Source organism: Centruroides sculpturatus, unplaced genomic scaffold (genome assembly GCF_000671375.1).
Source record: "Centruroides sculpturatus isolate CEXI.00-Female unplaced genomic scaffold, Cexi_2.0 scaffold904, whole genome shotgun sequence".
Taxonomy (NCBI): Eukaryota; Metazoa; Arthropoda; class Arachnida; order Scorpiones; family Buthidae; genus Centruroides; species Centruroides sculpturatus.
The window spans coordinates 1-50,968 of NW_019385147.1; the positions used below are offsets into that span (position 1 = coordinate 1).

At 31.6% G+C, this 50,968-nt stretch overlaps 3 protein-coding genes across 3 annotated transcripts; all 3 read right to left on the minus strand.

Annotated features, from left to right (window-relative positions):
• Positions 1 to 9,722: 9,722 nt before the first annotated feature.
• LOC111635435 (protein bric-a-brac 2-like) lies at positions 9,723 to 11,053 on the minus strand. Its single transcript, XM_023380393.1, has 2 exons — positions 10,929 to 11,053; positions 9,723 to 10,861 (listed from the first exon to the last, which is right to left on the minus strand). Exon 2 carries the CDS (start codon positions 10,846 to 10,848, stop codon positions 10,153 to 10,155), a length of 696 nt encoding a protein of 231 aa, XP_023236161.1. The 5' UTR covers positions 10,849 to 10,861; positions 10,929 to 11,053; the 3' UTR covers positions 9,723 to 10,152.
• Positions 11,054 to 17,916: 6,863 nt separating this feature from the next.
• LOC111635429 (beta-1,4-galactosyltransferase 7-like) lies at positions 17,917 to 37,989 on the minus strand. Its single transcript, XM_023380388.1, has 6 exons — positions 37,845 to 37,989; positions 27,423 to 27,569; positions 23,380 to 23,549; positions 22,483 to 22,711; positions 18,244 to 18,351; positions 17,917 to 18,172 (listed from the first exon to the last, which is right to left on the minus strand). Exons 2-6 carry the CDS (start codon positions 27,555 to 27,557, stop codon positions 17,999 to 18,001), a joined length of 816 nt encoding a protein of 271 aa, XP_023236156.1. The 5' UTR covers positions 27,558 to 27,569; positions 37,845 to 37,989; the 3' UTR covers positions 17,917 to 17,998.
• An 8,297-nt stretch (positions 37,990 to 46,286) lies between these two features.
• On the minus strand, positions 46,287 to 46,892 carry LOC111635431. The gene has a single exon (XM_023380391.1). It carries the CDS (start codon positions 46,890 to 46,892, stop codon positions 46,287 to 46,289), a length of 606 nt encoding a protein of 201 aa, XP_023236159.1.
• Between the last annotated feature and the right edge of the window lie 4,076 nt (positions 46,893 to 50,968).

A 50,968-nucleotide genomic window follows, 5' to 3' on the forward strand; every position in this document is an offset into this window, starting at 1 on the left:
TTCTAAAGTATATATTTTTTGGTTTTTATATTTTTCAATATATTTATTTCGTTTGTAAAAACTAAAGAAATAATTTTTAACGATACAATAGCCACAATTATTATTTTAAAAAGTTTACGTTAGGCTTAACATCGACAAAAATTTAATGTGAAGCGACACGAAACGAAGAAAAATTTCAACTCAGGATAGGTTAATATATTTTTTCGTACATAATCGATTATCCGAAAAATAAGTTATCCGAACAACCCCAATCCCCAATTGATTCGGATAAACAACGCTCTACTGTATTTCTCATGCCTAATTAATAAATTTCCATTTGTTATTTATTTTCATTTTCAATTTCCTTGGGTTATCTTATAATCAAATAAATACGATATTAATATTTTTATGTACTGCACCATATACAGGGTGATTAGTGTTATTACCCGTCCGGTTTTCACCCGACAGTCCAGGAATCAACTCACTGTCTGGATGAACTACTAATCTTGTCTGGGAATATCGTGTGCAACCTGTCAACCTTTTTTTTTTTGCTTGTACAATTCGTATTCATACGTGTCTCCAATATCCAATAGAGTTAAGTCATCTGTAGTTGTTTTTTCTTTATTTAGTTACTTACATTACTCCTACCCAAGTCTCCCTAGTCCCTAACTGTAACTGATTTAGAATCAGCATGCATTGCACATTATTCTTTGCAATACAAAACGACATTGTGCATGAGTCAGGAACTTCTGTTCGAACAAACCTCACCTGCTGTCAGAGTCAGTGATTTTGAAAAGATGGCAACACTAAGGGTGATTCAAGTCATAAAAATTTTTAAAAATTAATAACTCACAAACTATTTACAGTAAGATGATGCAGTTTTCACAGAAATGCTTAGAAAGAAATGGGATTTTTTATGTGTAATAAAAATTTTAGTACCAAAATAGTTACATTTCTTGCCATAGATTGCACTTGAAAAAATTACATAATTTGTGTAGTTGTTACTAGAATTTACACTAAGAATTTTTTTATTCCTATTTTAGCAAATTTAAATGCTTTCAGTTTCCTACAGATTAAATTGGGCTATAATAGGGCTACTATTTAATTAAAATTTAATTATTAAATATTAGCCATATTATAACCAGATATAATCCAGTAGGTTATTTTGCCTTACTCATCTTTAATACATAACAAAAAAAAAAACTATTTTGGACTGAATAATCACAGTCAACAAATGATAAACTGCTTATAACAACATTAAGCAAAAGCAACAATAGAATGACTGAAACATCCTGCAAAATCTTTTTCAAGCAAGTTTGTACCAAAAAAAAAAAAAAAGTACAGTACTATGCAGTTGATGGGATATGAAAGGTGATGTTTACTTTGAACTATTAGAACCAGAAACCAATAACAGTAATATACAGTCAACAATTAGACCATCTACATGCTGCATTCCAGTATACATCAGTGTCAACCACAATCAATACAATGGTGAATGGTTTAATAAGCTTTTATTGAAACATCTGACAACCAATGTTCCCTCTAAGCTGCGCGACTGCACACTGCTCAAATTGTTGCCGCGCACAAGAATTTATGTGCCGCGCAGGCAAGCAGGCACACCGATTTGAATTGTTGTTTACTTATTTCTCACTCTGTCTGCAACATGATTATTGTTGCATATATTTTGATTAAATACATTAAATCATTGACAAAAGATAATATTTTATATAAAAGTACAATTTAAAATGAATTTTAATCTCTGCTTTATAATTAATTATTTTAATTTTTATAGGAAAAAATAAGATTTTATATATAAAAATTAAAATATATATATATTTTTTTGCTCAGAATCTGCTCAGCAAATTTTTTTTTTGCTCAGAGAAGTATATATTCCGCTCATCTACAAAAAAATTTAGAGGGAACCATCTTGTTAGGTTGCTGACAACCTAACAAGATGGTAGAAGCAAGCAGTGCTACATTGACATTTGAAGACTTATTTTGTCAAAATAACTTTGGGTTAATACAGATTAGTAGTAAAAATGGTGTTAATAATATAACCATGGAGGTGGTCATATTGCATTATCAGACTTCCACCATATCCACAGCCCAATTAGTATGACGTGCATCAGTTGCTGTATCAATAGACTCATTGGTGAATATCAAAACACATTTCTATACATTGCAGTTCACTGATGTGCTGTTTGATGCATACTGGAATATAACCAATGTTAGACTACATATTACAAAAGCAAGTGTTGACAATTACACTGGGAGGTTTTGAAACATCCATCCTATTCTCCAGATCTGGCTCCATCAAACTCTCACCTTTTCTAAAGTCCCTAAAATTATTCCAATTAAATTTGCAAACACAGATGATCTCAGAAATACAGTTGAAACACATATCATAACAAATTATGGAGAATACAAAACTGATTAAACATAAAAAATACATAATTTTTTATGTTAATCTGATATTTAAATCAAAAGTACAGCACACAGTGCCTAAAGGAAACATGGCCTAAAACATTAGTACATTATCTAGTTACAAGTGATAAACAAATAAGATCTGATTCCTTAATTTTGATAAAAGAACTGATGGATAGATATAGAGAACAGTGTTGTCTTTAGAACATAAGGGGCCCTGGGCCAGGACCAAGATCAAGATGATCCCCCCTTAAGGAAACAGAAACAATAGTATATTACATAAAGGTAAAGAAAATATGTCAATCTCAGATATGTATTTTTTAATAAAGCGGGATTTGCTATCGTGTACATTTCCTAGCATAGAGATCAGTCTTAGAATATTTTTAACTTTAATGATTACAAATTGTTCTGGTAAATGTTCATTTTCTATTTTGAAATTTATAAAAAATGTTCATTGTAATATGATGTCTCAATTGAGATTAAATAATCTTCCTATTATGAATATAGAATCAGATATAATTAATAAAGTAAATTTTGATAAATTACTTATAAATTTCACAGCAGCAAAATGCCAAAAAAAAAAAAAAAAATTTCGTACGTTTTCTTAGTTTTAAGATAATTTTTAACTATAAATAGGAGAAATAAAGTATTTGATATTTTTAATACAGCTGTCCCTTGATAATCTGACAGGTATGGAACCAAAGGGGTGTCAGATTACCAAAAGTGATTACATATTTGGCATTGTTTTGCTAGCAGTAGCCTACAATATTCCCGACTCCAAATGTTCGAACAGAACTGCTCATGGAAAACACACAAAATGTGTGTCATTGTGTAAGAATTAGGTGGGGAGATTCATGTCATGACATGCTTCTGTGCAAGCAAACATGTAACGGGGACGGGTACCTTGACGGGAGGTGCATTGGACTACTGAGCATGTTGGATTACAAAATGGACTAAGAAGGGACAGCTGTAATTTGTTTATTTCAATTCAACTATTTTTTATTTGTAACTTTATTACTTTCAGATTAGGGGGCCCCCTATAGCCTGGGGTGGCCTGGCCTAAAGACAGCACTGATAGAGAACAAATGTAAAGTTTAAAAACTTGAAATTGTGAAGTCAAATTGGGATTGGATTTAATAGAAGAATTTTGAGAAATTTTTCACTACATTTTTCATTAGTAAACATTGTAACAAATTTCATAATCCTACAGGAACTTTCTCTATCAAAAATTAAAAAAGTAACGAAGTCTGTTATATAACATTTACATAAAAGAAATTAAATTAAAAACTTGAATTAAATATATTTCAACAATTTAGTTAGCACAATTAAATCATATTTCATCTGACACCACTTTAAAATTTACCCACATATAAGTCATAATACTCTAAATAAAATAAAAAAATTGTGTTCTATGTTCTCATACATTTATTAACCAGTACAATGTGACACATACAAACATAACAAAAAAAAAAACTATTTTGGACTGAATAATCACAGTCAACAAATGATAAACTGCTTATAACAACATTAAGCAAAAGCAACAATAGAATGACTGAAACATCCTGCAAAATCTTTTTCAAGCAAGTTTGTACCAAAAAAAAAAAAAAAACAGTACTATGCAGTTGATGGGATATGAAAGGTGATGTTTACTTTGAACTATTAGAACCAGAAACCAATAACAGTAATATACAGTCAACAATTAGACCATCTACATGCTGCATTCCAGTATACATCAGTGTCAACCACAATCAATACAATGGTGAATGGTTTAATAAGCTTTTATTGAAACATCTGACAACCAATGTTCCCTCTAAGCTGCGCGACTGCACACTGCTCAAATTGTTGCCGCGCACAAGAATTTATGTGCCGCGCAGGCAAGCAGGCACACCGATTTGAATTGTTGTTTACTTATTTCTCACTCTGTCTGCAACATGATTATTGTTGCATATATTTTGATTAAATACATTAAATCATTGACAAAAGATAATATTTTATATAAAAGTACAATTTAAAATGAATTTTAATCTCTGCTTTATAATTAATTATTTTAATTTTTATAGGAAAAAATAAGATTTTATATATAAAAATTAAAATATATATATATTTTTTTGCTCAGAATCTGCTCAGCAAATTTTTTTTTTGCTCAGAGAAGTATATATTCCGCTCATCTACAAAAAAATTTAGAGGGAACCATCTTGTTAGGTTGCTGACAACCTAACAAGATGGTAGAAGCAAGCAGTGCTACATTGACATTTGAAGACTTATTTTGTCAAAATAACTTTGGGTTAATACAGATTAGTAGTAAAAATGGTGTTAATAATATAACCATGGAGGTGGTCATATTGCATTATCAGACTTCCACCATATCCACAGCCCAATTAGTATGACGTGCATCAGTTGCTGTATCAATAGACTCATTGGTGAATATCAAAACACATTTCTATACATTGCAGTTCACTGATGTGCTGTTTGATGCATACTGGAATATAACCAATGTTAGACTACATATTACAAAAGCAAGTGTTGACAATTACACTGGGAGGTTTTGAAACATCCATCCTATTCTCCAGATCTGGCTCCATCAAACTCTCACCTTTTCTAAAGTCCCTAAAATTATTCCAATTAAATTTGCAAACACAGATGATCTCAGAAATACAGTTGAAACACATATCATAACAAATTATGGAGAATACAAAACTGATTAAACATAAAAAATACATAATTTTTTATGTTAATCTGATATTTAAATCAAAAGTACAGCACACAGTGCCTAAAGGAAACATGGCCTAAAACATTAGTACATTATCTAGTTACAAGTGATAAACAAATAAGATCTGATTCCTTAATTTTGATAAAAGAACTGATGGATAGATATAGAGAACAGTGTTGTCTTTAGAACATAAGGGGCCCTGGGCCAGGACCAAGATCAAGATGATCCCCCCTTAAGGAAACAGAAACAATAGTATATTANGACAGTAAATCATTCGAAAAACTTTGTGAATCCGTTGGACGGCGTGCATACGCAAAACATCGAAAGGATGTGGGGGACCTTCAAGAACAGAAAAAATCTGCCCCTACACTATACCGAGGAACTTCGAGATTCGTATCTGTACGCTTTTATGTACAAAAAGCATATGAAATGGGAAAGTCTCAAGCCGGGTGATCGTTTCAGAATTTTCTGCGAACATTTAAGAAAAATGTATCCAGGAGCGGGCCGCGAGCCCGAATGGAAGGAGCCAGAAACCGTTCCGGCAGCCCCGGAAGCGATGCCGAAGAAGCAACCAAGCGGCGAGACGAGCAACAGCAGAAAGCGCGCCAGAGTCGGCGAATGACTGCGGACAAAGGTGAGTAAAAAAAACCTTTTTATTTTGTTATTTTGGTTAAAGTCCAGATACTTACTGTCATGGCGGCTCATCGCCGATTCCAGCAAAGAGAAGCAAACAGTGGGGACGCACGTTCTAACCTAACCTAAACCTATTCTAATAAATTATCACAATTAGTACCGATTAAATTATTAGAATAGGTTAGGTTAGGTCAGAACGTGCGTCCCCACTGTTTGCTTTTGTTTGGTGGAATCAGCGCCGGCGCCATGACAGCCGCCGACGCCCTTCGCTCGCGTCGTCACGTGACACGTCGTCTCGACAGGCGTACGGTTTTGAGGCTAAAAACGGAAGTGCCGCCATGATGTGGCACGCATCTGAACATTGACCGAATATAGAACTATCCCATTTACAAAACTTTACTATAAAAATCTCAATTTGTCTTATATATTTTTCGAAGTTCATTGGAAATCAAATTTATTAAAACAATTCTGAACAAAATCTCTCATTTCAGTGTATACATATAAGCACTTAACATTGAAAGATTGGATTGTATCCAAAATCATTAAATCTGTAATATTTGTTTTAATATCTATGTCACTATCAGATAGACAGTCGCAATAAATTTAGGTTAACATACTGATCAAAAGTATACTACAATAAGAAAGAAAATGCACTTTTCAATCAGATCAATATTAATTATCTATGATTCATAATGTAATTACTTCACAGAACTATAGTATTTTCTTAATAAAGGATTATCCAAAATCAAAATGTTTTCAGAAAATCTGTATATAAAACGTTTTTCTTTTTAAATACAGTATTAAATCAAGTGTTTCATCTCTGATAGAATCACATGTAGAAATTACTCTTAATTAATTTAATTTTTGCTTACTTTTGTTTACAGTTTTCAAAGCTCGATCGTATTCGCCATTTTGTCCCGATCGATTTAATTCGGCAAACAACGATGCTAAATTGCTAGGTGCTTGACTCATTTTTGCAAACAGCTGTATGATTCTTATTCCATCTTCTGCTTGACCACCACGTTTACTACAGAACAAATCTCTGACGTTTACATTCAGAATTATTAAGTGTTGCCAGATTTCTATATTCATTTCTATTCTTATTTCAATGAATTATTTAGAATAAATTAAATGTTCGTTTTATTTTTTTATAACGTGTTATTACATTAATAATAATTTAAACGTTACATTAGTCCTGCGAACATTAACCAAGTAAAAAAAATTTTTTTTTAAATTTCAATTACGAGATCGATCAAGTCCATAATGAAACGGTGGCTATTTTTTATTTAATTCTTTCCTCCCTGTGGACCTCTATTTTAGTAGGCNAAAGTTCTAGAACAGTTAAGACAAAAGAACAGAGGAGATACTAAGCCTAACTAAAATTAACAAAAATATATATAAAACTATGGCCGACGGCCACATCCCATTCCTCGTTTCCCGATTGGTCTCCCTTTTGTTTCTTGGTGAAAACCGAGACTTGATCGGTTCACGAGAAAGGTCCGTTTCGTGGCATGTATCCGATACCTTTTTGTCGACTCTGACAGGAATTTGTTGATAAAACTATAAGCCGTGCGCTCATAATTCAGTCCGTTGTTTCTATTTTCTGTCAATTTTTGGATTTTAATGATCGCACATGATGTTTTCCTAACCGTTTAATCTTTCCCATTTTTCGACTTTTTTAACCTAGATCGACTGTTTATGAGCGCTCGTGTCAGAGTTCCCTCTTCTCCGCCGACATTTTACCTAATCCGTTGTCAGTCGTTCTCGCGTTTGTTTTAACAACTACAGTTTTCTTTTCTCTCCTCGCATACATAACTAACATAACCTTTGGTCTCACTTGACAATGGCGTTTCACTTTTAACATGTAAAAATTTAAATTTTAGTTTCAATCCGTTCTGAAACTTCACAGTTTACATAAAAAGTTTAAACAAATACTGGAAATGACTGAAATAAACAGTTTATTTAGTTTAATTCTAAAATAGATACATTGACACGAAACAAAAGCATAAAAACTTGTTTTTATTTTTATGAACTAACTCTATTCGGCGATTTTTTCCGCAAAGTCGTTAATTACTTTACCATAAAAATCGCTCGTCGTAGATTCCATCAAAGTACTTAAAAGCTCTTTTTCTATTAAAAGCAACGTTAGTGACGACAATCTTTACTCCGACTGAGTGTTCTTTGCAAATTCGCTTTATGGTTGAAAAGCTGCGTTCAATAGAGGCACTCGTAGATGATAGCGAAAAATGAATGATATTAAATCATATATTTCTTTTAGTATATGTTTGTTAGGATCGTCATTAGTTATATTTTTTGTCTAAGAGTGACTTGCCAATATAGTCTGGACACGAATATAAGTAATGATTTGAGAAATTTTAAATCGTTTACGTAGAATTATTTCGCACAAGGATTACGGGAGCGGCGTTCATTTGGTATTATTTTAATTTAATTAATGCATTCCGATCGCTTGATTGCCCTTTCTTTTTCCTTTACTGGGATCGAGTCGATTAAGCCTAAGTGGTATTAAAGGTGGTCGCTCTCGCTCGTTTACCTCGCTTTCACTTCGAAGAATAATTGGTAAGGAGGGGGCGGGAACCTCCCAAAGTATAGACCCGGTACAACTCTAGATTCGGGGAGGGGTGAAAACTCCCAAACGGTAGATCCCCCTTTGCGATTAAAAAATGTCTAATCTACGGAAGCGGAGTCACGTGATCGGAAACGACGTACGTATAGTCGCATGCTACGCGAGTCAGAGCGACGTGCTGCCCGATTTTGGGAGGCTATATCCCGTGAAGAGTCGCCAGTAGGGGTATAGTTCATTAGGCATTTTTTGATCGCAAAGGGGGGTTTTCACCCCCTCTAGAGTTGTACCTAAATATTACAATTCACTACGTAATTTAGATAAATCAAAAAATTCTCCGTTAAAATTTGTTTAAAGAATTAAAACTCGCTTCGGAAAATTGTTTTTCATATTATTTAAAATTATTAACATTTAAAACTGATAAAAATCATTTAATTGTACATAAATGTTTTTTCTTCCTATTTTCTCCATATGTTTTTCCCCATAATAACAACTATATATCTACTTTTGCATCCCCTGTATTTACCTCTAAATAGCGGTCACCGTCGTCCATAACCAACCTTACAAAAACGCAATGTTCTGCCTTCAATATTCTGAAAGAATTACGTACGAAATATTTTAAAACTGAAACAAAGAATCAGTTCAAATACTCTAGGGCAGTGTTTTTCAACCTGTGGTTCGCGAACCCAGAGGGGTCGCAAAGCTTTACACGGGAGGTCGCGGCTAAAAGAAAAAGACAAGTGTTTGTAGGTCCTACACTACAATAAAAAAACTACAATCTCAGTGAGAAGGCTGCGCGTGTTTATTTTACAGTACAATTGGATTTTTGATCGATATTTAGGTCTCAACAGAAAGAAACTTAAATACGTAGTTTTTAAAATCATTGACATAGTTTTAATATGGCCCTGGGGGGTTGTCAGAATTTTTTAACTTGTAAAGGGGTCGTTTATTCAAAAAGGTTGAAAAACACTGCTCTAGGGGACGAATTTTGAACGTAGGCGTCGAATAAAGACTCACTTAAAATAGGATTAGGGAAGGAAGGTAGGTTGTAAAAAGCCGAACAATACTCTCCATCTGTTAGAGAAGACTAATCTGGTTAAGTTGTCAATCACCACATATCATCATACATATTATTAAACTTCTTATTGTTGGACTTAAGCTTTGGTACCAAGAAACCATAAACTTTTCCGAAGTTATTCGTTCATTCAACAAGAACCGTAGTAGGTTATAGTAGTAACGAAAGAAACTTAAATATGGTTACTACAACAGCGGCGAAGGGGTCTTAAATGACGTTACAAATTCAAGAAGACAGAATACATTATTCACTCCTTGAAGTGGCTAGCAAATCGCCTTTCGTAACTTTACATTCGAACTCATCGCCTAAACCGACCGTCCCCTTTCCTTTCTGTTCACGTTTCATTTTTTAAATAAGCGTCCAATTACTTACAATTTCTGGCAATAAATCTATCGACAAATTAGTCAGCTTAAACATTTTTTATTGAATAAATACATGGACAACTGTAAAAGTTCAAAAAATACACAGAAGTCATTATTTCTGGTATTTTGTACTTAAAACGTGTTTTTAAGTCCAACATTTGAACTGCATAAGATATGTTTAGAAATTAACTATTACATAACAAAATCAAATAACCAAAATTTGTTAGTTGAACGTAATATGGTATGTTATTTTATATAATAATTTTGATATAAAATCTAAGAATATGCTTTATGTGCAAGTCAGACTCCAGCGAATGAAGTTGCGTGTGGTGTTGCAATCGACTTTTATGAATGAAAGATATACTGTATTACAAACTTTCTTCTGTTATCAATTTCTGCTCATATTTACAGCTGTTTTTGTCATATTGGAGAAAGGATTACAGGAAACTGATACCGAGAGTCCTTGCGACGATGTTAAAATACCAACTTTCTGTTCTGTATATTCGCAAACTGTTGAAGTCGACGGGGAATTCATTTGAATAGAACATGGACTTTTTTCTGATTTCTCCTTTAAAAAAGTGTAATTTGACCACGATTCCGCCATTTGCGTAGAATCATTATCGAATTTAAATCGTTTTCTTAGCAATGATTTCGATTCGTCCAATTCTTCCGTTAAATTTTCTGTCTTCACACATTTTTCATCCTTAAAATACTTCGATTCGTCATTCTTCTCATCAATCATTTTTACTATATTTTTAATTTGAAATTTATCCGCAGCGTCAATAAATTCTGACATTTCGTCGAAAGTCAACTGGACTTCTCCAAAATACATGAAATCTATCAAATATTTCAGTTGCTTATATTTTAAATCGGTTAAGTAAACCACTGTATCATTACTTGGATTTTCCGAAAATAAAGTACAAAAATAAGGACTGAATGACGAAAGTACTATTTTGTGACATTTCAGTATCTTTCCTTCGCACATTAAAGTCACATCGACGAATCTTCCAGTTGAATAAAAATCAGCAAACATTTTGCCGGATAAATCACAATTACCTCGAACTAATTTAATTGAGTTATTCATTTCACTTCTATTTCTTAAATATTAAAGTAATTTATTAAAAATTTACCTTACGAAACGTTTAACGCCAGCACGAAACTTACCCACGTCTAAACTACTGACTTGACTGTCGTATGGGGGTTCAATGATGAATATCAAGGGTTAATTAATTATACAGTTTAAGGGAATATGAGTTTTTTCTTATTTTATTTTAGAAAGAAGATATATTTAATAGACATTCAGAAAACGCATAACATTTTTCCGGGCGGCCCATATATAAAGTGCTATAAAGAAAAAAATCATAGGACTACTTACCGATTGTGCCCCGTTCGAGACGCCATTGCCAGACGGCGGATGCACACGAACCGTGTCATGTGATTTAATTTCGACGTCACTTGGTTATGTGAATGTCTATTAAATATATTTTACCATTTTTTAAAATAACATAAGAAAAAACTGAAATTCCCTTAAACTGTATAATTACTAAGGTCCGGATTTTTGGGTTCCGCACCCAATCGGTTTTTGAAAGGGACAGAGTGTAAAAGACAAACTACGTCGGTTTTAGTGAAGTAGGTCCACTCAAATTGTTTAGCACCCAAAGCGTTAATTAGCACTCAAACTATTCGCATTTTTCGCCGGATGCTTGCTCTCTGGTGTTTAAAAACAAAACTATTCTATCTGGGTCGTTTGATTCATTCTTGTGTATTATCAGCAGTAAAGATGAAAAACGATAGAAAAAGCAAAGCTTACTGTTGCGTCCCAAATTGCAATTTAAAAGCCTTACGGGAGTCTAATATAAGTTTTCGTCTATTCCCGCACGAAAAACAGATGATCATTCGGAAATCGGTCGGTTATATTTATGAGCTTCTTCCGAAAGAGTAGATTAGACTGTTAAGAATTGGCAGTTTCCCGATTGTCCAAGTTTTACACGAACAATTTTATACGCTTAAAATTGACAGCTTTACACGCTGTCAATTTTAAAACACAGGCCACGTTTCTTTATGCAGCGAGAGTGTAGCGAAATGACTTCACGAGCAGTGTTGGCCAATTAGAAACCAGTTTCAGTGTGTTCGCTGTATAGCGCTTATCGAGCGCTGCATAAAGAAACGCGAGGATATTGTCTTAAAAGTTTAAAATGCCAGTAATTTTGTGTGGGACACAGAGTAGGATTTAAGCATTTCGAAGCCCTAAGCTGAACTAAGCAAGGCCCCTTACCAACCCTTCACAATTTTACAAGTCAATATTAAAAAGAAAAGAATTAAATCAGACTATGTCTCTGATTTAATACGGATATTGGAAGAAAAAGACGCGAGGTTTCACTAGTGTTGTTTTATAACTGTATTTAATTAATTCTTATACCCATTCTGTTAAAAATCTTTCTTAAAATTTGTTTTATCGATTTTTTAAAAAAAGATTTTATGCTATTCTTAGAAAAAAAGTTAATGAATTAATAAAATACTAACAAAATAAAAAGTAAAGTATATTTTGTTGGTTTGTAAAAAATGTTTATTACAAAATTTGACTTCAATTTTCTTTTTTGTACATATGTTTGAGGCCCTAAGCAACAACTTACATAGCTTTTTACTTGTAAATCTGGCCTGATAGGACAGATGTCAAAGCTGATGTTTTTTAAACACAAAGGGCACAAATATGCATAGAACGATCTCGCTCGTTTGTTTCCATACTACATAATGACGTGTCCCGCTAGCAATAATATATGATTAATTTTACATTACTAGTTACAGGCCAAGATTCTAGGACCTTGGTTACAGGCGACCCGAATAAGGTAACCATTTTGTAAAAATGCAGCGCCCTCAATAGTTCATGAAAAACGCGAATATATTTTGCACCCAGCTTCTTCGTTTTACATTTTCAAAGAATATCTTGTTCTAGTGATTTTTATTCATTCACTTAAGGAGAAAAAAACCAAATTCGTTAAACCGGACCAGGTATGCTGAGGAAAAAAAAATAATAATTAGCTTACTCTCTTCTTTTGTTGAGAGAAAAGGGGTAAAGAGAAATTTTCTGGACTAAACAATTAAGCTTTAGAATTGTTTTAAGAATGTAAACGGATTCACTGAAAATCTATAACATGTGTTTTCTTTTCTAAGAAAAGAACAAAAAATTCTGTATTGAGGTAACCTTACTTGTAAGCGCAACAGTTCCAATTTCCTTTGTTCGGTGTCAGCGACATTAGAAAATGGCAAAATTGTCCGCATCGAAACTGAACGTTTTAGCAAATAAGTTTAAAGATGAAGGCGTATGCACAGACGGAAAAGTTCTTCGCTGTTCCACTTGCGATTAGGTGATTCAGGTTGATGTGAAACACCAAGAACGAAAATTAGGAAACACGCGAGTTCGGAAAAGCATAGAGAAGGAAAACAGAAAAGGAGGAATTTCGAGCAGACATTTATAGAGGCCTTATTTCAAAGAGAAGAATCTCAGAAGGCTAATAATACGTTTTATGCAGATTTAATATAAGCCCGAGGTAGATACAATCAATTGAAGAAATATATCCAATCACATGGACTATTTTTACATTTGTAAGCCTGTTAACATTATCTACTCTGGGGTCTCGGGATCGAGCAAGCAACCCCAGTAATTTTTCGTGGGTAGACTGCGGCGAATCCCGGTCTTCACTCCTCATCATCTCTCATTATGTGTCTGGTCGAATTCGCATTGAGCATGGAAAAGAGGCATTCTTTAGTGCCTACAAGACGAAGAGTCAAAAATGCAAAAGATGCCATATCAGAAATTTTACACATTTACATGTGCTGTACAAATTGAAGTAATTTCACAAATAAGTAAATAAAACAAATATTCATATTTATTTCTATAATATATGGAAACAATTCATAAAACTGCATTTTACTTTTTTAATTTCTTTACTACTGGCTAATGAAAGTATTAGTCAAAATCAAGAAAAAGAATGTCTTACAGGCAAACTATAAAATTTGTTTAAAATTGATTGCTTTACTTGTGAAAACTTTGAAAATAGATTTAAAATGAATATTGGAACTGCGGTTTAATAAAGAATTTATTTCGTTCCTAAACATAACATTTTTGAAATGTGATCCTCACGAGAAATTTCAAGACGAAATAGTTACTACTCATTAATTTTTTTTCACAAGTAGATTGTTGAACACTGTATTGCGTCAATACAAAAAGACAGACAAAGCGTCCCGTGGTCGAGGGTGTAAGGTTACGTATCTTAACCAATTTTACGATTATTTTTGGAATTTTTTTACTCAATTTAGGAAGGGGCAAGTGTTCTGTTTGTCTCCTCTGCGGACGCCCAGATTTGCAATTAATAGCGAGGTTAAGGACAAAGTTTTAAACGCGAAAACTTGTACTGTATGTCGGACTTTCAGCGCCGCTTTCCTGTAAGCCAAGAAGTTTGACAATAGTGTTTGGATAGTTAGTGGAATCATGCTCAACATTCCAAACACCATTGTCAAACTTCTAAAATTTGAAAATTTAAAGAATCAATGCTTCTCACATGTACGACTGTATGTGGCGAGCTCACTCGTCGGAAAACCTTCCAATTTATTCGTGTACGCACCACACGGAAAAACAAAAAATATCGTGTATCCACAAGCACCCAATAAATAAATAGAATTGAAACGACACTTTGAAATGTTTTCCCGATGAAAATGAATAATATTAATAATAATAAGTTTCAATAAAAATGATAAAATGTAAATTTAATTTTATCATAACGAGTTTGCTTGAATTTCGTTTCTTCTGAATCGCAGCAATGCACGACGGGTAACCTAGTCCAACGGTGGGCAACCCCCGGCCCGCGGGCCAGCTACGGCCCGCGAAAAGTTTCTATCCGGCCCGCGAAAAGTTTCTATCCGGCCCGCGAGATGTTTAGAAGAAATTATAAATAAATATTTTTCGACGTAATTCGTCTAGTTTAAATTGAATATTATTTTCTGAAGTGTTGTGGCAGCAATGACAGGAAAAAATAAGGGAGTCATTTCCTTATTCAAACAAAAAATGGGAGAACAGAATTTTTCTAAATTATTTATATCTCATCGCATCATCCATCAAGAAAATCTATGTGCAAAAGCTATGCAATTAGAAAATGTAATGTCTGTCGTATCCAACTACATAGTGCTGTTTTTATTGTGTTTAAAGTCACTTAGATTTTACAAATAGGTGAGCCGTTCACAGCCCGGCACACTCATTTGTAAAATCTAAGTGACTTATACAACATGGAATTCATATAAAACGGAATAAACAACAGTGTTACAGGGGGGGTCGACTGTAGTAATTAATTTCTTTTTATTTATTTATTTAATATTTGCAGACTAAAAATTTACAGGTCACAAGGTGTTAATTAACTACTATGGCCCGCGGGAAAAACGTAAAATTTATTCTGGCCCATGTTATAAAAAAGATTGCCCACCCTTGACCTAGTCTATACTATTATTATAAAGAGGTAATGTATGTAAGTTTGTTTGCAGCAGGTAATCTCCGAAACTACTCATCCGATTTCAAAAATTCTTTCACCAATATTTAGAATGGAACCTCAGGGTGGACATAGACTGTATATTATTCCGTTAAACATTCATATAAATTAAAATATATAATCTAGGTTAAGGCTTTTATGTCCAACAGATGGCGCTACGAGTACGACGCCCTAAGTTTGCTTTTCTGTGAAAATGAACTAAAGCAGATCATCTATCTATATAAATAAAAGTGTAATGTTCGTTTGTTCCTACCGATTCCTTTGAAATTTTGACACAATGCTGCATTCGAATACGCACGTGTTTTTATATAATATACATATCGAAATCCTCCCCCCGGGAGATGGACAGGATTAAGGCTTACCGTAAAGAACTCTGCTTCTATTTATACTATTTTAGATGCGGTTTTACGAGTTTTAATAGGGTACGTCAACAGAATATACACTACAAACGGATTTTTCGATATTCCCCCCGCTGGGGAGAGGGACAGGATTAAGGCTTACCGTGAAGAACTTGGCTTCTATTATACTATTTCAGATGCGGTTTTTTGCGTTTTAATAGGGTACGTCAAGAAAATGTACACTAAGGGATTTTTCGAAAAATTCCCCCCCCCCACGGGAAGTGTTATACATTTATAATAGATACATTTTGAGCCACAACAACGCGTGGCGGGGTCTGCTAGTAGGAGATAAATCTTTAAACGGCATTTACGTCATATAAAGATATGACGTTTCTACTTGAAAATAAATCTTTTGTTTCGACAGAATTTCCATAAGTGGAACTAGGATTTGTCCATATTAAATGTAACAATGTCAGGTTTCATTTATTGTTTACATCAACGCGGCATGTTGGCGATCTGCCTAGGATGTCTCCGGAAGGACTTATGGGAAACTGTCTCTATTTACATATTATTTGAAGAAAGTCTGGAAAACTACACATGGCCAATCCGAGGCGTGGACCCAGGACCAACTGATGTTCAGTTGTTTTATCTACTTGGCCACTAGTGGGTGTAATGTCAGTATTTTGAATTTATTAAACTATGCTTTAAAATTAAGTTAGTTAAGTTTTTTTTTTCTTAAAGATGAAAACTGATAACACATTAATAAAGACATCAAAACGATTACTAATACAAACTGAAGCTAACCTATGTAAATTATCTTCTGCAAAATCTGAAATGCACTTCAGTGTGTAGAGATTATCTATGAACAAGGAAAAACAAAATATTTATGTGTGAGAGGTATAGATGGCAGTATAAAAATGAATAATGCAAAACTTACAATATTTGACCATTAAAAATATTTTTCTTTAATTCCACTCCTAAATAAGACAACAGAGACTGGAAAGGAATAAAAATGTAGTTTAAGAAGCTGACTGGAATCTGGTAGGATGTCAAAATCTTGTAAATGAAAATTGAATATACTGTATTAAATAAACCTATAGATAAAATAAAAAAATAATGAACACAAAGATATTAATTACTAATGAAATAAAAAAAAGGCAGTTAGTATGGTGTGATCAAATGAAATGAATTACAGGATGCAAATTACCAAGGATAGCTAAATAGGAGGAAAAAAAAGGAAAACTGAGAAAGACATAGGAAAAAATGACAAGAAAAATGATGGACATACATACCAAAAGATAAGTAAAATATGCATGAATAGAACAGAGTGGAAAGATAATGTTTGAAGATATATTTGATATGTTTGATAAAAAGAAAACATTAAACTCCAGAGACCATAGTATTTTCCAGGTCAGAAATGGAACTGATGTGATGGATCTTATGTGTATCACTTTGCTGTTTTAATTAAGTAATGAAAATTCTTCAAAACAATGTTCGAATTTCAAAAATAAAAAATTTTTTTTGTTATGTTTGAAAATTCAATTACACGACATTGTGATACCTGATGTTTTGTTATTTTTAATAATCTCAAAATTTCATGCAAAATGTTTGAAATGTCAAATTTCAAATATATATATATATATATGTATGTTTGAATTGTTACAAACATATACGGTATTAAAAAATTGTTTTACTTTGTAATGAATATAGGACTATTTTCATTTGAATATGTAGACTAATGGAACTCCAGCTCCATTCTTACTCTGCAAAAGACTAATATACACACTCACACTTCCAGTGTGTATACATTTATTTGTACAAAAAAGTGAAAGAAGTTGTATTTACATATACCAGAAAAATTTATAATACTGAACAATATATATATATATTTTGGTTTATCTGACTACACCTTCATTTTTCTTGATTTTTTAATAATTCATTCTGACTTGTGGGCACAAAAAGGGCCTTTTTTTAACAAACCCATTATGAATTTGACCAGGCTCAGAATGGGGATCAACATATTTGGATGGATCATTCCCCCAGAAATTCCTGAGATTTTCAGTCCATCCAGATTCAATTCCAGGTGCTCCAGTGCGGTAGGCTGCCACCTTAACCATTTGGCATCTGGACATCCATTCCATCTGGTTGGTAAAAATTCCTGGGAGGACATTTGATAAATATCATCTTTTTTCAAGAATTAAATTTTAACACTTGGAATGATAATGTAGTTAGTTTGAATTTCTGAACTACCATATTTAAAAGATCAAAATGACTAAATAAATATTATAAACAACTTTTAATAATTCTTTGGATAAACAAGAGCACCGTCATTTTCTTAGAACTATTTTTCATCATGTAATTATAATTTTTTTGGTATATATTTATGCTCGCACCAAGGCGTCAAAGTATAGTTACAGACAAGTTTGACATTGTATACAAAAACAGGGGCAGTGCCTATCACTAATTCATGTCTGTTGACCACTGTATATTTTACTGTGGTCAGTCCAGTTAATCGGTCTCGACGTCTTGTAGCCTAAAAAATAAATAAAAGTTAAAGAAACACATCAGTAGGAATCTAATAAAACTGAAAATGTTTTAGCAAACCTCTTTCTGATTAAAAAGTCGTGCTGTATCTCTTCTTCGACTTTTGTGATCATGGATATGAAGAAAAGTATTCTTAGGACCTGTTACTATTCCTTTTGGACGAGTTACCTAAACAAAATCATTAATTACACAATATCTCAAATAGCAGCTGTTTTTCAGATATAAAAATTTTTTATCAACTTACAAATTATTTACTATTGGCAATCAGATTTTCCTTCAGTATTTTTTAATACCTGAATAATGCCTTGATATGATAATGAACTGTCCTAGGAAGATACCTGCAATGAAATAATGCAAAACTTCACCACACTTTTAGAAATGAAAAGCAACTCTAAAATTACATCAATTAATGTTAATGGAATTTTCAGCTGGATGAATGAATAAGAGCCAAAATTTCTTATTTTTCTGTTTATTACTATTATTTTTATTTTATAAATAAAAACACAGTAATTTTCCTAATTCTATAGTCTTTAAATTAAAACATTAAGATTTATGGAAATAAACTAACAAAAATGTAGATTTTCATTTATATAATGCACTTTAACAATCACACAAAATTTCTTGTATTATTTAGATTATAAAGCTTACACTTAGTGAGAAATAATTTGAATACATTTAATGTATCTTCTACAGACAGTTCATAATAAATACTAAAGGAAGAAATACAATTCAATGTATAAATCAATAAAAATTTCATTTTATATTTTATATAATTATAAATTGATCTGAAATTTGTCCAAGACAGTGAATAATGTTCTAAAGACAAAAGAAACAACTTAAAGAAATGATGAAACAATTAGATATTTTGCATATGTTATTTTGTAATAGCTATAATCAAGTAAAATTTTTTAATAAAATAACCCCAGCTTCCAAGAATTTGTATTTTTCCTGTACAAATGACCACTATTCAGCTAAAAAGGAAAGACACGAAAACATGTAAACTGATCTTCATTGGAAATATTTATTCATTTCTCCCCTAGTTCAGTGATTAACGACCTGCAGTCTGGAGTTGCATGTGGCTGTTTGAGAATGTTTCTATGTCTCCTGACATATTTATTGCAGTATAGATAAAGGTGGTATTTATTTTAGTTATACAAGTTCCAGTAGATTTTATTTTTATCTTTAATTTAAATTATCAATAATTTTGGTCCTAATTTTTAAGAATTTTGCTTCACAAACACTTTTTTTAGATCAGTGCTTCTCAAAATACTGGGATATCATCCCCTGCAGTGTGGTTGAATTATCCAAAAGGGCATTAGGCATGATAGGAGGCGACAGGGGGTGATAGGCTCTGTTGTCTCCAATCCTTGTTCTGTGTACACTTAACAAGGTCATTACTACTAACAGTCACAACCAACAGGAGTAGTGATCCAAAAAGGTTTGAGATGCACTGTCTTAGGCACTCGAGGAAGAAGTGAAGACAAAGGGGCGACAAGAGAGCAGGGACGAGCGAAAAAGCGGCATTTCGAGCAGCAGCCGACGGGAAGAACGGGCCCTAGGAATTCGAGGGAGCCGAGCGGAAAGGCGAAACAACCGGGGAAGGGACGACCGAGGGGAGAGGGATCGAGGCGAAGAAGAAGCGAACAGAAAGGAGCCACGGGAGAGGAGCTACGGGCCAAAAAGCGGCATTTCAAGCGGCGGCCGACGGGAAGAACGGGCCACAGGAATTCGAGAAAGCCAAGCGGAAAGGTGAAACAACCAGGGAAGGGACGACCGAGGGGAGAGAGATTGAGGCGAAGAAGAAGCGAACAGAAAGGAGCCACGGGAGAGGAGCTACGGGCCAAAAAGCGGAATTTCGAGCGGCAGCTGACGGGAAAAACGGCCCCTAGGAATTCGAGGGAGCCGAGCGGAAAGGCGAAACAACTGGGGAAGGGACGACCGAGGGGAGAGGGATCGAGGCGAAGAAGAAGTGAACAGAAAGGAGCCACGGGAGAGGAGAGGAAAGGGAAAAAGCGGCGATAGGAGCGGCGGCCGACCGGAAGAAAGGGGCGCGGGAATTCGGGAAACACAAGCGGAATGTCCAAACAAGCGGGAAAGGGAAGAACGATAGGAGAGGGTTCGAGGCGAAGAAGAAGAAGAGAACAGAAAGGAGCGTTAGGGAGAGGAGGAGCCACGGGCGGAAAAGCAGCAATGCGAGAGCAGGTTAGGTGAGGTCGGGTTAGGGCGGCCGGGTAAGGAAAGAGCGAGAGGGGAAAGTAGAAGCGAAACAATCGGGAAAAAGCGGCAAAGTAGCCGGAGGCACAGACAGCCGCGGGCCACATCCCCCGACATTTGACCTTTGACCCTGGACGGATAGATAGATAGATAGATACTTCCCATTTTTCTCTCCCCACGAGGGCCCTGGTGCCCCCGTAACCCCCTCTTAATATGAACCAATACTGGAGCACTGGTGGGCTCGGTGGAGACAAAACGAAAAAGGAGGGAGAGCAAACCAAAAAAAAAAAAAAAAANAAAAAAAAAAAAAAAAAAAAAAACCAGTAGAATCCGAGATTCGATCCGAGTAGGTGGCCGTCTTCAACATAACCTCCCATCAAAAAACGCCTAAATTTACAAAAAAAAAAACAAAAAAAAAAGGGACAAGAAAAGAGGAAAAAGAGATGCGGAGGAGGGGGGAGGCGGCCACGGTGCCTGCGGCAAGAGACAAAAGGTCAAAGGCCAAAGGTCAGGGGGGACGCACTATGCAAAGCTACGCTTTGCTCAATTAAGCTAGTAAATCAAGAAAAATGCATATTTTTAGAACAGAACAAAAACATATAAATTCCTTAAAATCAAGAAATTAAATTAATTCTTCATTTAGTTTCTTGTTTGGATCTGTATCAAATTGTTATTTCAGCAACCCAATAATGCTGTTTTTTCCCAAACTTATCACAAGAAGTTCTGTATGTTATAACTCTCCTTTATTATTATTATTTTAAAAGTACCTTTAACAAAATGCAATTCAGAATCATATTATCCCTCTTCAGTTGTTATATATTAGAGAAAGGTACAAATAAATTTCCAATTTTAACAACAAAATTATTAAATATACACACTTGGCTTTCAAATTTTCAAATAAATTATTAAAATCAACGAGACATATACCATAAGATAATAAGCACACATTTAAAGTATAAATAAAACACAAAATGAAAAACTTTTACCTCACTATTACAGGGTACTTAAACGTTATTGCAGGTCCTCTGCTGGCTAAAAATTGATACCAAGAGGGGTATAATATATATTATTTTACAATAATGTTTAAGTACCCTGTAATAGTGAAGTAAAAGTTCTTCATTTATACTTTAAAATGTGTGCTTATCTTATGGTATATGCCTTCTTGATTTTAATAATGTATTTGAAGATTTGAAAGCCAAATGTGTATTTAATAATGTAGTTTGTACACCAAATGTAAGTTTATCTTATTCTTTATATATTAATATTTTTGTTATTAAAATAGGGAATTTATTTGTATCTTTGTTTTGTAAATCGATTGAATCCGAATCGACGGTGCCTTTACAAATTCGATATTTCAGATTTGCCCGAGAGGTAAGGGCTAGATTAAACAATGAATTCTATATATTTAAAACTTAATTGAAATATCAAAAGTACCCTTTGGGATCGTCTTTCTTAATTTTTTTTATGNGGAATAATTATAAGTACGAAGTAAAGAAATCAACTTTGTACGGACGAAAAACTTTTCACACGATAAACAACTTTTACTATTTCATTTTTATAATATTTTAATGATCTAAAATGAATTATATCCTACAATAAAATTTTAGCGTTTATAACATTTAATTACCTATATTTAAAGCTGTAAATCGTTTAAACTACTCTCACACATCATGCTAATACTCATTATTGTATATTATCATTTTGATTGCTGACTATATAATTATCAAATATACAGTACTTGACAAAGCAGTCAATTCAGTCAAATTTGGTAAAATTACTCGTGATATAATTCACTCTCAACATAAATCCTTTATGTGAAGTGTGTTGTCATTCGTACTTAATAAAGTTTACTTTATCTTCAACGTTTATTTTTAATCCCTGGTTGTGGAGATTGAGTTCGATAAGTTTGTTTAACGTGGTTGTGGTAAAGGTTTTCCAAGATAAAGACAGGAAAATCATTTTTATACAGCTGCAACTTTATTAAAACTTACATTGTTGTATAACGGTATACATCCTACACATGAATAAAAATAGCATGTTATTTTATATAAATTTAATAATATAAATAAAAAATATACATTCTCATACAAGTTCAAAATGTTCCCTCGTCAAAAGAAGGATGCCGCCAACAAAAGTCGAATAATGATATCTAGGATGCAATTCAGGCGCAGCAATATGATAAGGACCACTTTCTGGATATGAATAGCTTAAATTGGGATTCAATGGCAAAAGATCCACATCATGCATGACTAAATAATCACATTCAGAACGACTCAATAAATGACCAACATTAATTAATGATGCTCGGTTAAATCTATATAAAAAAGTTAGTACATAATCAAATTTTAATTCTGAACAATTACTTTTAGACAAAGATATAATTAAAATTGTTATAGTAAGGACATAGAGGCATAAGAATTAATTACAGTGATACCCCGAACTTATGCAATAGGTGGGACTGAGCAATAATAGCATAAGTCGAATTCGTGTAAGTCAGGGTATAATTTCGCAATTTGTGTAAAATCCAAGTCAGATGTATGTAAGCTAATAAATGTTCTCGTTAATCTTATCTTGTCTTTTGATTTGTTCACAGTTACAAGAAATCACCACATAGAGTCTCTCGAGTCTCCGTAGATATAACAAAAACAGAAATAAATAACACAAAATAAATTGTAGCTATGTGTTGATTCCACGCGACACATCCAAACATGTAAGCCGAACAATAGTGTGAGGGGAGTGAGTAATCGAGAGATGCATGGTGCTCAAACAAAAGAGGAATCAACGAGATTTGAAAATTGCATAACCCCGGGTTTGAGTAAGTCAAAGTAGTGTAAGTCAAGATATTACTGTACTTTTAGAATTTGTAAATTAATATTTACAGAGATTAAATTGAATAATTTATACTACTAAATGTTTTTAGATACAGTTAATGACAAATTTTATTATAATTAATATCTTAACCAAATCATATCTGAATCTTACCTTAAATTGTCTACTTGGTTTATAACATAAATTTTATGACGAATCTGTTGGTTATTTAAAAAACGATGAATATAAGGTGAAAATTGTAATAATTCTTCAAATCGATTACGGAATGGCACAATTACAGCTAACTGATGTGGTCCCCAATTTGAGATTCTGTTCAATTGATACTTAAATAAATACAATCAAATTAATTATAAAGTATAAAATATTTTATTTATATTTAATTATAAGTTTTAGCAATTAATGTAATTTAATTTATGATTACAATTTAATACATTATTTGTAATGATATAGTTCAGTACACTATAGTGGAACCTCATTATGTCAGATTGCAATAAGTTGAAATTATATGAAATCAAAGCTATTTACATTCCCCAGTAATCCACTAAATGAATTTACACGTGAATTCAAATTTGTTAACACCAGAATGCCTAGCAGGGATCAATTGACTGCTTTTGATTTTCAAATTAGCTTATTTGCAGTAGTTTTGGTAATTATTTTGAGATTTTTAATGATTTCAATTAGTTATTTTTGACTAGTAATCATTGTTTACCAAAATAAAATAACACTGATTTTACTTTTGGATTCCAGCAGAGGTTAATTGAACACTCTGTGTTTAACAAAGTTTTTTCATATACTTTTAATGATAAAAGTTCACTAATTTATCACTTATAACTGAAAAGAGTATAATAAGTATGATAACTGAAAAAGATGTTTGCTGCACCAGTTTTGAAGATGCACAGCTGCCAGCTCTAGAATTGCAGTTTATATATAAGTTTCCTGGCCCTTCAATGTCACATCTGTTTTAAGTTGAATTGCATTTGCTATTTTATAGATACAGTCGATCCCCCTATAAGACGGTAGATATGTTCCGTTCTTTATGAATCAATTTTGTAGGAATCACAGCCCAACACGTGTGAAGTTTATGGACTATGGCTGTTTGAAAGATTTTCTTCCATAAAATTAATCAATTCTAGACTAATCCGACTCAACATTTCCAAAATATGTATATTTTTTTTGGAAATAATCCGTATAAACTACGCTCTAAACAAAAAATTGTAGGATTACTTACCGAGTGTGCACCATTCGACATTGCCATTGCTCAAGCTTGTTTTCGCTGCGGAACAGCACAGCAAACCGCGGCCACGATTTCTGATGTTATTTTTCTGCGAAAACTTCGCTGAACTTTGGAGACATCATTAATATAAATAATTTTAATCGCCATTGGATAAGAAATGTTTCTTTCATAAGAAATGTATAAAATTACAGTACTGTATTAGACTTACGGTATCTATTTTACATACTGTACAGACGATAGTTCGCCTAAACTCTCCGTAGCATGGCGCTAGACAGCGGAAAGTATATATATAATTATAATAAAGTTACAATAAATTAAGTTGATATATAATTATATATATACAGTACCTAATTTATATATAATTATATGTACAGACGATACTAAACTCAACTTACTCGCCTAAACTCTCCATAGTGTGGTGCTAGACGGCGGAAAGTAGTTCGGCTGCCCGATGACGTTTTACGTAATTATAGGAGTTTTTTTACTGTTGTTTATGGATACCGCCACAATTTTTTCGCCGTCTTATAGGAATCATAATTATAGGAACCCGTCTTATAGGGGGATCTATGTAGTTGCATTTGTATCCTTTGCTCAAGCATGATCTTACTGCACATGAAATTGTGAAAGCTGTGCAAGTAACATTAGGAGTAACCATATACCATTTATTTTTGTTCCTTCATTTTCATTTATACAATTTTTTGTTAAATGTCACTAGAGGGAGGCAAATACATTTCCAGTAATTATAGATAATAAAATATATCTAAAGTATCTAATATATATATAAAAATATATCTAAAAGCTGTAAAATAAGAGTAAAACTTGTCAGTGCTCTCTGAAAAACTGTATCAAAAGGGAAAAATTGTAATCTATGTGAAAAACAGAAAATTGTAAGTAATTTTAACTAATAAAATATAATTGTAAAACAAATAGATAAAATATTTCAATTGTTATTTATAGTAAAAAACAAAGTCTATAAATGTGTAATGTTAAAAATAATAAAAAAAATATTTTTTAAAATTGTATTCTAATTATGTTAAATTTTAATTCATGTCTCTTAAAATATAAGTAATGTTGTAAAATAAAATTTTAATTATGTAAACTTTATTAGATCAAATTGTAAAACTCCAACTGAAGAAGGGTAGAAACCTGAAATGTGCATCTTGGAGATTTAGAGTCTAATAAAAAATAAAAAACCAAGTAAAAGTTCCTCAAAAAATGTGATGCGATAAGTCTGATTAAATAGCCAAAAAAAAGTAGCTATAAAAGAATAAAATAACAATCCTTATTTGTTACTGTGTTTTACAGTAGATAAGATTCATTGCCATTCTGGTTAAAAAAAAAAAGGAAAAGGTAAAATTAGAATGCACACTTATTTATCAAGCACCTAGATAAAGATAAAGTACCTAGTATAATAAGTTATCAAAAGTATGTTGATGACTGTTTTATTGTATATGATCAAAAAGTATTAGATATTAAACTATTCATGAATAAAATAAATTTAATAAATAATATACAATTTGAATATGAAGGAGAAGTTAATAATGGTTTAGCTTATTTACATGTTTTCCTAGTCAGATTAGATAGCAAATTGTTATTCAACAAATACATTAAGGAATGAGCTACATAAAAAATCATACACTATAAATCTAATATACCACTATGTATAAAAAAAGTGCACATTTCAAATGTATAGTAGTAAAATTAAAAATTGGAAATAGACTAGGAAAAATCTCCAATTGTATTATGGAAAGTTATGTGCATATTTAAAAAACTTTTGTTACATCATTCTTTGTCCTGATGTATGTCACATTTATGTTTTGAATTTGATCATCACCACATGGTGCATAGAATGTTCCATTTTTAAAAAAATCCAGCAACGAGTTACTTAACTTTCCTGGCAACATTTGGTGGTGCAATCTGTTGTTATATTTTATTTAAACTTTTTAAATTTTTAACTGTTATAAAATGTTTGTTGCCATAGATGGATTTTATAAAAATTATAAATACTAATAACAAGTAAAATCATCATTAAGTCTGATCCTACTGAAGATACACACAACCCCTTTTATCTCGCCACTCTGACCTTTAATCACCAAAATTTAATACCATCTCAATTCCCTAACAAACAAACCTACCTGCAAAATTTCAGAAATTTTCAACAAAAACTACAAGAGTTATTAAACTTCAAGAAGGGTGAACAAAATTGTGCTCTCCCCACATACTTCCATACATACAGAAAAATCCCCAAATTTTTTTGAATTTCTCAACATTTCAAACTGTCCTGAGTCCAACAATGTAAAAATCCTGGGATGTCATTTTTTGACCAATTTCCATATTTTCTCTCTGTTATATATTAACAGCCAGAAAAGTAAAATCGGCTCAAATAACAATCAATTTAAGGATCAGTACATTAACCTGATGAAGATTAATGACAGTGATCAAAAATATTAGTTTGGTTGATTTTTACATTAAATTTACATGCTGAAATCAACACATAAGGTGTCTGAGTATTTATATCCATTTCAAGCTTATGAGGTTGTTTTTTAATTTAATTTTTTATCTAATAAATATTTACATGTAATTTATAATTCAGAGAAGAATACCAAATCTTCTGTATTTATATAAATAAACCTACTAAAATCCATTTGGTAATCAAAATATTTAAATTTTTCATAAAGTAGTTTATACATTAAATTGTATTATTTGTTAATTTATGAGACATATTAAAGAATTAATCTACAATTATAAGTTAAACATAAATTACTTAACACTTTCTCATAATTCCTGAAAATCAATAAAAAAAATTAAATTTTAAATTTCATACTTTGACAAATTAAAATAAACTAAATATTTTAATTATATAATTCAGTGTTAAATATCATAAATTGAAGTTATATATTAAGAAATTAAGCTTACATATTATAAAATTGATAATTAATATTCATTCAATTATTAAACTAACCAGATTATCATTTTGAAGTTTATCACATGAGCATGAAGAAAAAGTTGAAAATGCTATGAATACAGAGCAAATTACAGAAATGACCAAACATAATAATAAAAATCCAACTAAACGCCTCATCGGTCCAAGATTCATAATTTTAAATTCCTGAAAATAAAAAAAAAGTTTAGTGTAATATTATATTAATTACAATATACAAGATTGTTGATCAAAATTGTTTTATATATATTCATTAGTTTACTTCAACAAATAAACAAGTGCATATAAAAAAACATATGTAAATTACAAATAATGTATTTCAAAAAATATTGCATTTTAAAAGTAAAAAATTTAAAAAATAATTGTATTGAGAAATTAATAGTAAGAATAAAAACATACCTAAAAGAATATTTTTATTTGGAATTAAAAAGTTTTTTATATGTGAAAAACATTCTAAAAGGATTGACTTCATTTACAGTTTATAATAGTTCAAAATCAAACATACTGTCAAAATAAATTTTAATTTTTCCATCACTAGATTCTTGTTTGGAGTTTCATCATCTCATGTTTTTAACTCTTCAAAACTTTAGAAAATCAAAGGAGCACAAATATAGTGTTAATAAAGGACTCAATAGCACAATATTGGCAAGTATGGCACAGTCAGACAGAGCAGTGATCAAATAGAATGAAGCAAAGATTGTTAGAACGGGGCACTCACCATCCATCGCGATGGAAATGGACAAAATACAGATTTACAAAAGTAAAATGAGGGACAGATGCCTAAATGCAAAAGATACAAATGCATTACCAATGGCTTGGAAATACAAAATTGTAAAAAGTACGGGTTTTAATAACCCATAACAAATATTTTGATCTGGAGTTTATAGGAATTAGTAGTTTAGACTCATTTAAAGTTGATATAATTTCTGTTTTTATTTCATTGTTAAATTGTAACGCGATTTGAGATTATATTTTTTATTTTTATTTATTTTTTTGTGTTTTTGATAAGTTGCAACACGTTTTGATATTATTGTTAGCTATTTATTTATTCTTGTATATACAATTAATCAATCTTTTATTAAGGCACCAAAGTAGTACATGCCCAGTACCGCAAGGCATAGCTGGGCTACATAACAAGATAATAGGTGAATTACAAAGTGTGGGAATTTATGCAATGCATTACAGCAGTTGAATGAGTTGTAATAAAATAATACAAAACAATAATCATTAAAACTAGTGATAAATACAATAAAAAAAAAAACAAGTGAGTATAATAAAAACTAAATTACAAATAACTATAGAAAAGGTAAATAATCAAAGTTAGCTTGTTTACACAATGGTTACATAATAAAAATAGTGAATAGTACAATATATGAATATTATGAAATGACTGTGGAAAAATAATATAAACAAAAGTATGTACAGTACATACATACAGGGCATAGGCAGCTAATGGCTTCAAGTGATACAAAATATTACAGGTATAAGTACAGAGAAGGGTTACTGGTTGGAGAGGATAGTTGAGATAATGCCTGTTTTTTCACAAGTGCATCGAAGGCTGTATACAGTTCTTTGTTCTGAAGGAAGTCCTTTTGGTGGCATGGCCAGGGGATGTTATTTTTGGAGGCTATTAGCTTGATGTTCGAACGTTCAGTTTCCAGGCACAACAGCTGAAAATGTGATGGTCAACGTCATCAACTTCATCACAAATGGCGCACAGTGGGATGTCCTTGATGGCAAATCTGTGAAAATAACTGGAGAACTTTCCATGATTTGTTAGGAACTGACATAAGTGGGTATTGAGCTGTATCCAATTGAATCCTTAATGTCCAGAATGCAATATTAAAATGCTGTATTAAAATGCAATATTAAAGTCCAGAATGCTATTAAAAGTAGTGATATTGTGGTTGTCACTCCAGTTGCACTGCCAAGAGTAAAGAAGATCTTCAAAAAGCAAGTTTTTAATAGCAGAGTGACTAATCCTGTCATAGGCTATTTCCAAGGAGTCATTGTCGGCTTCTGCCTTTGCCAGTTGGTCGGCCCGCTCATTTCCGGCAGTACCCTGATGACCATGAGTCCAATTAATGTAGAGGTAGTTTGTTGAGTTGCTGAGGTACTTTCTGATGTTAGTTGCAATGGGGTGTTGTTTCTTGCTGTTAATGATGGAAAGAGCAGAAAGACAGTCCGTGAGTATGACTATAGTTGTGTATTTGTAGTGCCAGTTGGTGGCCTTGCCAATAGCAGTTAGCTCTGCCTGAAATGAAGTACAGTGGTCTGATAACCTGTACTGTTCACTGTGAATTTCATAGTCGTCCTGGTAAGCCACAAAGACACAGCCAACCTTGCCGTCAAGTTTTGAGCCATCTGTAAATATTTGGGCATCGCTGTCTGTGGAGGATTTGCGTTTAGATAGTTGTGGACATATGGAGGAATAGTGTCAACAGGATTGTTTCTTTCAAGCTGATTAGCGGAGATGTTGCAGCTGAATGTGCTGATATCATGATCCCATTTAAGGCTCCAGAAGTTGTAGTAGAGGTTGATGATATCCACAATAGGCGGCTTGCGAGTAATGACTTGTAGGCTGACATTCGGTGTCGTCCTGTAGGCCTTTGAGATAAGTAGAAGGGCCCTGCACTGGGAAGAGACAAGTTTTCTTTTGAGGTGAACTTTATGTGCAGCACACCCCCAGCTACAACAAGTGACAATGAGTATATATATTTGGTTGTAGATAAGGCTGAGAGCATTGGATTTAAACCCCCATTTGCTCTTTGCAATCTTTGCAAAAGCATTGAAGATTTGACCAGTACGTTTAGAGATGTCTTTGATGTGTTCGTCCCAGCTCAGGCGATNCCTTAGCACCTCATAGTGAATGCTAATTTTATTTTCATTTTAAAACTTCTAGAAAAGTAGACAAACATACAGTAAAACAGCAAAATAAAATTAGGCATCTTTCACACTTAGACCCATTTTTATTGCTATTTTAATAAATTTGCATAATTTTATATTAAAATTCTTACCAAATAGTGCAAAATTTTTTCCTCTTAACTCCTCTATGATATATTACATTACTGTACTTCAAGGTTAAAAAGAATGTCAGTTTATGAAGACCTGTATAATTCAAAATTATAAATAAAAGCCTGCTTGCTATACAAGGCTTTCTATAAATAATGCAGCAGAAAAATTTCTATCAGACGAACTGTATATAAATAACATTTGAATACATAAAACTGATAAGTACTGAGAAAAATGATTAATGTGCATGAACCGCACAAAACCTACGAAAAATAGAGCTTAAAGCAAAAATTCAATTTGAAGTAACGTTTAAATCTGAAATCTTTTGTTCAAGAAAAAGTTACGCACGAATAAAATTTAGTAATTTGTGTAATTGAAAAGGATCACAATATTTAAACGAATAAATTTGCTCCGTCTCACTAGCACAATTGATGCATCTAATGCACGCTGTACATCACGTGATACGGAAATCACCAATTTTGCAGCGTTCAATTCAGTTTAAACGAAGCATAGAATGGAGGCCAGTTTGGATGCATTGTTCACCCAAAAGTGATGTTGCCCGATTAACTCCATCGTCGAGTACATTTCAACGACCACGACGCGATCTGACGAATCTTGGAGGTCAGTTTCTCATAAACTTTTATCGATATTAACTATTTAATTGATCAAGTTATATTTATACCCAACTTTACGCTCTTCTTAACGTTTGAATGAGAATTCCGAATGATATTCTTTTCTCTCGAGCCATTCGTTCATTTAATATTAACTCGAAACACATGTTAGGTTTAACAAAATCTCGTCTCTTTAGATTCGCTTTCGTCGCATTTAATAAAATAGTTGTTTCCGACAAAAATAACTATAATTTTTAAAGAGACGACATAATGGACCACCTATTCTCTGTATAAATATTTCTGACGTCACATTAAATGTAGCTTCTTCAATGTCAACTACTATGAAAATAATAACTGACGTAGCTGCAGTCAACATTTAAAAGGAATCGTCTATCATTAAACGTTGCTTCATATTCAAACTTGTTTATCGAACTTCGATCACGAAAATAAGTCAATTACCTTTATATTCGATTCGATTAAATAAATTTAAAAAAAAAACATTAAAAGATGGCAGTTATCATTTCAGATATAATTTATTTTTAATTAAAAACCAACCTTTTATAAATACATATTTAAACACTATTTATAATGGATATCAAGTGGGTAGATGCAAAGGAAATGATAACTATCCTTGAATAGCAAGTGCAGAAAAAATATGCAATTTTAAGTAGAAGCTATTATTCAAATAAAACCAGTAACCAAAAAATAGGGTAACACAATGTTTAATACAAAGTGATCCACAAAATACAACAATATCATTTCAAAGTTTTATAATGATAAGTAAAATGTCTTTAATCTTTTCAAAATTCTTGTGAGGATCTACCAGAATAAATTGTTTTTTAGAACTTCTAGAGACCCATTAGAATCACACCTAACCAAGATTCATAAAATAAACTACTGTACCATATTCTTTTGTCTCTACTAACAATATCTTTGATATATTTAATAATAATCCAGCCATCGGACAGAAAAATTCAACAAAAAGAAATTTTTAAATGTACTGTCGCGAGGGGGCAGCTTCAAAATCTACATCTTCCAGCGCTTTTTCTAGTAGATATAAAGCAGAACCACCCATTGGCAAGATGGATGAGAAATAAGACATCTGTGTCACCGATTCCTTTTATTTTTAATTGGATGTTTGTGTTTTTTAAGGGCCTTTTTTTTTTACTTTTTTGGCGGCATGAAGCCTAAAAAGGAAGGCCTGTCGCCATTAATGTGTATGTGTAGTCTGGAATGCAAAATAAATGGTGATTCCTCTTGGACAGACTTGTCTTTGATATATTTAATAATAATCCAGCCATCAGACAGAAAAATTCAACAAAAAGAATAATAGCCTTTTGCTTTTATGACTAAAAAAAGCAAAAGGCTATTATTTATACAGCAAAATTTTTTAAATAAAATTTTCCATTAAGATTGTATAGTACTGGGCAAATATCCAGTAAGCTTGGGATCAGAAGAGATCTGGTGTTTCCAGTTTTTAGACACATGCTAAATATACTTAAAATATGAAATAAACAATGAAAAGTTTATTAAATCAGTATATTCCATTAATGTTTTTAACACCATATAATGTAATGTTTTCAACACCATATAACAGCAGTCAGACTGGAACTGGTGTTGTGTGACACATATGTCATGAAAATCAAAACAAAGTGGCCATATGGCAAACTACAGCCCAACAAATTCAAAACTAGCTAGTTTTCTGGTATTTCTAGATTTCTGGAAGATAAACTTGGTCCAAATATTGTATAATATGCTATATAGCAGAGGTTCCCAGCTTAATTTTATCACAGAACCCTTTCACCATAACAAAAAAATGTTGGAACTCTGACAACAACAAACATTGAAACCTTGCAGATATCAATGAATTAAAGCAGTGTTCCGCAATCTTTTTCTAATCGCGGCACACCAAAATGTTATTCCCCTCAATAACGTATGATATGATACTAGTAATAGAATTTTGTAATGCCATAAACCACAAAACTCAATTATGTTGAGTTTTGTGAGTTACACTAGGTGGACACCGATAGCTGTGCACTATGCCAGACCAGAGCCAAGGCATAGTAACTTCAAAAAAAAAAAAAAGACAAAAATTAAATAAGCGTGTCATTGTGTGTCTGTATTCAGGAATTTCCTAACAATATGACATGTATTCAATATACAGGCCTTCTGTAGTGTGATGTATGTGTTTCTATTCAATTTTAATGTTCCCAGGCTTTTGTGTATGTTTGTGGTATGACATGTAGAGGAGAACTTGTTGTGAACGTGTCGTTCACAAGTTCAATAAGCACCCCTATTCATCCTCCATAGATGCCTTATTTCCTGGGCGAGTTCCGTGTACTTGCTGATTTTTTCACTGCGTGTGTTTTGTATATTGTGAGTGTTTGGAATGGATATGTCTATAATGTATGTGATTTTATTATGTTTGTTAATGAGTGTGATGTCTGATCTGTTGTGGTAAATTGTTTTATCTGTAATTATGGCTCTGTCGTAGTACATTTTGTGCGTGTTGTTTTCCAATACTGTCTGTTGAACATATTTGTAGTATGGTTCGTGGATGTCTAATAATTTGTGTTTCTTTGCAAGCTCTTGATGTATTTGCTACTTGATTATGTCGATGTAAATTATGTCTGTACCAAGAGTTTGCAACCATAAGTGATGTGTTGCACAGTTTCTGGCATGATGTGACATTTTCTGCACGTGTTATTTGTAAGTGTTATATCTTTCAGTATGTGTTTTATGTAGTTTTTAGTATTTATGACTTGATCCTGTATGACAATCATAAATCCTTCCATCTCCCGAAAGAGGCATCCCCGAGCTAACCAGCTATTTGACGCAGTTTTGTCAACAAAATCCTGGGCTAGGTCACAGGGATGTCTGCCATAGAGTGTTTTTTGAACCCACGATTGCTTAAGTGTCTATGCATTTTATATGTTCTGTCTTGTCCATATGATGCAAATGTAAGTTTAATGGTGATTTGATTTGAGTTTGCTAGACTTATTGCTTTATGTAAGTTTATGTTTCTTGCTTTTGTAGAAAAACTCTCGCAGTGCTCTTGTAGTGAAGGTTTACTATATCAATCAGATCACGTCCGCCATCTTTACGTGGAAGGGTTAATCTTTCTATGGCAGACTTAGGATGACGTTGTTTATGCTTAGTAAGTGTTGTTCTTGTTTTCATTTGGAGTTGCTCAAGATCTGTGTGAGTCCAATGTATAATTCCAAAAGAATAAGTAAGTACTGGGACGACATATGTGTTTATTGCTTTAACATCATTTTATTTTATCAGTGAATGAAATACAAGCATAAAAAACACAACAACTGCGATAAAAATATATAAATAAAACTTGAAAATTAATAGAATATGTAAAAGTTCACGTCACACCTTTCACCTTGTGACGGCACATGGGTTGCGGAACACTGAATTAAAGCATACTAGGTAGCCATTTTATATCAAAACAGAGAATAAAACTACAATTAAAAATAAAATCAAAATTAATTAAATAAAATTGTTTTAAATTTCAATTGATTTGACTTCAATCTTAAATGCAGTGGTGACAGAATATATACAGATTTAACAATTGTATTTGTATTTATATGTTGGATCCTTTTTAAGATTATGATTTTTTGAATGATTTTCTAGCTTTAGTTTGTTTTACTGTTTTTATGTTTCCATTACCCTGTCAAATATTATATCATGATTTCAATTCGTTCCATTGCCACTAAATCAGTTCCCACTGTTTATAAAACTATAAATAACTTTAGCATGTGTATAGTCTCTGATCAAGTTCTTGTAGGACAATCCGAGACTAGAACAATTACATCTCAAATCCGCATTGGCACATTCATACAATCACTAGGGTTCTATAGGGTTCTACTATAGGGTTCTACAAAACATAAGTTGGGAACCCATGCTATACAGAGTAGTGCACACTACCTAATCTGAATCTGTGTTAGCATAAACATTGCTTAATCTAAGTCAATTTATTTGATTTCTTTACTATTTTTTTACCTAGTTAATAACACATTTTACTTTTAAACTGTGTTTACTTATAAAAAAATTAATGCAAGTAAAATATTCAGTACCACATATAAAAAATAGAATTTTCTCAAAATATTCATTGGTCATATTAAACTTGCTATTTTTTAAAATAAGATTTCTAGTTTTTAGAGAAACAAATAAATGATAACAATGTAATAATTTAGTCACAATACAACACTTACAAACAAAAATTTAAAAAATGTTGCATACAAACAGTGTATATTTTATTTTCATTACTTGACAGTATCTTAAAAACAATTTGCAAGATTAATATGAACACATTTTAAGATTTCATAATAATTAGTTTGGATTATCAAAAGTATATTATAATTAAATGTTTTTTAATTGTATAAACTTTATGTACAGATGGGAAAAAATTATTTTCATTAATACAGTCTCAAATTCAAAATTAAAGTTATGGAAAATAAGATTTGTTTCACATTTCTTTAGAAACTAGTTGAGTAGTAAAAGTAGAGCCCTACTATATCCACAGAAATTTTTTCCCTACATATGTATTTCACTAATATTTTTTTTATATTAATTCTGCTTAATTATTGACAACTGTTCTTGTATACCATCAGACAATTTTTTAGAAATAAACCAAATTTATTATGTAGGAAATAAGCCTACATGTTTTCATAAATAATCAAAAATTGATTTAAAAAATTGTTTTCATTTATTAGAAATTCCATTAATATTGATAGTTATAGCTGATGAAAAAAGAAGATTGAAATATATGAATACATAGTCCTGTAAATTTTTATGTCCAGTGTAAAAGATTTACAAAGGCAGGATTTAAGAATATAAAGATTTGAAAACAGGAAGAGTAATTATAAACCTAACAGAATGTCTTAAATAAGGAAGTTAAATAAACTGAGGACAGGATTTTGATCTAAACAATTACGTACGAATACCCAATGAAATTGACTGGCAATAAGTTTAGATAGTAATAGCTATATATAAGGATGTAAAACTTAAGAAAAAAGAAAAATTGCTAGAACTTTAGAACTTTAATATAAGGTGAAAAAAATCAAACTTAGAGAAAAATATAAAATAAACTTAATATCAAATAAATTCAATTAGACAATGCATTGCTTATCAATTAAAAAACCCTTATTGATGTTACATAATTGTTGAGTGACACTTTACCAACAAAGCATTCAAATTTTATATTCTTAAAGAATCAAGCTGCAAATAAAATTTACAGTCTGTTTTTAATTTTGTATCATTTAAATTGAATTATTTTGATGTTTTGAAAGTGATTAATTTGTTTAATTTATATGCTCTACAAATGAAATTGACAAAATGCAAGGAATTATTTTTTCAGCCTATTTTCATTTTATTTGATTATAAAAACATCTAAAATAAACCATATTGTAAATGAAATAAGATAAAGGGATATTTTTGACTTAAGCTTGTTTATTAATGAAATCTTTCACATCTGCAATTTCCAAAATATTTAATATTTCATATATAGATGTAAAGTAAATTAGCAAAAATAGTACACTGTATTAATACTAAAATATTAAATAATACTGTATTTTATGCCTTATATTTCTCATCACTTTTGCTTTTATTTCCATTTTAGTAAGAATGATAGAAACAAAGATTGTCTTAAATTTGCAAGTAGATTTAGCTATTTACTTCAAACTAATTATTGTTAATAAGATCTACGGTCTGTTTACTAGATCAAAAACAACTTTCTACAATTAAATAAATAAAATTTGCTATCTAAGATTTTGTCTGTACAGTTACAAATGTAAAATTCTAGCAAGCAGATGATTTAGCAAATTCAATTTTTCTGAAAACTAATTTAGAAACTTGCATTAATTTATATACATAAATAAAAACCTAAAATTTAGATTTTTTAAAAAGAACCTTGAATTGAAAATCATTCTCATTTTATTGTTTCTCATTAAATGATCAACAATGTAAAACATCTGGAGATAATTTAATCAAATTATTGTAAAAAATTCCAGAAAAATATCATATCGATTGAAATTTTCTTATACATTGACTGCATTCAGCAGACTCAACAGTTCTGGAGATATCAAGTATTTTTCTGCCAAATGATCTCTACGGTAGTGCTGTTTTGGAACACGTTTGATATTTTGACATCACATTTAGTAGCATCTTTATGCTACCTGAAACTGACCAATGACACTTCCTTTTGTTCCAATGCATACGTCTCTCATCGTTCAGCAGATGTGATTATATAACCACTACAGATCAAAACACCTTTGCTCAGTTACAACTGTCGACTGCCAAACGCAGCCATTGTCTTCACATTACACACTGTGAAAATAAAACTTTTTAGTTTGTTATTAATTCTTCTTCCCTTAGTCAAAAAAGAGGAAGAATTATATTATTTATTACATAATATATTATATTAATAATATATTATGTAAAATATTTAAAAATTGTATATAAATAAATTTTATTTTAACTTATAATAATAATAAATGATTAGAATTATTTACATAGAATTTGTTATTAAATCTGATAAATCACATCTGGAATTTAACAGATTTAACAGAAATTTTAGTTCAAAATCTTAAATTATTTTTAAAGAATTTTAAATTTTCATTAGAACATAACAGATGCGAGATTTTTAAAGTGCATTATTATATTCTCAAAGATATCCGATCGACGTTTCAATTCCCCCAATCACATTTTTTAAAATCATAAAGTCATTTTCAAACTGGACTCTCGCCAAGTTTTAATATCACAACCGTATAAACAATTTCATATTCGAAAACTTATACAATATTAAACTTACCGAACGTTAAAGACGTTCTCGTAATTATTCATTTTGTTTTTGGGATAACCCTTCCGTTCTCATTTTTATAAAAACACTACATCTTCCCCATCAGACCACACGACTCCTCACTAATACAGCATACAGTAGATACTTATACAGCGCTGCCATCTTTTGAAATCGCTAATAAAACATATTTAATTACGAGGATCTTAGATTATTCTAAAAAATATGAAAAATAAAATATTTTTTTGTATTTATAAATATTTTATTTATATTTAATAATAATAGTTTTTATACAAGAGTAAATTTTTTTTAACTCTTTCCGTTCTCTGGGACTCTTTTAGCAAGCTTATTATGGGTTTGGGGAGGCCGGGTGGTGACGAACTGGGCCCAGACATATCCGGACGGACCACAACTCAAAAAATTCTTGAGAATTTATCGACCCGTACAGATTCGAACTCCAAAGCGGAAGGCTGTCACTACGACCGCTCGGCTATCCGGCCGTCATACAAGAGTAGTTGAAGATGTTAAAATATGGAAGATATTGAAACATTTTATCAAAATATTGGTGATTGATTCTAATGTACGTTTTAATTAAATTTGCAATCAAATTTAGTAATTTTTATAATGCTTTTATAATTCATTATTGAATTTAACGTTTTAAAACGTTTAAAATAAACTGAAGCTCAGGTATACTTCTTTATACCTGATATATTGTATAAATCTATGTAGGAACAAAACTGAAACTTTAAAAAAATTTATAATTATTATTATACTTTCCTCATTTTTGACATTTCTATCTTGGGACACTAAGAGGACTTGCTCATTTATTTAAGTTTTTACTTTTTCTACTCTATGGGCATTAAGAAAGAATTTTTATTACGCCCACACAATGGAGTCGGCTAGGTGGCGAGGGACGAGGACGACGTATCCGGAACAGACCATATATGGAAATTTCTGATTAGTTATGTGCCGGATCGTTAAAAATGTATATCCGCGGATACGGATACAGATACGGATCATTAGTGTCTAGATCCGCGGATACGGATACGGATACGGATCTGAACTTTCGTACTCAGTCGGCGCCGGTGCTTGTGACCTTGGACCGATAGTTGACGTTTAGCACTATCAGGATTCCTGATGGTGCTAATGAAAAACGCATCATTTTCTGTTTTGTCATCATCGTTCCTTATTTTTTCTTGAAGAAATTTCGATATTCTTCAGAATCTCGCTTTCTTGAAATGAAAAATACATTTCAACCAGAAAAGATTTCATTTAGCGATAAGATTAGTGTTGCCATAAGTTCAAAACTAAAAACCGGGACAATGTGAAGTAGTATTATGATAAAAATTGATCGATATCCGCATCAGGAAGGTAGTAGTTACTTTAGCAAATAAGTGAGTAATTCTAATTAAATTAATTTTATTGAATTATCAATTACTAAACATTTATTATTATGTTACAAAATTTGCTTAAAAGCTTTAACTAAGCTTTTGTTAGAAAATTCGGCTGCCCTATTGTGGACTTGGCCGAATCCACGATGAACATGATTAATTAAATATATTGTCCTCTTAGTGTGTACAAAGCAAAAACAGCAAAAGACAAATAAAAAAGCTAGACTATGAAAAGATGTAACCATTGATTAATCCTACGTCAATGATTGCACAAAATTATAGATAGTTGTGAAACCATTTCACAGCACTACACATGGGTACAGAACACGGCGCATGCTTCAAAGATTATTAAAATATGAGATTGCGATAACAGTTGATACATGTATACACGACACCCATCTCCCACAATTATTATTTAACTTTTATAAAAGACAAATTAGAGTTTTTTTTAATAGAAATAAACAAATCGGGACATTTCGGAAAAACTTTTCCAATCGGGACGAAGTGTTCCAAATCAGGAAGGACGGCGCCCCTACATAAAATTCAATTTCTGAATTTTGTTAGCAGATTTATTACAAAAATAACAGAACATCCTTAGACAAAACTATTTTTGCAGCGATCATCATCCACGTCTTTCAAGGCAAATGGTCTCAGGATTAAAATTTACCGTCAATAAAACTTTTATCCAACCAACGAGAATATAATTTCCATTAAACACCGGTCATTTCTGTAAAGAAAGATGTAAAGTACTGTATATGTCGCGTTTTAGGGCAAAAGTGCCAAACATATTAGATTCATAAGTATTTAATGACGAAAATTTTCTTCCAAGGCATAAATTTTCTGTCATTAATTCTACTCTCCTTGTCTTTTTTTCAGTTTACCTCTATTGAGCGGAAAAAAACTTCAATTAAAAACAAGTTTAAAATTTTGTTTGAATAGTTATTAATTAATTAATTAATTAATTGAATAGCCTATATTTTGACTAGAAAGCAAAATACGGTAAACGTTTGATTTATAACTACCAGAGCCGAAGCAATGTTTTTGACGTCTTTGGCAAATATCTAAACAGCTGCTCCCTTTTAAACTTATTTTACATAAGTAGCTGAATGATGAAGATCTGTATTGTAAGAATTAATTTTATTATAAATAAGAATTTATTATAGAAAAACAAAACATACCGGTAAGTTCAAAATAAAATATGCAATATATACAGGGTGGGCCTGAATACCTACAACTCCGATGTTCAGATATAGATGGAAGTCACAGTTTTTTAATTATTCATAAGAAAACGGGATTCCCAGTACCAGAACTTTGATTCATCCATCAGATTGCCTCGAAGCACTATTTCAACTATTGGTTTAAAAGTGCACTGTGAAAAGTGCATTGACGGAAAATTGCAGAGACATAATAGAGCCGCACGAATTATGGCAAAGGACGCGTGATATTTTTAGTCTTTTTAGTCCACCACACATAAATGTTTGCCAGGCGTGAGGGACGCTTGGTGCCTCTTACGCCTTGGCAACGGGGCAAGCGCCCTTGGCACTTGTCCCCCTTGCCAATACATAGCTATGGTTCTGATAACTACTTCGGTTACCTCTAAATTCTGAATTCTGTAAAACTGCACATGTTTAAATATAAATCAAATTTCATCTTCGTGGCTACATGGTCAAGAACGTTCAATAATGATATTTATTATCATTACATGTCCACAAGAACAAAAACAAAGAAAACCATGCGTTCCTAAACAAATCGTATTGTTTAAAGTCCTTTGAAATGAACAGATGTTTATTGGTATAGTTTTAAAACAGTTTGCTGAGATCCCTAAGACAGATGACCCTTCAAATAAAATAAATGTTCACTTACAGCCGAAAAATTAAATTTGTTTCTAGAACATAGTAAGAAAGTTTTGTTGTTAAGTTCCATCAAGTCGTCGTCGACTCCTGGTGACTGCATGGACAAGTCGTTTCTTGTCCATGTAGTTTACTTGGCAAGAGTTGAGGAAGTGGTTTGCCATTGCCTTCTTCCTTGAATGATGTAATGAATAGTAAGAAAGACAATTATGCATTTTTCAATATTTTTATTTAATATTTTTCAATATTATATATTTTGTAAAAATATAACTATGTAAATTAGCGATATTGGTCTACATCACTGACAGGTCATTTGTAACAGTCGAATAAAAATATCGATGAATCTGATGTAAAAGCCCATTTAATTAGTCACACTATTTTCTGACACTTGAACACTTTATCGTATCTAGTGACTTCTGTTTAATATTTTCTAAATTCTCCTGTCAAAATGCAGTACTGTATTTAAATAAAACCTGTATTATCATTTTATAAATATATTAATTTCTGATTCTAGGGGAATGCTTATTTCTTTATCACCTTGATTCCAGCGACGTCCATCAGGATCTAATCCACAGTATAACTGGCAATGCATTGCATGGTAAGTGGGAGTTGCAGGTTCAAGTCCTGCTCTAGGGTGATTCTTTTTTTCCAGAACTTTATAAATATATTAATTTTTAATTTGTCAATAGATGGATCTAATGCCTACCTCTTTAAAATTACTGAATATTTAATTNCTTTTTTTCCAGAACTTTATAAATATATTAATTTTGTTGGGATATTGATTCAGTCTATGGGTACTAAACAATTCCGTTTGGTACTGTATTGTACAATACTTGAATAAAACCTACTGAAACAGCTTGCGTTCATTTTACACGAACTCTGTATTCTCCAATTCTTTATTCTTTGGTGTTAATACATTATTCTGTACGAAAGTTTGTATTACTGTATATTGCAAATTACTCGTATATATTTTATTTCGTTTACTTTTATAATCTGTATTAAACTTTCAACAGGATTCAGTGCAGAAGTCTAATTATAGTTCTGGATATCAATTTTTTCCTTATTTTCATATTATTTTTCCTATCTAAATATGAAGAGTTAGTTAAATAATAAAAAAATTTAAATATGAAATTTCATACAGTAATTTAAAAAAAAATTATATTTAATAGAAAAAAAACATATGTTTAAACTTGAGATCAAATTAAATAATCAGACTTGCTCGAGATCTGCCGAATATATATGAACAAAACTCGTTTTGTGCTGAATATTAACTTTCCTTCTAATCATCTCATTACAGAAATGATTTTAAGCTTTATTCGGATTAGTAGGTATAAGATCTTAAGATCATATCCTTCATAAATAAACTATCAATAAATTAATGAAAATTGAATCTATCTCCTGCGCTAATATATTAATACTATTTTATTTAAAAAAAAACGAAGCTCCAAAGCTTCTTCGCACACTATTAATAAACTGGAACATGATAAAGATTTAATGAAGGCGCGAAGGCACGAGTAACGACTAAAAAAAGGATTGAGAAAAAATCACCGCCAACGATCATATACAATCGTTTACTCTTCAACCTGATTATTAACTTAATTTGTGCTACAAAAAAAGCGAATCTTATTACAAATTATTAGATGCGGAACAGTTTTGAAAACAAAATTATCTGCATAAAAAGGCCAGGAAAGATATCTTTGATATTTTTAATATTTTATTACTTTCGCCTTCAATGAAAGAATGAATATCTGTTTTTGTATTGTTCTGTTTCGTGTTGCTTATGATAAACAGAAGCCTTCGTAAATAACATCACAATGAAAATAACTAAATTTACTAAACAAATTTAGTTTTGTTTCTGTTTTGCTCTGCTGAACCAAGGAATTTATTTGCATATTGCCACGCTACAATATAGTATTTTTTAATTCTGTACCAGTTTCTAGTTAAGCATCGCAAATTATTCCCTATTTAATTAATACTTTTGTTTATAAAACGCGATGAAACTCGTTTATTTTAAAATTCGAATATTTTATTGAAACCATCTTTAAAAATGAAATTTGCTAATATTCTCGATACATTTGTTTTAAAATAAAATGTGCGCTGCTTATGCGGTAATTTTGAAATTTAAGATATTTCAAAACACAAAAATTTTGCGAATTATTTTGATTTTTATTTATTACTTTTATATAAAAAACATTAATGATATTTAAAAATTAACACATTTAATAACAAAATAAATTTTATTATACAGTAGAGCGTCGTTTATCCGAATCAATTGGGGACTGGTGTTGTTCGGATAACTTATTTTTCGGATAACCGATTGCGTGCGAAAAAATATATTAACCTATCCCGTGTTGAAATTTTTCTCCGTTGCGTGTCGCTTCGCGTTGAATTTTCGTCGATGTTAAGCCTAACGTAAACTTTTAAAAATAATAATAGTGGCTATTGTATCGTTAAAAATGATTTCTTTATGTTTTACAAACGAAATAAATACATTGAAAAATATAAAAACAAATAAAAATTATACTTTAGGCCGACTGGAATTCTTTCGGATAACCGACTTTCGGATAAACGACGCTCTACTGTATTTAATACATAGAAATCCATTTGATTAAGTATATGTTTCTTAAGTCGCCATAAAAATAGTATTATGTCGAATAGAATCAAATATATTTAATTCATTGTTTACTTTTCAAGTAGTATAAAAACAAATTCTATATTTTTAAACTAGATTTTCATTAGTAATTAATGGCCATTATAAAAATGTTATAAAAAATTGCATTTGTTGTCCTTGACGGATTTTAATTTAAAATTCAATATCTTTTCTAAAGAAACAACTTCCTGCCAAAGTTTAATTAAGAAAAATAATTTAAAAAATTGAATTACATTTTTCAGTATTTTAGGAAGTGAAGCATATCTTACTTAATAGAAATAACATGAAAAATAAATTTTATCGACATTTCGTTTTGGTTGTGACAGTTGGGATCTTTGTGACTTACTTAATCAAACGTATCATTTATTAGTTGAAGAATAAGATAATATCTATTACGTGCAATTTGTTTTCGCCATTATATCCTCAATCTTTGCGAACATTTACATAATTTCTATAGAATAAGTATAATGTAAATTATCTTAATGCTTTGTTTTCCTTTTTCTAATGGTTTCAAAAGAGTTTAAAATGATTTTTTTTTACATTTTTTTTTCTTCATTTGACATATCCAGCAATGATTTTGTCGTCAATCAGACAACTAGTAAAAATAGAATGGCCTGTCCCCGTAAGGAACTATTATTCTTTTATATTCTTTTTACTGAGTTTTAGTAGCAACGAATAAATTTGTAAAAATCACTTTCCCCCAATGCACCTAAAAATACTTTTTCCTAATCGATAAGAATTGTTGAGTAGAGATAGTGATCATATGCTTTATAAGCTTTGCATTCAGCATTATCTTGTCAAAAGGCATACTGTAAATATACTGATTAATATTGTATCATTCATTTGTTCAAAGTAATTATTTTATTAAAAATTAAGATTATAAACATAACTTACAAATTATCAATAATTTTTAAAATATAAACCAAAAAATGATAGTTGAACTATGATATTGAGTAACATTTAGCCTATTGATTGATACTAGATAAGAAATGTCCTATCGAAACATCTAGAGAGAGGGGAGTGTCGAAAATGGAGTTGGGCGTGGCAGGCACCATTGACACGAAAACTGCAAAATAATTAATTACAAAACTCCAGCCATTAATTGCTCCCAACTATGTTTGTTGTCAATCCATAAAATCCATCAGTCCGAGATGTGGCAAATCTAATTGTGCTAAAAAAAATAAAATGAATATTTAAAAAACTTGTCCCCTAGAAAAATTACTTTCGAGTTTCGTTAAATACTCAAAAACTAAGATGACCTTCAAAATCGACATCTTTGAAAAATTTTATAGGCCAACAGCGAAAAATATAAAAGAGAAAGTCAACTTTCATATAACGATGTAATAGTAGCCATGTTTTTGCACATTTCCCATTAAGCAGACCGAGTTTGAAAATATTATGGCTAATTTAATTGGTTGAGAAAAAAGCATCATCGGTTGTAATCATTCAAGTATAGAAGAACCTCCCACTATTTTTTTTTTACTACAAAACAATATTCAGTTCGAGTAACGTCGCGATGCGTGACGATTTCGACTGAAACTTCCTGGTGGCGACTCCCGCCAAAAAGATGCATCCTTCTTATAAAAGGTTTGTCGATATTAGAAAATATTCGAATAGCGGATCGATAATTCTACTATTTTCATCGTTCTCTTCAAAAAGTAAATATGGTAAGCCATAACTTTTATTTAATCACTTTCGCTTCTACAGAGAAACGAATTTTTACAATCTTCTATCGCAAAGACCTCAATAAGATTTTTGCCGTAGAATGAGCAATGTAACGTAATGAGTATTATATGTAAAATCTTTGTGAAAGTTAAAATTTGTTTCTTCTGTAAAGATTTCATATATTATACTCGTTGTAATACGAGTTAAACGGCTAAAAGTTTTTCTATTTGTGTTTTAAATAATTCATTGCGAGAATTATTGAAAGTGATATTTTACGAGTAGGAAATAGTTTTATTATATATAAAGAAATTTTTTTTTTTTCATTAGTGTATAATCCATTTTTTCATCCAGAATTTCATTTGTTACAAAAGAATAATGGTGACACGCGTAAAAAACTTAAGAAGATTAAAAATCTTCTTACTGGCAGATTAAAAAAAATCTGGATCATCAGTTCAAAAATAGCATTTTGAAAGTAGAAGAATACAAATATTTTCTGTCACTTCTAGTGAATTAAGATTTTTTCTTCTTTAAATTCGTTGTGATCATAGATTAATTTTTCTGAATCAAAATACAGTAGTATATTATTTTCTGATATGCGTTTATCTTTTTTGATATTGAAATAATTGGAATAAATCCAATAGTTTCCTTTGTTTTTTAAATTTAAGTATAGAAGTGAGTCATTTCAATGTTAATTACAATGCTTAATTTGGAAACCTATAAAAAGGGGTTTATAGACGAATAAACGAATCTGTTATCTCTTTCTAATCCAACATTCAGCAGAGCCAATAAGTAATTATATCAGGCAAATATTACTAATTTTAGCTTTATGTTAATTACAGTGTTCTTTTTACAGCGCTTAATTTTTACGTTGGGACTTTTCTTGTGTGTTATCAGTACGTGCCTAACATGGGAGAAATTCGAAACTGCTGCTTCCCACGGCCATTATTATCATCATCATGGTCATGGCTATCGCGGTGATCATCATGACGATCACCATGACGACCACCATGACGACCACCATGACGATCATCATGATGACGATCATCACGACGACCATCATGACGATCACCACGACGACCACCACGACGATCACCATGACGATCATCACGACGACCATCACCATGACGATCATCACGACGACCATCACCATGACGATCATCACGACGACCATCACCACGACGATCATCACGACGACCACCACCACGACGATCACCACGATCACGATCATCACCACGATCACGATCATCACCATGATTATGACCATCATCATGAGCATCATCACGATCACGATCATGACGACCACCATGACGACCATCATCATGACGACCATCATCATGACGACCATCATCATGACGACCATCATGACGACCACCATGACGACCACCATGACGACCACCATGACGACCATCACGGTCATCATCACCATCGCTATCATCCACATCATCATCATCATCACCATCCTCTTCACCATCGCCACTATGATGGTCATCACCACCACCTCTTCCATCATCATAAATAATGATTACAGTAGAATCAGCTCAAAATCTAAATTTTCAAGGATTATGTTTCTTCAAAATTATCTTTAATAAAGCAAACTCAATAAACTTGACTTTTGTTAATGAAGTATTAAGCTTTAATGATATAGTATATCTCGTCAGAGACCGAAAATTTTAATGGAATATTGATCTCTTCTCAACAATATCTCATCATCAAATATTAACGGACTTATAATGTCATAAATATCGTTTATACATTTATTCTTATTTACGTTTAAATTTGCTATAATTTGAGTGTGAAATATCTGATGTCATTCCGCTGTCTTTAAATACACGTAAATGACAACTATGAGTTGGCATGCTCAAATTATTCTATGAAGATGACTCTGTAAATTAAGTGTGGACAACAACTTCAGATTTAATATTCATTTATTTACGTTTAAAGCTTTAACTGTCAATTTTTCGACTATGAGTAATATAAAGATACTGTACTGTATTTCAATTCTATTTATATGCAGAGTATTGTTTTTGAAAAATTGATATTATAATTAAGAGCGTTTTTAAGATGCCTTGAATATGAGTAATTGTTTCAAGATAATTTAATATCTGTCATCAAAAAAGTACTTAATTTATGTTATTATTATGTTATTATTATTATTAATGATAACTAAATGATTAATGGTTATTAATAATTTGGAAATCAGTAATTCATTCAGGATTCACAAATCATTCATGGAACCAGAATTCATTCATACTTGTGTTATGATTTAGAAAGTAAATTGAAATATCATAGTTGAAATAAATGAAAAACAAGCATAGAATTTCAATATTTGCACTATTTTTGAGATATTTTTTCTTTTCTTTTAACTCCTTTTGTCCCATGGGCACTAGAGGTCTTTATTCAGTACTCATCGTGGGCCAGGCCCACAATAGGGATAACTAGGTAACAAGGGACTGGGTCTGAGACATGCGAGACAGATCGTATTTGAAAAATTCCTGGGGTTGCTCGCAAAACTTAACCCCAACTCTCCCTGACATCTGAGATAACTAAAACATACTGAAGAGGTGAGCAAGGCAGCGATGAAAGCGGAGAAACAATTTATACTAGGTGATAGTCATATATATAGAATCATGCTGAAAAGTTTTAAATCGAGCAAGAACTACTTACAAAACCATGGATTTGGGAAAATTTGTCCTTAAAAATTTGGCATTTACAGCATTGAAAAATAAAAGCAAACTAAAAGTTGTAATTTATTTAACACAGTAAAAACGCGTAATAAATTAAAGTAAACTTTAATTTATTTAATTTAAATTTCATCATCTGTATGAACAACTACGTAAACATCCGGCAAGTTCTATTCATATTTTCGAATGAATATTTCAACGTTTGATTATATTTTGGACACAATACATCATCCCACATTTTATGTAAAATGAAACGAGTATGTTGTTGAGAGTCTTTTTGATCTCAAAGCAGATTTTTTAGTGAAACACTACTTATAAATTAATCGACGTTTATTTTTATTTGTGTGAACGATGATAACAGCAAAGAAATCAAACTTGTTTGAACGCTTCATTTTGCTTTACTTTATAGTAAAGCAAAACGAAGCTAAATGAATCCATTTTGATGCTATATCCATAGCAATGCTTTGGATATAGCATGGACATGGTATCAAACTGACGTCATTTTGCTGCATGTTAGACACGACATCAAGAACATAAATCCAACTTAACAATAGTGCAGTAGCATCTCGTTATGCGTGTTCTAACACAAATACATTTGTTTATTTTCGCCGCTTTGCTCTCCGCTTCAGCATATGTTTCACCTTAGATGTTCGAATGTGTATCATAAGCTTTCTGTTGCTGTTGCATATCAAAACTTCGATATTATCGAAAATAGTTAAGACTAGGTCCGAAATCTATAATGAGAGTGAGCATGGGCCGTATTCAGTAACATAGATTGCTAATTAAGAAATCTAATTGGCTAGGAGAGCGGAGCAAAGAGTTGTTCTAAAGTGTCTTTGAACAATATCCAGTGTCACAATAGCGAGTCACATCGCTGTTTAAAATGGTGAAACAGATAAAAATGATTCATTCATTCATTGTCATTGTAATTTTATCATAGTTATAAAAATGTATAGGCTATTTTTGTACAAGCCGTAAACTGTTGTTTTTGATGGAATGAAAAATTAATTTTTCTAAAATTACGTAAACTTTATTGAATTGCAAAATTTCTTTTATCACAACATTTTTCACGAAGACTGTTGTCGCGTAATAAAAGGTTTGCCTTGCTGTTCGGAATCTGAAATACAGTCAAATCCCGTTAATAGAAAGTTGAAGGAAATTAAAAGTTGACATTTTGAATTAATGAGGTTTGGATTCAACAAACTTAATAAAAGAAATATATAAAATTTACGTAACAAGAAAAGCTTAAGAGGAATGATTCTGTTAAATTAAGAGAAATTTCATTTAAAAAAATATTTATAACACTAAGACACATTGGCACAAAGTTGAAATTGTGTCTAACCCAATCTGTTTAGAGATGTTATTATAAATAACTTTTATATTATTAATTAATTTATTTTTACATATAATTAGAAAAATCCCGAAAGACAATATCTGAACCCCAATTAAAAGTTGTATAACGCGTTTTTAGATTTTAATTTAAAACTAGAAAAATAATCAAAATTATTTGAATTTTGAGCAATACGGTAAAAACGTCCAGCAACGAGTTGCTTTACTTTCCCTGCTATTATGAGATCTTATTTACCGTGAAAAATAATTTTTATCACTATTTACAATATGACTTAAAAAATTGTGTGTGGCGCCATCTGTTATGAGATTTTATTATAAAAAGCTTTTTATATCTTTAATTACTATAGAATGACAAAAAGCTTAATTTTGAGAGTAGAAATAAGTTTTATAAAAAAGTATAAAGTTAATAACAAGTAAAATTGTCATTAAGTCTGACCCTACTGGAGATAAACACGACTCCCATTATCTCCTCACTCTCTCCACCTTTAACCACCAAAATTTAACAGCATCAATGTTCCTTATGTGCAAGTTACCAGACAAAATTAGTTTTTTAAATTTCACCAATTCCGAGATATTAAACGAAATAGACGCCCACACCCACACAATTTTCCCCTTCTTTTTACTTTCTTCGGGTCGGGTCTCAAAACGTCGAGATTTGAAAAAACTCAGAGTCAAATTCGACACGATTACTTTCCCATGTTATATACGTAATAGCCGGGAAAGTAAAAACAATGGTCCTACCATCAAATGACAAAAGCCAAATTTTCTGCCATTGAATGTTCCATGCTGATTGAATATGTTTAAAAATAAATAAACTTATGTCCTCCATACATACACTTTATGAGAAACAGTGACTCGATAAAAGAAATCATTGTAATCACTGTAAAAATGTCCACGTCCATACATTTTTGTAGTACAATAGATTGAGGAAAGAATTAATGCTCATTTTTCGACATTGCTGAAAGTTGGTAGAACAACGATTAAAGCTAGACTGACCTATCCACCAAATTGAATTCCCGAGATGGATACGCATAAAACTTCACAAATTTAAAAATAACTTATATACAGTAATACCTCGGTTTTCGACGATAATCCGTCCAAACACAATCGGCGAAATCCGAAACCGATGATAATCGATGTATTCAGTGGTGATATTCGAAATATTTAACAAAGGGTTCGCTAACAGAAAATTTTTCCTTAACAATTTTTTTTCGCTCAAATGGTGCATTAGCAACATTAGCGCAAAAACTGACCTTAAGATAACCATATAAATAAAAAAGATGCGTTCGCAAAATTAAGTCAGTTAAAATTTAACATTGTTTATGCCAGAACTATATTTTTTTGATAAATAATAAAAAAAAAGTGTTCAAAATGGTTTATTTTGTACATATTTTAATATTTTTCATTCAAAATATTTTATAAACATAAAAATTGGCTTTTTTTTTAATCAGAAAAAGTCATAGGGAAAGCAGTTAAACAAGAAAAACTTTTCTAAATCATTTATTTTATCGTTAGGTATTATTATAATAATAGACAGATGTCATCGTCTCTC

Coding starts and splice junctions, on each gene's coding strand:
- LOC111635429 (XM_023380388.1), bottom strand. CDS start 27,557: ATGAATCTTGGACCGATGAGGCGTTTAGTTGGATTTTTATTATTATGT. Junction 22,712..23,379: donor AACCAAGTAGACAATTTAAG/GTAAGATTCAGA, acceptor TTTTTTATATAG/ATTTAACCGAGCATCATTAA. Junction 18,173..18,243: donor GACTTTTTAATCAGAAAGAG/GTTTGCTAAAAC, acceptor TTTATTTTTTAG/GCTACAAGACGTCGAGACCG.
- LOC111635431 (XM_023380391.1), bottom strand. CDS start 46,892: ATGGAAGAGGTGGTGGTGATGACCATCATAGTGGCGATGGTGAAGAGG.
- LOC111635435 (XM_023380393.1), bottom strand. CDS start 10,848: ATGAATAACTCAATTAAATTAGTTCGAGGTAATTGTGATTTATCCGGC.